The 72089-nt window shown below is 47.6% G+C and overlaps 1 protein-coding gene across 1 annotated transcript; it reads left to right on the top strand.

Annotated features, from left to right (window-relative positions):
• The first annotated feature begins 24310 nt into the window (after window positions 1–24310).
• Window positions 24311–64500, top strand: LOC138275259 (fish-egg lectin-like). Its single transcript, XM_069219077.1, has 4 exons — window positions 24311–24407; window positions 44425–44667; window positions 53559–53898; window positions 64007–64500. The coding sequence occupies exons 1-4, from the start codon at window positions 24341–24343 to the stop codon at window positions 64149–64151; spliced, it is 795 nt and encodes a 264-aa protein (XP_069075178.1). The 5' UTR covers window positions 24311–24340; the 3' UTR covers window positions 64152–64500.
• The last annotated feature ends 7589 nt before the right edge of the window (window positions 64501–72089 follow it).

The following is a 72089-nucleotide window of genomic DNA, read 5'->3' as shown; positions in this document are numbered from 1 at the left end:
TAGGTCATTACCTAAGAGACAGTCTACAGGTAAGCTAGGTGATACCACCACCTGCTTAGGGCCAGTAACTCCACCCCAACTAAACTGAATTATAGCTAAGGGAAGAAACTTAGTGGAGTTATGGACATCAATAATCTTATACTGTTGTCCAATGATGTGTTGTTCAGGAGGCACTAGGTTTTCAGTCACCAAAGTGAAACTGGCACCTGTGTCCCTGTAGGCCAAGGCCTCAACACCATTTATTGAAACTGTCTGCCTGTACTTATCCATTGTAAGGGGACAAGCAGCCAGTGTGGCAAGGCCAATGCCACTAGGTGTGACAGAAACTGTCTTGGGACTGATTACATCAGTTTCCACTATGGACCCATAAGTGAACCCAACTACACCCTTTGCTTGACTGTTGCCAGCAGTCCCACCACTAGTACCACTACTGCTAGGGGCACTAGAGTTTGATGTATTAGTGGTGGTAGGCTCAGGGGGTTTACCTGGACAGGACTTATCCCCTGGCCTATGGCCTCTGTTTTTACACACAAAGCACCAAGGCTTTTTAATGTGTGCAGGTTGGGAAGAAGAGGAAGAATTTGTTTTATCCCCACCCTCTGAAGAGTGTTTAAGATTTGAAGTGGGATCTTTGGTTTTACCCTTATCCCCATGCTTATCTTGAGATTTTTCACCATCTTTCTTCTTATTGCCATCTTTGTCACCCCCTGTATGAACTTTTCTGTTCACCCTTGTTCTGACCCATTTGTCTGCCTTCTTTCCCAATTCTTGGGGAGAGGTCAGATCAGAGTCTACCAGGTACTGGTGCAACAAATCAGACACACAACTATTAAGTATATGCTCTCTCAGGATTGTGTTATACAGGCTTTCATAATCAGTAACTTTACTGCCATGTAACCACCCCTCCAAGGCCTTCACTGCCTGGTCAATGAAATCCACCCAGTCTTGGGAAGACTCCTTTTTGGTCTCTCTGAAATTTATCCTGTACTGTTCAGTGGTTAAGCCATAACCATCCAGGAGTGCATTCTTAAGAACTGTAAAATTATTGGCATCATTTTCTTTCACAGTAAGGAGCCTATCCCTACCTTTTCCACTAAATGATAGCCATAGGATAGCAGCCCACTGCTTTTGAGGGACATCCTGTACAGCACAGGCCCTCTCAAGTGCAACAAACCACTTGTTAATGTCATCCCCCTCCTTATAAGGGGGAACTATCTTGTGCAGATTCCTGGAATCATGCTCTTTTGCAGGATGACTATGGGGAATACTGCTGCTGCCACCATGGGTATCTAAACCCAACTTCTGTCTTTCCTTCTCTAATTCTAAAGACTGTCTATCCAAATCCAGCTGTTGCTTCTTGAGCTTCAGTCTGGTTTGTTCCACTCTCAATCTATTGAGCTCCCTTTCTAACAATCTGTCATCAGGGTGGGTGGGAGGGACATTTCTAGATACAGAGGTATGATGGGAATGAACAGAAGGAGACCTGTCCCTTACAGAAGGCACCCTAACAGCTTGGCTAACAGTATAATGTGAGAGCACACCATCAGTATGGTGTGATTCAACCTCTGTACCAACTATGCTAGACTGTCTAGTAATGGGCAGGCTGAGAAGTTTCTTTCCTGAATCTTTTCCTGGGGGAGTCCCTGGATCAGATTGAGAACCATTAGCTACTTTTTCACCAGATTGGGCACTTATGACCTTATCCTGTACTCTAAGCATGTTAATTAACAGTTCTAAGGAAGGATTCTTCCCTACACTCAAACCTCTCTCTATGCAGAGACTCCTTGCTCCTTTCCAGCTAAGGTGATCATATGCAAGTTTGGACAGTTCAATATTTTTGCCTGTGCCAGACATATTTAGAGAGAGTTAAAGTGATAGAAAAAGTGAAGAAAGTTTTCAGAACTTTTTGGAAAGACAGAAAAAAAACTTTTTAAACTTTTAAGAACTTTTTGAAAGTTTATAAGTACTTTTCAGCACTTTAGAAAAGAGTGAAAAGAGGAAATGCAAAACTTTTTGGCTATGTGTATATACACTGACCTTGTTTTGTATATTTTTCTCTTATGAAAAGTACAATGACAAGAGTGGTAAGTAGTCTCAAGCACTTATCCCACCACTGCACAACCAATGTAGGAGGCTGGACTGGCTTGTAGTGAGTACCAAGGGGTACTTGCACCTTGCACCAGCCCCAGTTATCCCTTATTAGTGTATAGGGTGTCTAGCAGCTTAGGCTGATAGATAATGGTAGCTTAGCAGAGCAGCTTAGGCTGAACTAGGAGACGTGTGAAGCTACTACAGTACCACTTAGTGTCATATGCACAATATCATAAGAAAACACAATACACAGTTATACTAAAAATAAAGGTACTTTATTTTTATGACAATATGCCAAAGTATCTTAGAGTGTACCCTCAGTGAGAGGATAGGAAATATACACAAGATATATATACACAATAGCAAAAATATGCAGTATAGTCTTAGAAAACAGTGCAAACAATGTATAGTTACAATAGGATGCAATGGGGAAACATAGGGATAGGGGCAACACAAACCATATACTCCAAAAGTGGAATGCGAACCACGAATGGACCCCAAACCTATGTGACCTTGTAGAGGGTCGCTGGGACTATTAGAAAATAGTGAGAGTTAGAAAAATAACCCTCCCCAAGACCCTGAAAAGTGAGTGCAAAGTGCACTAAAGTTCCCCTAAGGACAAAATAGTCGTGTTAGAGGGAAAATGCAAGGAAAACACAAATCAGTAATGCAACAACGATGGATTCCTGACTGAGGGTACCTGTGGAACAAGGGGACCAAGTCCAAAAGTCACAAGCAACTCGGAGATGGGCAGATGCCCAAGAAATGCCAGCGGTTGGTGCAAAGAAGCTCTTACTAGGCTGAAGAACTGTGAATACTGCAGGAACGACAAGGGCTAGAGATTTTCCCTTTGGAGGATGGATCCCCCACGCCTTGGAGAGTCGTGCAAAAGTGTTTTCCCGCCGGATGGACGCAAACAAGCCTTGCTACATGCAAATCGTGCGTTTGGCGTTTTTGGACGCTGCTGGGGCCCAGGAGGGACCAGGAGGTCGCAAATTGGACCTGCAGAGAGAGGGGACGTCGAGCAAGACAAAGAGCCCTCACTGAAGCAGGTAGCACCCGGAGAAGTGCCAGAAACAGGCACTACAAGGATGCGTGAAACAGTGCTCGCTGAAGTTGCACAAAGGAGTCCCACGTCGCCGGAGACCAACTTAGAAAGTCGTGCAATGCAGGTTAGAGTGCCGTGGACCCAGGCTTGGCTGTGCACGAAGGATTTCCGCCGGAAGTGCACAGGGGCCGGAGCAGCTGCAAAGTTGCGGTTCCCAGCAATGCAGCCCAGCGAGGTGAGGCAAGGACTTACCTCCACCAAACTTGGGCTGAAGAGTCACTGGACTGTGGGGGTGACTTGGACGGTGTCGCTGGATTCGAGGGACCTCGCTCGTCGTGCTGAGAGGAGACCCAAGGGACCGGTAATGCAGCTTTTTGGTGCCTGCGGTTGCAGGGGGAAGATTCCGTCGACCCACGGGAGATTTCTTCGGAGCTTCTGGTGCAGAGAGGAGGCAGACTACCCCCACAGCATGCACAAGCAGGAAAACAGTCGAGAAGGCGGCAGGATCAGCGTTACAGAGTTGCAGTAGTCGTCTTTGCTACTATGTTGCAGGTTTGCAGGCTTCCAGCGCGGTCAGCGGTCGATTCCTTATCAGAAGGTGAAGAGGGAGATGCAGAGGAACTCGGCTGAGCTCATGCATTCGTTATCTAAAGTTTCCCCAGAGACAGAGACCCTAAATAGCCAGAAAAGAGGGTTTGGCTACCTAGGAGAGAGGAAAGGCTACTAACACCTGAAGGAGCCTATCAGCAGGAGTCTCTGACGTCACCTGGTGGCACTGGCCACTCAGAGCAGTCCAGTGTGCCAGCAGCACCTCTGTTTCTAAGATGGCAGAGGTCTGGAGCACACTGGAGGAGCTCTGGACACCTCCCAGGGGAGGTGCAGGTCAGGGGAGTGGTCACTCCCCTTTCCTTTGTCCAGTTTCGCGCCAGAGCAGGGGCTAAGGGGTCCCTGAACCGGTGTAGACTGGCTTATGCAGAATTGGGCACATCTGTGCCCAACAAAGCATTTCCAGAGGCTGGGGGAGGCTACTCCTCCCCTGCCTTCACACCATTTTCCAAAGGGAGAGGGTGTCACACCCTCTCTCAGAGGAAGTTCTTTGTTCTGCCATCCTGGGCCAGGCCTGGCTGGACCCCAGGAGGGCAGCTGCCTGTCTGAGGGGTTGGCAGCAGCAGCAGTTGCAGAGAAACCCCAGGAAGGGCAGTCTGGCAGTACCAGGGTCTGTGCTACAGACCACTGGGATCATGGAATTGTACCAACAATGCCAGGATGGCATAGAGGGGGCAATTCCATGATCATAGACATGTTACATGGCCATATTCGGAGTTACCATGGTGAAGCTACATATAGGTAGTGACCTATATGTAGTGCACGCGTGTAATGGTGTCCCCGCACTCACAAAGTTCAGTGAATTGGCTCTGAACAATGTGGGGGCACCTTGGCTAGTGCCAGGGTGCCCTCACACTAAGTAACTTTGCACCTAACCTTTACCAGGTAAAGGTTAGACATATAGGTGACTTATAAGTTACTTAAGTGCAGTGTAAAATGGCTGTGAAATAACGTGGACGTTATTTCACTCAGGCTGCAGTGGCAGGCCTGTGTAAGAATTGTCAGAGCTCCCTATGGGTGGCAAAAGAAATGTTGCAGCCCATAGGGATCTCCTGGAACCCCAATACCCTGGGTACCTCAGTACCATATACTAGGGAATTATAAGGGTGTTCCAGTAAGCCAATGTAAATTGGTAAAAATGGTCACTAGCCTGTTAGTGACAATTTGGAAAGAAATGAGAGAGCATAACCACTGAGGTTCTGATTAGCAGAGCCTCAGTGAGACAGTTAGGCACCACACAGGGAACATATACATGCACACCTATGAGCACTGGGGCCCTGTGTGACAGGGTCCCAGTGACACATACATATAGGCCCCAAACCTATGAGCACTGGGGTCCTGACCAGCAGGATCCCAGTGACACATAACAAACATACTGAAAACATAGTGTTTTCACTATGAGCACTGAGGCCTGGCTATCAGGATCCCAGTGAGACAGTGAAAACAGTGACAAACACCCTGACATACACTCACAAACAGGCCAAAAGTGGGGGTAACAAGGCTAGAAAGAGGCTACCTTCTCACAGCGGAGTGCAGAGGTAAGGGGAGGAGCAGAGTGCAGATGTAAGGTGAGGAGTGGGTGCATAGGTAAGGGGAGGAGCAGAGTGCAGAGGTAAGGGGGAGTAGCGGAGTGCAGAGGTAAGGGGAGGAGCGGAGTGCAGAGGTAAGGGGAGGAGTGGAGTGCAGAGGTAAGGAGAGGAGCGGAGCGCAGAGGTAAGGGGAGGAGCAGAGTGCAGTGGTAAGGTGAGGAGCGGAGTGCAGAGGTCAGGAGAGAAGCGGAGTGCAGGGGTAAGTGAAGGAGTGGAGTGCAGAGGTAAAGAGAGGAGTGGAGTGCAGAGGTATGGGGAGGAGTGGAGTGCAGAGGTAAGAGGAGGAACGGAGTGCAGAGGTAAGGGGGAGGAGCAGAGTGCAGAGGTATGGGGAGGAGCAGAGTGCAGAGGTAAGGGGAGGAGCGGAGTGCAGAGGTAAGGGGAGGAGTGGAGTGCAGAGGTAAGGGGGAGGAGTGGAGTTCAGAGGTAAGGGGGAGGAGTGGAGTGCAGAGGTAAGGGGAGGTGCGGAGTGTAGAGGTAATTGGGAGGAGCGGAGTGCAGAGGTAAGGGGAGGAGTGGAGTGCAGAGGTAAGGGGGAGGAGTGGAGTGCAGAGGCAAGGGGAGTTGCGGAGTGTAGAGGTAAGGGGGAGGAGCGGAGTGCAGAGGTAAGGAAAGGAGAGGAATGCAGAGGTAAGGGGAGGAGCGGAGTGCTGAGGTAAGTTGGAGGAGCGGAGTGCAGAGGTAAGGGGAAGAGCGGAGTGCAGAGGTAAGAGGAGGAACGGAGTGCAGAGGTAAGGGGGAGGAGTGGAGTGCAGAGGTATGGGGAGGAGCAGAGTGCAGAGGTAAGGGGAGCAGTGGAGTGCATAGGTAAGGGGGATGAGTGGAGTGCAGAGGTAAGGGGAGGAGTGGAGTGCAGAGGCAAGGGGGAGGAGTGGAGTGCAGAGGTAAGGGGAGGAGCGGAGTGCAGAGGTAAGGGGAGGAGCGGAGTGCAGAGGTAAGGACATAAATAGAGGGTTGGTAGTAGAATGGGGCAGTGCAACAAGGGATTGGGCATGAAGCATGCTTTAGCTTTTAAAGGTATTGAGGGTTTTAAGAGCACCGAAGAGACAGAGTTTTAGGTTTGCGACGGAGTGGGCAGAGTTATAGAGGTGGGCAAAGGGGGGAAGGCAGTGCACAGATAAGGGGGGGACAGTGAAAGGGCAGGGTCAGAGGGTAACAGCACTTATGAAAATGTGCAAGCAAAGACAAGAGGCCGGGGAGGTGGCTGGATTGTGCACAGGGGTGGCTTGTCCCCTACATATGACATCACTAGGGCATGTCATGCAATTCACAGACATGTCTCCTCCAGACAGGCCCAGGACCGGGGGATGAGACCATGGAGGCACCAACAGGTTAGGCAAAAGGCAAAAGGTAGAGGAGTGGTCTGTCCAGAAAAGCAGCAATCCAGAGAATAGGGAAATGAGGAGAAAGGAAGGGGCGTCAGAGAGGAAGGGTATCTGTGAAGGAGCAACCTATTCTTTAGTTGTGAGGTATCTTGATAGTTCCAGCAGCACACAGAGCCAAGGAGCAATGATTTTACGCTTCTCACTGCTGATGTAACTGGTTAAAAAGTGTGGTGTGTCCAGGGGTGGCTTCTCCATTAGGGCGGAGGAGCGTCGCCTCCCCGCCAGCAGCAGAAGCTGCAAACCATTCACCATGAAGGGACAATAAACTAGGTTTATTATCCTTTCGTGGTGAATGGGGCAGGGCCATGGGGTGACGAGCACCAAGGGGAGTGCACTATGTGTTTGGCCGGCCATCTCGGCTTGGCCAAACACACATGCGCTGTAGGCTCTCTCCAGCCCAGCAACACAGTTTGCCTGGGAGCACCCACCTGCTCTGAGCAGTGTCAGTATTGGCCTCAGGGCAGGCTGGGATCCTGTGCCTGCCTGCAGCGAGACAGAGGAGAGGAGCGGCGAGGATCGTTTTTATTTTAGAATTATTTTTTAAATTAATTTTTTGACCCCATCCCCCATATGTGCACCAGCCCCGCTCCCCTCCTCATTAGCGAAGCGAGCCGTAACTGAGTGTGTCTATTCTGTTTCTGCCCGGCCCTCAGTGGAGTCTCCAACCTCTTCTAGTGCGTGTTTCCTTCTTGTACTGGAGAGTTGTATGATGTCTTTCCAGATCGTCACCTACCAGTCCTGTTGGGCCAATGAAAATCTACGTTTCTCTTTCAGATGCTGATTGGAATTGGATCAGGGGAGTGAGTCAAGGTTTGGTACCTTACAATGCACTTCATTCTCTTACATTTTTGGGGGACTTGTTACAGAGAGAGCAGTGTTGTATGTTTACGGGTCCACATTGTACTGCACTTGTAGTAGAAATGCCACTGCATAGCCATATACTATTTCTGTTCAAGAAACTCACAAATGTGTCACACCAGTGACAAGTTGAAGTTGACCTATCATCAGTTCTAAACCCTAGGTCTTGTTCTTATGTTAGCGATTTTACGTGGTTTGGTCCACATTTTGAACCCCTCCCTCCGGAACTGCTCAAATGTGGTTGCAGTGTGGTTTGTCCATGCCACCAGTGACATGCTAATAACACCATTTCCACAACACCTGCCACGTGAAGTGCAGAAAACAAAAGGGGAACAGTTTTCCTAAACTCGGACTGCAGAGAGCCATGGACCAGGGTAGATTCAGCCATGTCTTCAGCAAGCAAACCTCACCATGGAACTCCCGAGTGGCTGATAGAACTCAGACCCACACTCATAGCTCACACTAGCAATCTCAGAATAATCATCAATAGCAAACTGGATGATGGCACAAATCAATGCTGTTCCTGCATTCTGCTTCTATATGCTGGAAATGCTGAGAAAGATCTTTAAATAGCTCCCAAGCAACACTAGAAAAACTGTCACACATTGGCACACATCCCATAGTTCTACAGATGTTATTTCAGTGGCATTGGGTGTGTCTCATGTATATATGTATGTATATGGTATTACTATTGTACAAACCTAGTGAAAAGGCATTCCACAGCAGGAAGCCATAGAGAAAGAAATCAGAAACCTGCTCAAATTTGGCATCCTCGAAGCCTCCAGGTGCCCAAGTCCCTCGGTCTCCCTGATAGTAGTTGTGCCAAAAAAGGACACAAAGGAAGACATGAGGCTATGTGTTGACATATGCCAGTGGAACAAAGCTAGTGAACAGGAGTACATCTAGGCACACACATCTCAAACATGACCATACAACTTAGCAGTGCAAATATGTTCTCAGAACTTGAGCTACACAAACAATACTAGGGCTGGAAAAGGAGTATTGATACATCACAAAATTTCCAGCACACCTTGGACTCTTCAGATAAAAAAACAGTTGAACTTTGGGTATCGTTGGTGGTGGAAATATTCCAAGAGGTCATTCACCAAACTATACTCCAAGTGCTAAATTAGTTTACATGCAGCAAGGGCATACTTGTATTTGCAGCAATGCAAGTGAAGCATGATGGTGCCCTAAATTGAGTATGCCAACTACTCATGGATGTAGGTTTCACGCTGAACACGGACAAATGTGAATTTCACAAGACCAGACTATGCTTCTTTGGGCATCTCTTCTCAGGGAAAGGAAAGATGCCAGACCCAGACAAAGTCACGGCTCTCAATGACACAGCTCTGCCACAAGATGTAGGAATGCTGAGGTTGTTTCTAGGCATGGCCAGCTATGGCGCTAGATATATCAAAGTGCCTACAGGGATACGAAGCACCATATCATCTACAAGCCGGGGAAATAACAGAACCCGGCCTACTATTTTCCACAACATCCCCTGATGTCAACAAGTCCTGCCCCTCCATTGCCAAAGAGTATCTACAATTCATAGCCTGCAGGAGCACACAAACACCTGATTAATACACAAATGTGGAAACACAGCAAAGAATGAGAGGACAACCCTGCAGAACTCAAACCATTGCAAAACATTCAAGATGAACTAGTCATAACAAAAGAAGGACTCAAATTAGGGGGATCCAAACTCATCCTTCCCAAGACCCTATAGAAGCAAGCAATCAAATTCGCTCATGAAGGACACTGCAGGATAGCAGCCACTGCAGATGTGTCACACATGCCAGTGCTTCTCATCAAGACCATCACCACTACTAACATCAGACCTACCTGAAAAAGCATGGGAGCTGGTAGCCAATGCCTTCTATTGCCCCATGTCCTTAGGAAAGTACATTCTAGGAATCTTCTTGGTTTCCCCTGGTAGACGTTGTCTCGTCCATTAGAGCCACAAAAGTTATTTAGACCCTGGGTGGCTAAGCGCAGCATGGGGACATCCAAAGACCTAAAGATGAACAATGGCCCATTATTGACAGTGGAGAGTTCAAACACTTTCTAGCCCAGCTAGCCATTGATCACAGAAGGATAGTCCTGGTGTGGCCACAAGACAAGGCTATGGCAGAAAGGTTAATGCGTGAATTGAAGAGCACAGTGCAATTGGTGATGGCAGAGGTGTGACACTTGAAAGTGTATTGTGCCAGGTCCTGCGTTCCCTGCCTCCATGTAAAACAATAAACTTAAGGCTACAGACAAAGAGAAAAGAAGATAAAGGCACACACTAATACTAAAATATGTCCCCAACAGATGTACCTCACAGAAGGGGACTGAGTAGTGGTAAAACAAAATCAGAACAGGAAGTCAGGCAAGCCTATGGCAAAGAACCACTGCAGGTGACAGAGCAGAAAGGCAGCATACCCATGGCAATTCCATCAAGAAGTATCAGTGGATCAGTGTTGATGGGGACCACATATGGGCATAGCCATCCCACTTAGGACAACACACTAAAGTATAGAAAAAGTGATGGAAGGAATGCTTGTATTAATCTCAGCCACTGGTAATTACCACACCCCAGTGTGCGTGGGTCCCGAGCACACTGTGTCACTGGAATCAAGCTATACCTGTCTGATGAGCCCAAACTAGGTTGAAGCCAGTCCTGGGTCGCTCGTGGCACTGGTCAGGGAGGACCTGGCTAGGCAGGTCAGGATGGACTCTTCCCATGAGAAGCAGGTGCAAGGCTGATATGCAAATGTCTAGGCCCAAACTGATGTGGTGAGCAAAATAACAAGAGAATGGGATGCAGCCGGAACGATTAACAGTGACTGAGATTAACTCAAGCATTCTACCCATAAATATCCTTTAATGTGATCAGGCGTGCCACATGTCTTGAAACTTTAATTATACTTTTTATTTCCTTTACGTAAGTGGTTAGGCTGATTTATTCAATCAACCTATTTCAAATTTTTTCCCTCTAGACTCTGTTGCTCTTCTTTCAGTCTGCTTGGAGCAGTTTCCACTTTGTGGGTGTGTTTCCTGTGACATCCCTTCCTACACATCAGCAGGCAGAATTATCAAGAGCACAGGGTGTGGTCAGTGTGTGTCAAAGCTTGTATACCAGTTTACACCGTCCTGAAACATTTTACTCTGACTGAGTAAGCATACAATGAAAGCTGCCTTGATTTAATGTAACTTTTTATGGTACTCACTGGTCTGGTTAGTAATTGGAACATAGGCTCTCATTATGAACCCAGCAGATGGCGTTAATATAGAGGAAAGTACTGCCAACAGGCTGGCGATACTTTTCTCCATATTGAGGCATTGGCAGTTTGGCTAAAGCCAAACCGCCAAAGTACCACACCGACCGCGACGGCGGTAACGCTTGCCGGGCTGGAGACTTCACTCTCCAGCCCAGCGGTTGTCACTTGCCCACCTGTGGGATTATGACCCCACCTACCGCCATGGATTTCGTGGCAATCTTACCTCCACGAAACCCACGGCGGTAGGCACTATAAGTGACAGGGAATCCCTTCCTTCAAACATGCACACATGCATAAACACACACATTCCCACATTCATCCACGCATGCAACATCCATTCACACACACTTACATACATACAAGCAGAAATGCATTCACACAACACAACATACAAGCACTCACACATCAAAACATGCACACACATACAACACGCAACACACACTTGCATACATGTACGCACAGACATACACACACACACACACACCCACACAAACACAACACCCCCCTTCCCTGTCAGAGCACCCGATTTACCTGTTGTCAGGGGGTCCTTCAGCAGGAGATGGGACTGGGCGCTGCTGCCAGCAGCAGCGTCTACCAGCAGAACACCGCCAGGCTGTATCATGTGTCATGATATGGTTAGCGGCGGTCTACTGGCGTGGTGCTGCTACTGGCAGATGGCCACCTTACCGCCATTCACCGGCATGGCCACAGCTGGATTTCTGCCATTCTTCTGGCAGAAATCCGGCTATGGCCATAATCCAGTGGACAGCTGGTAGCCACGGCAAGGGTCTTTTGGCGGCAGCAGTAGTGAATTTAGGCATTTTTTACCACTGGGATCAAAACGACCCCGATAATGTGAAGGCAAACATTAAGGGGGTCATTCTGACCCCGGCGGTCAGAGACCGCCGGGGCCAGGGTCGGCCGAAGCACCGCCGACAGACCGGCGGTGCCCCGCAGGGCATTCTGACCGCGGTGGTTCGGCTGCGGTCAGACAAGGAAAACCGGCGGTCTCCCGCCGGTTTTCCGCTGCCCTACGGAATCCTCCATGGCGGCGGAGCGCGCTCCGCCGCCATGGGGATTCTGACACCCCCTACCGCCATCCTGTTCCTGGCGGGTCTCCCGCCAGGAACAGGATGGCGGTAGGGGGTGCCGCGGGGCCCCCGTAAGAGGGCCCCACTTAGTATTTCAGTGTCTGCTTTGCAGACACTGAAATACGCGACGGGTGCCACTGCACCCGTCGCACCTTCCCACTACGCCGGCTCAATTCTGAGCCGGCGTCCTCGTGTGAAGGTTGATTTGCCCTGGGCTGGCGGGCGGCCTTTTGGCAGGGCCAGGGTCGGCGGGAGCACCGCCGACAGACCGGCGGTGCCCCGCAGGGCATTCTGACCGCGGCGGTTCGGCTGCGGTCAGACAAGGAAAACCGGCGGTCTCCCGCCGGTTTTCCGCTGCCCTACGGAATCCTCCATGGCGGCGGAGCGCGCTCCGCCGCCATGGGGATTCTGACACCCCCTACCGCCATCCTGTTCCTGGCGGGTCTCCCGCCAAGAACAGGATGGCGGTAGGGGGTGCCGCGGGGCCCCTGGGGGCCCCTGCAGTGCCCATGCCAATGGCATGGGCACTGCAGGGGCCCCCGTAAGAGGGCCCCACTTAGTATTTCAGTGTCTGCTTTGCAGACACTGAAATACGCGACGGGTGCCACTGCACCCGTCGCACCTTCCCACTACGCCGGCTCAATTCTGAGCCGGCGTCCTCGTGTGAAGGTTGATTTGCCCTCGGCTGGCGGGCGGCCTTTTGGCGGTCGCCCGCCAGCCCAGGGCAAATCCCAAAATACCCTCAGCGTCTTTCGACCGCGGAGCGGTATTTTGGTGGGGGAAGTCTGGCAGGCGGCCTCCGCCGCCCGCCGGACTTAGAATCACCCCCTAAGTGTGAATGGGAGAGGTGTGCAGAGTGTGCCAGGTGACTTCATTGTGTGTCAGAAGACTTTCAGTGAAATACATCACTGGTGGTCCCCAGTGTGAAGGAGGGGTGCAGCTGGATTCACATGAGTGAGACAGTGTGGTGTTAAGGGCGTAATGCAGGCCTATGTATGTGGTACAGGGTGACCTTCCATACAGGGTCCCTTCCAGACCAAGGCCTATGAATATTTGTTAGATATGGGAGTGTCAGGCCTCTCACCACATTCTGAAGGAGTGCCCCATGATTTTACATTAAACTGTGGGGTGTGGATGTATAGATCTCGCAAGTAATGGCCGCACCCACAGTTCTTACGAACCTGATCGATATGGAGCATTGTAATCCAGAAGCGGACGTTAGTGCTCCCTTCTGCTCTTTTCTCAATTAAATCATCTAAATGAAAATGTCATTGACAAAATGCGAAGAAACCAATTGGATCTACAAAAATGACAGAAAGGGGAGTCTTAATCTTAAAGGTTTTAGCGCCTGATTTAGAACGTGGCGGTGGGTTACTCCATCACAACGGTGATAGATTTCCTGTCCGACGAAATATAAATCCCTTTGAATATAATGGAATTTACATTTCGGGTGGATGAGACATCCATTACCATTGTGAGAGAACTAATCCATCCGGCAAATTCTAAATCAAGCCCTTAGTGTACAATCTTGATCAAGAATCAACCTCTCATAGTCAAAATCAATTAGTCAATAAACCAGAGTGCAAAGCTAAGATGAAGAACAGAATCAGCGAAGAACTCAGTAAAGTTCAAATCTGTGTAATGTAAGGTACAGCAAGTGGAAGACCCGTGCGGCACGGATTCGCCTCTGAAGGGAAGTTGGCGAGGGTCTTCTGGTACATCAAGAAAGCACCCTCCCTGATAGGGTTCTGAAGAAAGGATTGCACACATTCACATAGCCTAAACCAATCAAAACCAAGCAAACAGAAGCAATTGCCACTAAATACGTTAGACGAACTATCATAATTCTGCAACATTGAGCTTCTCACAGCCACCACCTACACGGGGAACACAAGTGGTTACTTTGTGAGGGATTTACTCTGGGTCAGCCAGGTTTCACGTGAATGAGTATACTTGTGAAAGTCAAAGTCCTTCTGTGTGGAACAGATTCAGTTTCTGTTCTGGGGAGACATGAACATACGAGTCTATTCATGTGGTGTAATGAAACTTCTCAGACAAGATGGAGTCTGACGACCAAGGGTCTGATTTATAGTTCGTTGGACAAGTTACTCCATCACAAGGGTGACTGATATCCCGTCTGCAGAAACACAAATCCCATTATTTCCTATGGGATTTATATTTCGGCGGATGGGATATCCGTCACCATTGTGAAGGAGTAACTCATCCGCCCAAATATAAATCAGGCACCAAGGCCTATATTTATGGGTGGTTTGCGTCGCATTAGCGCCATTTATTTTGGCGCTAAAATGGCACTAACCTAACCCCATATTTAAATTTTGACGCTAGACCCTTCTAGCATCAAATTATTGGAGTTAGCGCCATGCTTAGGATGCGCAAAACCACCTTGTGTCAATGAGATGCAAGGTAGGAGTTCCCGTCCTGAACACGACGCTAAACCCCTAGCACCATATTGACCTCAAGGTGCTAAAATGATGCACAAGGAGGAGGTGGGCCTAAAAAATGTTGCTAAGCCCGCTTAGCGCCATTATTTAACGCCTGGGTCAGACCAGCGTTAGGCTTCAGGTAGGCCCATTTCCATGGCTAAACACCATGGAATGGGCACAAAGATGCCCAACCCAAGCCCCAGAAACACCACCACCCACACCACAGGGACACTACAGGAGAGGGGACCCCATCCCAGGTAAGTTTAGGTGAGTGTATTTTATTATTTGCCTGGCACTAGGTATTTTTGGCTTGCCAGGGGACACTGGTCCCCTGTGGTGGGCACCGGGGTGGTGTGCATGACTCCTGTATAAACTTAGACAGGAGTCATTTTTTGGCAGCTTGTGTGCCAGAAAATGATCTTAGGCTGATTAGCGGCAGAAATTTTGCAGCTAGCCAGCCTAACGTCATTTCTGGCCCACTAGCGCCATTCCCCCTAATGCCACCCCCCCCGGCTAGAGTCTTTCTTTGATGCTTGTCATTCCTTAGCGGCATCGTGCGTCAATACATAAATATGGTGCACCGATGGGTTTATGAATGGTCTTAGCTTGCGCTAAATAAAGTGACGCAAAACTGCATTAGAGCAGTTGTGCACCATTTTACAGAAATATGGGCCTAAATTCTATAAGTTAGCCAAAGTTTGAGTTTTCATTGATGCCAAACTTTACATTTCAGGGAAACAGCTACCCACAAGTTCCTTCGAGCTGCTGATGCACCGTTTACAGTTCACCACCGTGGGGAGATGGTGAGGGCCTGGCACAGCGGATGTGGTTTCAATCAGTGCACAAAGGCGGAGGCATAACACTGGCCCCTGCAGCCCTTATAGTGCAGGAGCCCCCATCCTTGAGGGTCCCACTTCAGTCTAAAGCTGGTGGATATCTGTGAGATATGAAAGCCAAGGGGGGGCTTTTATTACACTGTCCGGGGGGGATGGGAAGTACAGGGGGCATGGTTTTGCGTTACGCAATAGAACTCCAACGTCCAGATTGACTAATGTTAGAGGCAAGCGCTTAAGTGATGCAATCAGGCAATATGGAATGCAAAAAATAGTGGGTGTAACTCATGTAATTCCGTGAAGCGTAATTATGCGGAATTACCTATGAATTCCACATGATTATGCATAATTATGCGATAAGAGTAATTCTGCGTTTAACTTTTTTGGTTAGTGCAAAAATGCCGCCTCATGGCCAAAACGGATGGAAGGATGCCTTTTTGCAGTAAGAATTAGCACTAAATGCAGCAGAACATGATTAGCGAGCATGGGTGTCTGCTCATGCTTTCTTAATGTGCTCTGGCTGTAGGTATTTTTCCACCAAATTAGATGAGCAAAGTAATTGCATGCTTATCAGTTAATCTGTGTGAAAGAGAAATGCAGAATTACAAAGATTACTCTGTTTATGCCGGCGTAATTGAAATGTCTCCCAGGCCCAGAAGCAATGCAGCGCATGACAATGTGTGCGAAATGGAGGTAATGGAACGGAAACCGTAAAAAAAAAAAATATATATATATATATATATATATATATATATTTCTTTTTTTAACATTCCATCCCCTTTCTATGTCGAGCTCCTGGGTCCGGCTGTTGTCTGACACTGGCTCTGATTTACGCCTCATTTAACCCTGCTTTGCTGCTTGAATTGTCATTGCAATTGTAATTGCATTTATACAGCGCTTACTACCCCGGACGAGACGTTGAACTGCTTTTCGGCGAGTAGCACACTACTCCAGACCCCAAGATGAATTAGTGGTGGATTAGTACAGGGAAATATGAGTACAGTATTAGTATTAGTATAGGGAGGTAGGGGTACAGTATTAGTACAGTGAGGTATTAGCACAGTATTAGTATTAGTATAGGGAGGTATGAGTACAGTATTAGTATTAGTATAGGGAAATATGAGAACAGTATTAGTATAGGGAGGTATAAGTACAGTACTAGTATTAGTATAGGGAGGTGTGAGTACAGTACTAGTATTAGTATAGGGAGGTATAAGTGCAGTATTAGTATTAATATAGGGAGGTATGAGTACAGTATTAGTATTAATATAGGGAGGTATAAGTACAGTATTAGTATTAGTATAGGAAGGTATAAGTACAGTATTAGTATTAGTATAGGGAGGTATGAGTACAGTACTAGTATTAGTATAGGGAGGTATGAGTAAAGTATTCATATTAGTATAGGGAGGTATAAGTACAGTATTAGTATTAGAATTAGTATAGGGAGGAATGAGTACAGTATTAGTATTAGCATAGGGAGGTATTAGTACAGTATTAGTATAGGGAGGTATGAGTACAGTACTAGTATTAGTATAGGGAGGTATAAGTACAGTATTAGTATAGGGAGGTAAGAGTACAGTATTAGTATTAGTATAGGGAGGTATGAGTACAGTATTCGTATTAGTATAGGGAGGTATAAGTACAGTATTAGTATTAGTATAGGGAGGTATGAGTACAGTATTAGCATTAGTATAGGGAGGTAAGAGTACAGTATTAGTATTAGTATAGGAAGGTATAAGTACAGTATTAGTATTAGTATAGGGAGGTATAAGTACAGTACTAGTATTAGTATAGGGAGGTATGAGTAAAGTATTCATATTAGTATAGGGAGGTATAAGTACAGTATTAGTATTAGAATTAGTATAGGGAGGTATGAGTACAGTATTAGTATTAGCATAGGGAGGTATTAGTACAGTATTAGTATAGGGAGGTATGAGTACAGTACTAGTATTAGTATAGGGAGGTATAAGTACAGTATTAGTATAGGGAGGTAAGAGTACAGTATTAGTATTAGTATAGGGAGGTATGAGTACAGTATTCGTATTAGTATAGGGAGGTATAAGTACAGTATTAGTATTAGTATAGGGAGGTATGAGTACAGTATTAGCATTAGTATAGGGAGGTAAGAATACAGTATTAGCATTAGTATAGGGAGGTATGAGTACAGTATTAGTATTAGTATAGGGAGGTATAAGTACAGTACTAGTATTAGTATAGGGAGGTATGAGTACAGTGTTAGTATTAGTATAGGGAGGTATGAGTACAGTATTAGTATTAGTATAGGGAAATATGAGAACAGTATTAGTATAGGGAGGTATAAGTACAGTACTAGTATTAGTATAGGGAGGTGTGAGTACAGTACTAGTATTAGTATAGGGAGGTATAAGTGCAGTATTAGTATTAGTATAGGGAGGTATGAGTACAGTATTAGTATTAATATAGGGAGGTATAAGTACAGTATTAGTATTAGTATAGGAAGGTATAAGTACAGTATTAGTATTAGTATAGGGAGGTATGAGTACAGTACTAGTATTAGTATAGGGAGGTATGAGTAAAGTATTCATATTAGTATAGGGAGGTATAAGTACAGTATTAGTATTAGTTTTAGTATTAGTATAGGGAGGTATGAGTACAGTATTAGTATTAGGATAGGGAGGTATTAGTACAGTATTAGTATAGGGAGGTATGAGTACAGTACTAGTATTAGTATAGGGAGGTATAAGTGCAGTATTAGTATAGGGAGGTAAGAGTACAGTATTAGTATTAGTATAGGGAGGTATGAGTACAGTATTCGTATTAGTATAGGGAGGTATAAGTACAGTATTAGTATTAGTATAGGGAGGTATGAGTACAGTATTAGCATTAGTATAGGGAGGTAAGAGTACAGTATAAGCATTAGCATAGGGAGGTATGAGTACAGTATTAGTATTAGTATAGGGAGGTATAAGTACAGTACTAGTATTAGTATAGGGAGGTATGAGTACAGTACTAGTATTAGTATAGGGAGGTATGAGTACAGTATTAGTATTAGTATAGGGAGGTATGAGTACAGTGTTAGTATAGGGAGGTATGAGTACAGTATTAGCATTAGTATAGGGAGGTATGAGTACAGTATTAGCATTAGTATAGGGAGGTATGAGTACAGTATTAGTATAGGGAGGTATAAGTACAGTACTAGTATTAGTATAGGGAGGTATGAGTACAGTACTAGTATTAGTATAGGGAGGTATGAGTACAGTATTAGTATTATTATGAGCTAATTTGAGCGGTGGATGTGTGAGTTTGTTAGTTGGACTGATTAGAGTAATGGAGGGGTAGAGGAGGGAAGAATCCAGAAGTGTTAATTGGGAGTTTATAGTAATAGGATGAGGCTTGGGATGAGTAAAGGAGGATGGAGGGGGGAAGAGTCTGTGGAAAGGGTTAGGGAGATCATAGTAGCAGGAGGGGGGTTGGATGAGTCAAAGGTGAGATAAATGAGGGACACTTTAGTAGGGTTGTTTGGGAGATCATGGTAGTAAACTGAGGTTTGGGTGAGCTAGATGCAGCAGAGGAGGGAAGAGCTTAGGCAGAGTTATTTAGGAGATTAAAGTAGTAGAAAGGGTTTGGGATGAGTCAGCGTGGGGAAGAAGGATAGATTGATAGAGACATAGGGTGATGGGGAGACCGAGTAAAACGTACAATAGAGTAAATTTATATTATTTTTTATATATTTGTTTTTACTTCAAATAAATTGGCAGCACTCCAAAAGACCCTCCCCTCCTCTCCAATGGCCACTAGAGCACACGTGCACTGTGTGCACTGGGCGCAGCATCGTGTGCTCTTGGCACAGCATCATGTGCATTGGACACAGCATCATGTGCTTTGGGCACAGCATCATGTGCTTTGTGCACAGCTTCATGTGCACTGGACAGAGCATCATGTGCTCTGGGCACGCCGGCATGTGCGCTGGGCACAGCATCATGTGCTCTGGACACAGCATCATGTGCACTGGACACAGCATCATGTGCTCTGGGCACAGCATCATGTGCACTGGGCACAGCATCATGTGCACTGGGCACAGCATCATGCGCTCTGGACTCGTGCTCTGGGCACAGCATCATGTGCTCTGGGCACGCCAGCGAGTGAGCTCGGTGACGTCATCAGAGTGTGGTGCCACACAACAGCTTCAGTGTGTGTAACACAGTTTTTGCCCAGGGCAGGGTTTCTCCTGTAGCGCCCAGAGGACTCTGAGATATGACAGTCCCAGCACTTTAGCTGAGCGGGTTCATGCACCTGCTGCACAGGTCTGTGTGGAGCCTGCAGGATGCTGATGTGGTATTTATTTGTGTATCAAGAGTTTTACATGTGGAGAAGGGGGTACCCATACCTCATGGGCATCAGAGCACAGAGAATTAACTGTTACACTTTACGAGAACCATACTAATGACTACTCTTATTACAGAAGCATTTGTGTAATGCAAAAGATAAAGCTGCCCACAGTTTGTAATTAAAGTTTCAGAACATGAAAATAGATGTAACGATCCGAGGGGATGAAGAGAAGGCCTGGCCAAGCTTGTGTTGCACTCATGTAACTTCATGTGGTGCTTGTTACATGAACTTGCCACACTATTACGGCGCTTGTGTTTTCCGTTGTATATTTTGGTGCAATCTGCATCATCATTTCTAAAATATAGAGCCAAAGGTTTCCACTTTGTGTGATTACTCCTCATTTTCTGGAGATTCTGTGTAATTAGACACATGACCATTCTGGCTCCCACTTTCAGGGCAGGTGTCAGCTTTCAGCAAGGGATGGGCTCTGGAGATGCCCCATTGCCCCTGTGGACCTGCCAGGCTTGCTACGGCAACGCACTCTATGCAGGAATCCCAGAAAAACACCTCCAACGGCTCCAACGCATCCAAAACGCCTCAGCCCGACTCATCACCAACGCCCCCCGCCACAGCCACATCACCCCTCACCTCAAAGAGCTCCACTGGCTTCCCGTCGACAAAAGGGTCACCTTCAAGCTCCTCACCCATGCACACAAAACACTCCACAAAGCCGGCCCCACCTACCTCAACGAGAGATTCAATTTCTACACGCCGACCCGCCAACTGCGATCCGCGAGCCTCGCCGTCGTCACCGTCCCCCGCATCCAACGTACCACCGCCGGTGGCAGATCCTTCTCCTACCTCGCCGCCAAGACATGGAACACGCTCCCTACCTACCTCCGACAGACTCAAGACCTACTCGCCTTCAGAAGACTCCTCAAGACCTGGCTCTTCAAGCAGTAGCAGTCTCCACCCCCCTCCACATTTGGGGTAGGATAAAAGTATGGCCTCCCTGAGGGTCCCTTGTTACCTTGAACCACAGAGACGGCAGTCTCACCCTTGACGTCTATCATCTTCCAAACATCTGGAAGCTTCGTCAGCAGCAGCCGAATCAGGTATCTGAGGGAGATGTGTCTGCTGTTTCCACACTTCTCTGCCTAGTTCTCTTTTCTCAAGTTTCAGTAATGTCAGCATCAGTTGATCTGTAGAGCACATCTTGTCACCCGTGAGGGAATCCAGGTGCATCTCATGTCAACTGCCAGGAAAACAACCTCATCTCCGTCTTCTGCAAAAGACCAGGCTGGGGTATGGAAAGTGGCCTTCATTATCCTGGCTCACTCATTCACATCAGTCACAGACACACACAACATCTTCCTGGGGTGTTGCTGCTAGGATCTGGGTTAGCACACAGAAGCAGAGCTATGCAGAAGTGGTTTGGCCGGCCTCCACCCTAGAAACACCAATAAAGGTCTGCTCACAACTATGGATTCACAATATACGATGCACTGCTACCACCGCTGCCCTAAACCCATGACAGCGACAGAAATCCACCATCGGTAGAGTGACAGCATGCGGGGTGCATGGGTGTGGATAACACAACAGGACCAGGACTCCAGTCATGCTAAGGGAAAGGCCTAGGCCTCCGTGTGCACACACAAGGGGACTGTGAGGCTAGTCGGGCACAAGAACACAACAGTACATCATGCAGGGGAGATTCCATCCCAACAAGTGCCAAATTGTGTACCAATAACATGGTTAAAGGTCCAAAATATCAGCACAGACTAGGCTCACGGTCAGGCTACTCTCAGTGCGATGCTTGGAAAGACCTAAGCAGCCTCGCTCTTTGCACCCTTGAAGGGTTTGTTATCCAGGGCTGTGTAGCGGGAGGTGCACAGCGCTCATCTCAATGAAGTAAATGAAGCATGTACTGAGTTGAAGTATAATTGTGAACAGGACCATAAAACAACAGAGCCCTATCTCAGCATTTAGGTGTTCAGTGAACAGGACGAACCCTCCCCGGTGCCTTAAAGGAACAGGAATCAAAAAGCCACAAAAAGTGACCACTTGTGATACGGACATTGGGGCGGGAGGTGGCGGGAGGAACATTCTGTGTTTCAGGAGCTATCTGTCTGATCCTAGCAATGCCCAGCCTCTGATGGTGCAGAGGGCAAGTCATGAAATGTCCACTTCCCTTCTTCCTGTGTTACTACTCACCATGCCAGCCTCTAGCCACTTGGGGCCATATTTATGTCCCGGCTTGCATCACTGTTGCTCCATGCAACATGGTGCAAGAAAGATGCAAACCTTAAGCCAGATATTTGAAGCCACGCAAAGCCACCTTGCGTGACTCTGCGTGGCTTAAAAAATCTGGAGGAAGGCAACACAGGAGAAATCGATGCATTGCCTTACTCTGTTCTAGGAAGGCTTTCCATAGATATTACGTGGGTGTTTCCACGCAACTCCCATGGATTTTGAAGCATCCCCAGATTTACAAGAGCTTGTAAATCTGGGGATGTGCCAAAATCTTACGCATTCCCAGGGGAGGTGTAACGGGAAGAAATATCACTATTTCTCTTCGTTTAGTTCCTATTTCCATGTGCACATGTAGAAAGAGGAAGAGGCCTCTCATGGTTGTTTTTGTGGTGGAAGGTGCTCGTTTCTGTGCACAAAAACCCTTCCTATAACGCAGACACCCTTGCACCACAATGCTAAATATACCCCTAGGTGCTTTGTGAAAGGAGGAAAGGCATCAAATCACTTGTGCATTACTGAGTCTCTTGAAAGGAGAAATGACTGGATGGACTTGGACACCAAGGCTTTGTAATCACACAGTCACCTGCGCTGGTCCTGCAAACAGCAGACAGGAGAGTGACGTTGTCCCTACGAAGCATGCTACATGCAATTAACATATAGGGCCTCATTTATGAGGACATTACGCACCATGGTGCTGCAAGCCAGCTTACTGCATGTGCTGCAGAATGCAGCACCCATGTAAAGAGGAAAACACAGGAGAAACAATATTTCTGTCCATTGCTCCACTTTAATGCAACCCCTAAGCTGACGCATTGCCATCCTTGTAAATCTGGGAATGCGTCAGATTCCTTTGGGTTCCATAGGTATTGCATGGGGACACCCCAGGCAACCCCCATGCAACATCCCTTTCACACAGTGTTATGCGTGAAAGGGGTCCATACTTAGAAGGCCATGAAATGCCACGCAGGTTGGCTTTGCGAGGCCTTGTAAATATGGGCTGACACGCTGCGCCACAAGAGCGTAAAAAAAACATGATGCTCGGGTAGCGCAGTGTGTTGCTAGGGCCTCGAAAATGAGGCCCATAGGCTCTTATCAAGACCCCCAAATAAAATGTCATAATGAATAAAATGCTTCTTACCAGGGTGGCTTTACCTTTTAATATTTCAAAATATCTCCAAAGGAGGGTCTTGAAGTATGCAATGTATTCATTGAACCTGCCTTGTTGGCACAAAATACACTAATGTGTAAAACTGTGCAGGTGACAATGTTCTTGGAGAAGGGGGGCTTGGAAAGAGCAACACACATGTTAAGTGGTTTTAACTTGATGGGCAACGCACAGACCACACTAATGTGTCTTTTTGAGTTACAATCTTACTAAAAGCTTTAGTTCCCAGAAAAGAGTAATATTTAGATGAAAGTTCTGCTTTTTAAACATTTGTTCATTTTGACTGGAGAGTTTAGCACAATTCTGAAGTCATTTTCTGATTTCACTTCCCTCCCTCTTGGAGGAGTGTTCTGCACAGTTCAAGAGTTTTTCTTTCTGAAAGATATGGAGCTCCCTCCCTAATAAAAAGTAGGAGAAAGTTGTCAGCAAACGTTGTTCCTGGTGTGTATGGTTTGTTTTTGCCTGACAGATGACCTCACATGAAAAATCTTTTTAAAGAAAATTTGCAAAACAAAGGCCACATTGTTTGTTATGAAGGTTTTGTTTCCTCCATGAAATGAGGGGTGCCCCACACCTCTCGTTCCACCGCCCAGGTCTGGGGTCCTGGCTCTCTCACCTGCCATCAATAAGTCAATCAGTAGATTTGTGAGGGATCATACTCTACTGATGTCAGCAGCAGGTTAGAACCTCAGTCGTGATCATGGCAGGACTTTGTTGTATTTTCATAAGACAGGCGCCTCCTGCAGTTGAACTGGACTCTTCCACCTCTCTGTAGTTCACACGAAGTTGGAAGGACCACTTCTCTTCTGTGGAGCTAAGACCTGCCAACTCTCTCGGTGCCACTGTGTGACACACGATATTGGCTCCCTACACACGGTCATCCGGTGAGAAGCCAATATCACACGCTGGCATGGAAAACGAGTTGAAAACCACTGTAAAGTTTGTTTTCATTGGCTTTCAACTGACAGGTCCATTAAGAGGTGTGGAAACACCCAAGGACATTACCACAAGCCCAGCAAGCTTCATTTCTTTTTCTTTGGAGACGGGGATGTGGGGCGTGGCTGGGACAAAAGTGCCTTGTAGGTACTTCTCAGCACAAGGGCTGACCCCTCCATGCCCCCCCCCCTCACAGGGTGATTGTTTTATTTAAGTTGGCAGGTCTGCTAAAGCCCCTGCTCTCTTAGCATCTGAGCCTCCGATGCACCGGGACAGATGCCCAGGGGGAGTGTCCAGGAGGTGGGGCTAAGATGCCAGTATCAATTGTCCTCCAATCATATGCAACCTCTGGTCCCTCCTCCTCAGCGAGGGTGGGAACTGCAGCCTACTTAAGGCCCAGCACACAGTCTTCTCATCATCTTGCAGAAGCTCCTGCAGGGTGGGCAGTTCAGACAGACAGACCGATGGGCAGGCAGACGATGAACCCTTCAACAAACCTGCTGCTTCTGGCTCTAGCGGTGCACGCCTCAGGTGAGGACCCATCTAATGCCGCAAGCATGGCTTTGTTTAAACAGGATCACATACAGTCTGGGTAGAACTGTGCATGTGCTGAGGCTAAGTGGAGCACAGAAGGGTTTCAGTGGTGTAAATGCACACATAGTCAGTTGCACTTTGTGGGCCTGACGCTTACTCCACACAGGAAACCAAGGTGGCACCAGCCAGTCTTGGACCTTCCGAGTGGCGGAGCTCTTGTGGCTGCACACACTTTGGACTCCATGACCTGACCAGCAGCAGCACAGTTTATACCATTTTGGCGCCTCAGTTTGTGGGTTTTGTGTTGCACGTTGCATTTGTGAAGTGTGTTGTCACCACTGGTGTGGCGTGAAGGTGCTCTTGAGTCCTCCTTGGCCTTGCTGCAGGCAGGGGTTGTATGCACGGCTAGTAGCTTGTATGTCGTGCGGCGTGTGAGGGCACTGAGCACCTGCCCACGTGGGCAGCACGCTACACTGGACAGGGTGTATGGTTCGAAAGGTGGCATCTTTGCTTTTGAACCTATGTATGAAAGCTTTCCATGTTGTGAGTGGTGCCACAGACCTGCAGGTATCGCGATATGGGATGAAGATCATGGCAGTGAGGTGGGTAGAGCAGTGAGCGATAGTTGATGGTTTTCGGTAAGTGGACAGGTCCTTCTATGGTATTTCTTTAGATAGTGCACCAAGCTGGTTTCCGCCCTGGGTTGTTCATTCTGAGGTAGTTTGTGTAAGTGATTGTGGTTCTGAGCAGGCATAGGCTGGCGGGAGTAATGGTGGAGCGATCTGCTGGGACTTTTCATACCATCCCACCTCTGATTGTCATTGTGAGATGTAAGGAAGTGGTTCTAGTGTGTAACTAGTAAGGACCTGCGAGGGTAGACTCAGTTTCAGTCCCCTGATTGGCCAACAGCAGGGCTGAACTGGGGAGCCCGGATGGCACTTGCAAGAATGCTCCACCCTGCAGGAGCATAGCTCCAGGGTGGAATGCTCCGGGTGTGACACCCACCCAACAAATACAAGAACGGCTACAGGTGCTGTCACACGGGTATGGTGAGGTATCTGTCAGATGTCACCAGGGATTTTTACACACACAGAGAAAAACAAAGCTGTTGGTTATTTACACAATATTGTGTTCTCAGTTAGTGCCCCAGCAACTGCATTCCTTCCCCTTTCCACTGCCCCTGAAGCCCCTCCTGTGTGCCCTGCTAGTCATATGATGTAACATTATATTCCTCTGTGATGGATCGAACATGTGAAGGTCCCCCTCCCCCCATCTTGCTGAGCTGGTCACCCTGCCTCCTCCTGATAGGGTCTTTCCTTCTGTGCGCTTCATCTCCCCCTCTTTCTCCTTCTCTGTCTCCTTCCTGTTCCTGCTGCTGAAGGGGGACGCAGAGGCACCAAGAGGGTCCCTGGGGTTTCAGCCTGGCCTCAGGTCCTCCAGCCCACCTGGGATAAAAGGCGCGTCCAGCCCTGGCCAGCAGTAGGTGCAGATGCCTTCAGTCCTTCTGTGCCAGTTCAAGGAGTGACAGCTGGCTCATGGCTGGAGCAGCACTGAGTGATGGACAAGATGCCCACAAGGCACAAGAAGGCACAAGATGCCCACAAGGCACAAGAACGCACAAGAAGCTGGAACCGGAAGATGCATCCAAGTTACACCTACCCCGTGACAGAGCTTCATGGTGAAGGATTGCTTCTAGCCTCTGTGGGGGGGGGGGATAACAAAAGAGCACTGGATGTAGAATATATTGTGCACTTCTGCTGCACAAGAGGTCTCTGAGCTCACAATCACAGTGATCTGCATTTACAGTTTACACCAGCACAGGTTGAGGTGTGACAAATGTGCCCCCAGCATCTCCTGAGACCCCCAAACCCTACAATGCAACAGGCGATGAAACCACACTGCACACGGGGTGTCCTCGTGGTCTGTGGTTTATGCCCCCCAGAGATGATAAATATATTGATGGGACCCCAGTATCTGTGAGGGGTCGCTGCCCCAACAGTGTAAGAGGTGATAGAAACACCCCGGACTCAGGCTGTCACCCTGAGCTGGCAGGTTCATGGGTCTCTCCAGAGATGATCCCTTTAGCTGATCTTTTCTTCTTCAGGGCTCTTCATCCGGTGGTGGCTGGTGGAGATTGTAAGAGGTGGAGGATGAGGGAGGCTCAAACCCCTACAGAAATATCTAAACTTTGCTGTAAATGGTGCATTTTGTAGCACAGTTTCTGTAATAAATGGACCAAAAACACAGTTCGTCAAAGCGACAAAAACACAAGTCGAAAGCAGAATGAGATGCAAGCACTGGGACGAGGTGAAAGGTCAGTGGTGACAATATGGGGGAGGCTAGGTGCCCATCCCAGTGACTAGGGGGTGGGTGCTTGGAGGCCAGAGGAGACTCCCCTGTCTCTAGGTAGGTTGTTTCATTGGAGTCCAGGCTCCCCCACAGCACCAGGTGTCTCTTGGGCTCATCGACACCATGAACACATGGACGGCGGGGGGGTGGGAGGGGCAGGCAGCCTTTACAGTAGGGCCATGCACAGCATGCACAGCAGAGTTAATGGATACATAGTCACAAGGAGTCACTTTGAGACAGGAGTACATAGGATTAATGCAGGCACTGGGAAATTCTCCAAAACACAGCTTCAACCAAAGAACAGAAAGAACTCGATGTCATGAACACATTGACCACAGGCTGTTTTATGGCACAATTAAAGTTAGCCTTCTCATAAAGGAAGGACATCCCTCTGAGCCGAGGGCAGCATCTGTAGGGGCAAGAGGACGAAGGAGAAACATGGTGGCGGTACCCAGGGGGCTTGGCTTGAGGTACAGGTGGTCCTGCGAATACAGGTGACCCCAGACGTACAGGTGACCCCAGGTACACAGGTGATCCAGGCATACAGGTGATCCTGGCATACAGGTAACCCCAGACATACAGGTGACCCCGGGTACACAGGTGATCCAGGCATACAGGTAACCCCCGGGCATACAGGTGACCCCAGACATACAAGTGACCCCAGACGTACAGGTGACCCCGGGGACACAGGTGATCCAGGCATACAGGTAACCCCCGGGCATACAGGTGACCCCCGGGCATACAGGTGACCCCAGACATACAAGTGACCCCAGACATACAAGTGACCCCAGGTACACAGGTGATCCAGGCATACAGGTGATCCTGGCATACGGGTAACCCCCGGGCATACAGGTGACCCCAGACATACAAGTGACCCCAGACATACAGGTGACCCCGGGTACACAGGTGATCCAGGCATACAGGTAACCCCCGGGCATACAGGTGACCCCAGACATACAAGTGACCCCAGACGTACAGGTGACCCCGGGGACACAGGTGATCCAGGCATACAGGTAACCCCCGGGCATACAGGTGACCCCAGACATACAAGTGACCCCAGACGTACAGGTGACCCCAGGTACACAGGTGATCCAGGCATACAGGTGATCCTGGCATACGGGTAACCCCCGGGCATGCAGGTGACCCCAGGCGTATAGGTGACCCCGGGTACACAGGTGATCCAGGCATGCAGGTAGCCCCCGGGCATACAGGTGACCCCAGACATACAAGTGACCCCAGACGTACAGGTGACCCCGGGGACACAGGTGATCCAGGCATACAGGTAACCCCCGGGCACACAGGTGACCCCAGACATACAAGTGAGCCCGGTTTACAGGTGACCCCGGTACACAGGTGATCACGGTTTACAGGAGATCCAGGCATACAGGTAACCCCTGGGCATACAGGTGACCCCAGGATACAGATTACCCCCGGGCATACAGGTGACCCCAGACATACAAGTGACCCCGCTTTACAGGTGATCCAGACACACAGGTGACCCCGCATACAGGTAACCCCCGGGCATACAGGTGACCCCAGACATACAAGTGACCCCTAAGCATTCAGGTGACCCCCAAGCATACAGGTAACTCACGGGCATACAGGTAACTCACGGGCATACAGGTGACCCCAGACATACAGGTGACCCCGGTTTACAGGTGATCCAGGCATACAGGTGACCCCAGCATAAAGATTCCCCCCGGCATACAAGTGACTCCGGGGCGTACTGGTTACCCTGGGCGTACACGTGACCCCTAAGCATACAGGTGACCCCCAAGCATACAGGTAACCCCAGGCGTATAAGTGACCCCGGGTACACAGGTGATGCAGGCATACAAGTAACCCCCAGGCATACAGGTGACCCCAGACATACAAGTGACCCCGGGGCGTACTGGTTACCCCGGGCGTACAGGTGACCCCTAAGCATACAGGTGACCCCTAAGCATACAGGTGACCCCAGGCGTATAGGTGACCCCAGACATACAAGTGACCCCGGGCGTACTGGTTACCCAGGGCGTACAGGTGACCCCTAAGCATACAGGTAACCCCCGGGCATAACGGTAACCCCCGGGCATACAGGTGACCCCAGACATACAGGTGACCCCAGACGTACTGGTGACCCCAGACGTACTGGTGACCCCGGTTTACAGGTGATCCTGGTTTACAGGTGATCCTGGCATACAGGTGATGCTACAAATACAGGTGACCCCAGACATACAGGTGACCCCGGTTTACAGGTGATCCAGGCATACAGGTGACCCCAGCATAAAGGTAACCCCGAGCATACAGGTGTCCCCAGACATACAAGTGACTGCTAAGCATACAGGTGACCCCCAAGCATACAGGTAACCCCAGGCGTATTGGTGACCCCAGGTACACAGGTGATCCAGGCATACAGGTAACCCCAGCATAGAGATTACCCCCGAGCATACAGGTGACCCCAGACATACAGGTGACCCCGGTTTACAGGTGATCCAGGCATACAGGTGATCCTGCGAATAAAGGTGACCCCGGACGTATAGGTGACCCAGGGTACACAGGTGATCCCGGTTTACAGGTGATCCAGGCATACAGGTGATCCAGCGAATACAGGTGACCCCAGTCGTACAAGTGACCCAGGTTTACAGGTGATCAAGGCATATAGGTAACCCCCGGGCATACAGGTGATCCTGCAAATACAGGTGACCTCAGACGTATAGGTGACCCCGGGTACATAGGTGATCCAGGCATACAGGTAACCCCCGGGCATACAGGTGACCCCAGCATACAGATTACCCCCGGGCATACAGGTGACCCCAGACATACAGGTGACCCTGGTTTACAGGTGATCCAGGCTTACAGGTGATACTGCGAATACAGGTGACCCCAGACGTACAGGTGACCCCGGTTAAGAGGTGATCCCGGTTTACAGGTGATCCAGGCATACAGGTAACCCCCGGGCATACAGGTGACCCCAGGCATACAGATTACCCCCGGGCATACAGGTGACCCCAGACATACAAGTGACCCCGGTTTACAGGCGATCCTGGCATACAGATGATCCTGCAAATACAGGTGACCTCAGACGTATAGGTGACCCCGGGTACACAGGTGATCCAGGCATACAGGTAACCCCCGAGCATACAGGTGACCCCAGCATACAGATTACCCCCGGGCATACAGGTGACCCCAGACATACAGGTGACCCCGGTTTACAGGTGATCCAGGTATACAGGTGATCCAGGTATACAGGTAACTCCCGGGCATACAGGTGTCCCCAGACATACAAGTGACCCCGGGATGTACTGGTTACCCTGGGCGTACAGGTGACCCCTAAGCATACACGTGACCCCCAAGCATATAGGTGACCCCAGACGTACTGGTGACCCCGGTTTACAGGTGATCCAGGTATACAGGTAACTCCCGGGCATACAGGAGACCCCAGACATACAAGTGACCCCGGGGCGTACTGTTTACCCTGGGCGTACAGGTGACCCCTAAGCATACAGGTAACCCCCAAGCATACAGGTGACCCCAGACATACAAGTGACCCCTAAGCATACAGGTGACCCCCAAGCATACAGGTAATCCCAGCCGCATAGGTGACCCCCCAGGTGTGCAGGAGACCCCCAGCCCCTACAGGTGATGTCAGCTCAGTCTGGGGAGCAGGTGTGGACCAGTCTGCGCTTCCAGGGTGGCAGACACTGAGCCCCAACTTCTCTCAGAGATCCAAACCGCTCTGCCTTTTAACTCATTTACAAAAAAGCATACAAGGTACATTCTGTGAGTAGCGCCTAAAAAGGAACACATTCAGGTCACTTAGGGCCAAATGTGCAATCCTTTTTGCTGGTCACAAACGACAAATCGACCTGCTTGTGAACCAGTATCATAGCAAAATTTCAGGGGTCTCCCCTGCAAACTACATGTAGGGACCCCTTTGCAGACTCATTCAGGAGGTTTCAGATCAGGGTACAGTGTTGAGGGGGGGCCCCCTAGTGCTCAGGGGTCCCGCACCGCTGGGGACTGTAGGGGCCTATGTTATGCCACTGTTGCGACGCAAAAAGGCTTTTTGGGTTGTAGAAAGCCCTATTTTCATTTTGTCAGCCTATTACAGAATTGCAAATTGGGTTTGTGATTCGGTATTAGGAAGGGGCATGTTTAGGGTGTCCCTTCCTAACACCGGATCGCGGTGGTACTCTGCAGCACACATAGAAGGAGGAAATCACCTCCATTGATTGTTTTTGTGCAGGAAGATGCCTGCGATGATGCATGTCAGCCCATTGTGTGCCACGACAGGGAGAGAGGACAGAAGTGCGTCTTATCTTGCAGATCTGGTGTCATTCTGTCGTTTCCCGATGGCGCAGAGCGAAGCAGAAAGGCACTTGAGGCTCCGCCCTGTGCCACGGGCCTCGTAATTAAGGCCCTCAGTTCTGTAATGATCAACAAAGGTTGACTGAGAAGCCCAAGTGAGAGCTGCACAAACACCTGAAATAGGAACATCACCTCATTGCGCCCAAGAAGCAGCCGTTCTACCGGTTGAGCGTGCTTCAACAGAACCAGGGGGAACAAGATGTGCACTGGAGTGGGGAATGGAAATCACTTCCAAGTATCCAATGAGGCAGACTGGAAAGAGAAGATTTGCTGCCCTTGTTTGCAGGACCAAAATGAATGAAAAGGGAATCACTTCTCCTAAAATCAGCAGACAATGTCAAGTCAATCTTGAGCAAGAGAGCATCAGAAGCAGAGAGAGAAGGAAGAGCCGGAAGAGCTACCCCCTGAATGAAAAACTGCCTTTACCTTTGGAATAAAGTGAGGAACCAATTTAAACACAATACGATCCTCAAATACCCTAAGGCATGGAGGATTACAACACCAGGCTGACAATTTCCCCAGTCTTCTGGCATTAACAATGGCACCAAAAAGACCACCTTAAGAGACAGAAATTAAAGGGAGACATCAGACAGAGTGTCAAAAGTAGGACCCAGTAAAGTCTTCAAAACCAAAAGAAGGTCCCAAGGAGGAAAAGTATTTCTAACTTTAGGTCTTAACAAATCAAAACCCTTCAACAGTCTGAACCCCCATTCTTCCACCTGGCAAAGAGCACCCCAAGAAGAACGGAAAGCCTTAATTGTAGACTGTTGTACTCTAAGAGTAAAGAGGACTCACCTTGATACAAACCCTCCCGTAAGAACTGCAAAACAGTCTGGGGAGAACATAGAAGAGGCAAACAATCCTCCTTATGCCACCTAGAGAAAGACACCCAGCCATGACTATAAGATCTCCTAGAAGACAATCTTCTAGATGCCTGAATGGACTCAGAAACTGCTTGGGACATTTTAAACTTCCTAAGCCCCTCACTCTCAACGTGCAAGCCACTAACCTCAACCTTGGAGGGTAACTCTGAGGGAGATGAGAGGGGGCCCGGGGACAGGAGCAGGAACCACACCTAATCTACTACCATGACCATTAACAGGGGAAACCAATGCCTCCGGGGCCAGAAGAGGCACATCAGAATCACCTCTGCATTGTCCTTCGAATCCTTGCCAGAAGAAAAGGAACTAGAGGGATTGGAGGAAGTGCAAACAACGGGCTGTCTGGCCAGTGATGAGTCAGTGCATCCATTCCTGCTGCTCAAGGCTCACTGAACCTGGAAACATACTTGTGAAGGAAAACATAGTAATGATCTGCAAAGAGATCTATAGAGGGGTTCCCGAACCTCTGGCAAATCCTGTGAAACACCTCCCGGTAAGTCTCAGATTCTGTGATGAAGGGAACAGTCTGCTTAGAGTGTCTACTGCTTTCTAGTCTTTCCTCAAAAATGAAATGAATTGCCCTTAGAGAGAGTAGATTCTTCTCTGCCCAAATCATGACCTGTTGTGTCAAAACATTCAAAGAAGTGGAACATGTTCCAACCGTCCGTTTAGATATGACATCGCTATTGAATTGTTCGTTCTCACCAGCACATTGGAGTCAGCAATCCTGGATTAGAAGGATTGGAGAACTATCAAACAGCCCTGAGTTCTCTCTAGTTGGACAAATACCTCCTTTCAAGAGATGTCCAAGGTCACTGAGTCGTGCAGTGGCCCAGAACTGCCACCCAATCTCTGACTCTGGCATCTGTTGTTACTACTAAAGTGTGAAAAGGAGAAAGAGAAACCCCCCTTTCCAAATAGACAGGAACTTGCCACCCCTGAAGCTCCAATCTCAGAGCCTGAGTTTCCGTAAGAAAAGTCTCAAAATTGTTGGATGCCAGCTTCCAATGCTGAAGAATGTGAGTCACCAATCGACCCAAATGAATTCTGACCAGGGACTACAAATAGAGAAGAAAAAAGAAAACTCCTCAAGAGCTGCCAAATAAAAAACAATGCAGAGATAATGCATAGAAACCATGACATGCAAACACACTTACCATATTTCCCTGTACTCCCAGGAACTGTCATGCAGATGCTTGATCTAGCCATAGGAAGACTGACAGCCTGTAAATCAGCTTCAGCCGTCTCTCTTCCCGGAGGCAAACTAGACCCAGATATCTCTGAAACCATGCTCTAATATAATTTAGGGTCCGAGAAGGTTCTAGTTTTGAATTCTTGTTATTGATCAGAAACCCAGACCTTTCCAGGGTCTGTTGAGCTCTCACAATGTCCAGTGCCAACTTCAGATCTGAACTGGGAACCAGAAGACGATTGTTCAGATATGGATAGATCTGAATGGTTTTCTCGTGGAAATGCAATCACTGAAGCCAAAACCTTGGTGAACACCGTCGGGGAGGCTTTTAGCCCACAAGGAAGGAATCTGAATTGCCATTGACGGTTGCCCACCACAACCCTGAGAAATGTCTGATGAGGAGGAAATATGGGGATATGTAAATAAGCATCCTGGAATTATTTACTATAGGGAGTTCATCTTGAAGTGGATCGTCTTTAAATAAACATTCAAGTCCGTCAACTCTATTATTAGGTGATAATCTCCTGATGATTTCTTTATTAAAAATAGCGGTGAGTACCAGCCCAGAGCTTTTTTTGAACCTGGTACAGGTGCAATGGCCCTCTTCTGAGGCAGCAAGACAATGTTTTCCTGTAAAGCGAGACTCTTCACTCAACACCCTGGGAAATGCGTTACAAGAAAACGGTTCATTGGAAGAAACACTTGGAACTCCAGTGAGTACCCTTGTGAAATCACCTGAGGAACCCAGCTGTCTCTTTTCCGATCCTGCTAAACTGAGAGAAAGAGGGACCTGTACAGGACCAGTCACGACGTAGTCAGGGGTGCTGATTGTTCATGGGAGTTTAGGATTTCCTTAAATCCCCTCCAAGGGTTTGGGTTGAAATTGAAATTAATTGACAGATTCACATTTTCTGCCTTTCAGGTTACCATAAGGCTTCTTTCTCTTAGGATAAGATCTTGATTTATGCTTAAAGGGGGAAATATGCTTCCTACTCCTAAAAGATTGTTGAATAACATCCTCCAGTTCTTTCCCAAAGAGTTTATCACCCTACAAAGACACATCTTTTTACTGGCATCAGTCTTCCAATCGCTTAAGTGCAAATGCCTTCTGGCAGCAACTATGCCACCCACAGACATGGCAGACACCTTTAGATTATCAAAGGTTACATCAGAAAGAAACATCACCTAAGCTTCCAAAGCTGCCAGAAGATGAGCATGACTCTCCCTATCCTGAACAGCAGAGTACAGAACCTGAAAATCTCTAACCAATTATTGAGAGGTGTATACAGAGTATACGTCCGCTCTCAATCCCAGATTCAGACCAGAATAGGCTCTCTTCAATGAAGTCTCAACCTTTTTATCAACTGGGTCAGAAATTACAACTTCTTCAGTCAAATGTTTTGCAGACTTGCCTGTCAAGTTGGCAAATAATGGATCCTTAGAGAGTTTCTGAGGAAGTTCCAGTTCTCCCTTGGAAAGGGGATAAAGTCTAATCATGTACCTTGGAACTGAAGATTTTTCAGGATCCCTCCACTCCCTTTTTAAAAGCTCCAGGGTGCTGAAGTCACAGGAAATCTGGAGGGACAGGCTTAATAAATTAACTAAAACAGTCACTACTTGTAGAAGGCTGCTCCTCATCCATAGGCAAATTCAGATTTGAGGAAATATCAGAAACGAGACCCTTCAAATCCTCCTTCTGCAGGTACATGCCTCTTGGAGTGCCAGTCTCAAACTCGTCAGAGTCATAACTGGGAGAAAACCATAAGAAACAGACTGAAGAGGGAGAGGAAACTGAAAGGTGGGAAGTGTCACTTCTAGCAGGAGGAAAACAGCAATTTTCTTTCTGTTGTTTGTTGAAAGCATCTGAAATTGATCTGATAATCATCTGGAGTCGACTGTCAGAAACCTTCAGAGCTGTGGCTGAAGAAGCTTTTCTGACTTCAGCATTGGCAGCAATAGAAGAACCTTTCAAGCTGTGACTGATGAACCTTTTTATACTTCAGCCTTGACAGCAATAGAAGAACCTTTCAAGCTGTGAGTGATGAACCTTTTTTATGCTTCAGCCTTGGCAGCAATAGAAGAACCTCTCAAGTTGTGACTGAAAAACCTTTTCTGACCACATCCTTGGCAGCAATAGAAGAACCTCTCAAGCTGTGACTGATAAACCTTTTCTGACCTCAGGCTTGGCAGCAATAGAAGACCCTCTCAAGCTGTGACTGATGAATGTTTTCTGACATCGGCCTTGGCAGCAATAGAAGAAACTCTCAAGCTGTGACTGAAGAACCTTTTCTGACTCCAGCCTTGGCAGCAATAGTAGAACCTCTCAAGCTGTGACTGAAGAAACCCTTTATGACTCAGGCCTTGGCAGCAATAGAAGAACCTCTCAAGCTGTGACTGATGAACCTTTTCTGACTCCTGCCTTGGCAGCAATAGAAGATCCTCTCAAGCTGTGACTGATGAACGTTTTCTGACTCCGGCCTTGGCAGCAAGAGAAGAAACTCTCAAGCTGTGACTGAAGAACCTTTTCTGACTCTGGCCTTGGCAGCAATAGAAGAACCCCTCAAGCTGTGACTTAAGAATCCTTTCTGACCTCAGCCTTGACAGCAATAGAAGAACCTCTTAAGCTGTGACTGAAGAACCCTTTCTGACTCCGGCCTTGGCAGCAATAGAAGAACCCTTCAAGCTGTGACTGAAGAACCTTTTCTGACCTCAGCCTTGACAGAAATAGAAGAACCTCTCAAGCTGTGACTCAAGAAACTTTTCTGACCTCAGCCTTGACAGCAATAGAAGAACCTCTCAAGTTGTGACTGATGAACCTTTTCTGACCTCAGCCTTGGCAGCAATAGAAGAACCTCTCTCCTTACAGGGACAGAGAGAAAGGTGTTGACTCTACTCACTTTTCTTCGACATTGTAAAATCACCAACACTAGAAAACACTAGAAATTAACAATATATCTATGCCCCAAGGACCCCACATGAGAACCTGCAGAGGATCCTGAAAAATAAAAATGAGGTACCAACCACCTAAAGTAAGTCCCCTACAATAAAGGGAAAACCAACTATCGACATTTCCAAGCTAAAGCAAAAAAAGTGGACAAAAGAGAGGAATGGCAACAGGTAAAACTAAAGACACCCCTCTCCCCTCTTCTCTCCATTTTTTTGTTGCACGCCCCAAACCACACAAAACAGAGAAGAAGGGCAGAACAAGTGGCTTGCCAGGAGACATTTCACACAGCCCCAAAAAGATGGCAACATTAATGTAAAAACCAAATAAGTATATAAAGATAGACTTATCATGCAACGCAGTGTGCTTCTCTGCCACCAGCCGCCTATGCATGCCGGCACCGCAGGCCAGTCCGAAATGTTGTCATGAAATGGGAAACATAAAATACACAGTCTTAACCACTGTGATTTATCTCAATAATCACAGCCTAAGGAGGCTGAACAAACATCGAAGGGGAGGAGATAAAGAAAACGGGGAAGAGCATGAACCCGCCACGCATCCCCTGAACATCAAATAGCTTCAGGGCAAACTCAGAAGAGCAGCAAGTGCTTGCTCTGGCAGAGAAGCTAATTCCAGGAAACACATCTCCTGAATCAAAGAAAAACAAAGGGAAACAAGCATTTGCAATGCAGTAGGTGTCACATTTACTTGAATTGGAACTATTGGCAAATGCATAGTTGGGCTTTTTTTTTTACTACATACATTGTTTAACTCTTCTACATATTTTGGTCCTTTCTGCCACATAATTCCAGTGGCCTTCCATATAACTAAAGAGCTAGCAAGCCTACTGGAATGTTTTTTTCAAACAAGGCCCTTGAAACTCAAACTACTCCCAGGTGCAAAACAAGAGTTCCTAGCCATAAGTAAGCTTAGAAATACAGTGAATAGTGGGATGGGTTATTTTTTCGGGGTCCCCACTGACCTTGAGGGGGACCCAGAGATCATTTAGACTGGAAAATCACATTGTGATGAACGTGTTGAAGGTGGTCACATTGTCCTAGGGCCACCGCAAGATTAGTTATGAGCGGACATTTTTGTAAAAGGAATGCCCTGCAATGCATTATGGGACGAGTTTCCGAGTGCTGCAAATATTAAAGAATGTTGAATGTAATGCTTAGAATAGCCCCTAGAGGACGCCAACGTAAAAATAGCATTTGTAAGAAACATGGGGCCAGATATACAATGCTTTTTCCTAGCAGCAAACGGCCTGATTCACAGAATCAGGCCATTTGCAACCGTAATAAAGCATTTCTGGATATAGAAACCCCATTTTGCGATTGGGTAATCCAATACCGAATCACAAAATGTTTTTGCGCGTTGCTATTAGGAAGGGGTGTGTCAAAGGTGTCCCTCACTAATAGCAAGTCACAGGGCCATGTAAGATTGTTTTCCAACCATGAATGTAAACAATCACAGTTACCACCAACCTCAAGTTGGTGGAAACACATTTGCCAACGAGAAGGGATCCTCAATGGACCTCTTCTCCTTTGTGAATGCAAACAAAAATATTTTTTCAGAGCAGGTAGTGACTTTTTATTTTTTTGTTTGAAATGCATTCCTTTTTACTTTATGGAAAATGGGTTGCTTTTAAAAATTGCATTTAAAAAAAGAAACTGCTTTATTGAAAATTCAGTCAGAGACATGGTGGTATGAGGTCCCCAGCAGGCCACCAACCCTGTGAGTGCAGCCATTCCCAATGGGGTCGCAAATTGCAACTTACTTCAAGAATATTGATGAGGTAGGTCTTTGCGACCCCATTTGGAATTGGTAAATGTGTCTGAGACGCATTTGTACATTTAATTTTGTGAGTCTGTAATTGCGACTCGCACAAATTTGCAATTAGAGCCTCGCAAATTGCAACTGTCATTCATCTGGCCCATGGTCATGTAACCATATAGCGAGTCCGTACAGGGCATAACCACAAGAATACAGAATGGCAGAAGATAATGTAGTGCAACTGTATATTTAGCCTCTAGAGAGCATAGTGCATTATACATTTGAGGACTAGCATACCTACTACCATGATATTACAAACAAGACCTTTAAAACAGAAACTACTCTCAGCTGTAAAACAAAAGCTCCAGCAATGTGAAAGCTTACAAAGCCACTGAATGGTGGGGGATCCTTATTAACCTAGTATTGGGCCCCAGAGATGACATAGACATGCATAATGTGTTGTGCTGAACAGTTTGATGGTGGTCCCATTGCCCTAGGACCACCGTAAGCTGAGTTATGGGCAAAAATGTTTTGAAAAAGAAATGCCTGCAAAGCATTACAGGGCGAGTTTCCCTGAGTGCAGTGAATGTTTTAGTATCAGCTCTCCCGCTGTGCCGGGACAGCCGCTTTGATGATTTCTGTGTTTTTATTTATGTAAAGCATTTACCAATTACAAGGGTTTTTGAAAGCCATCGAGCACGAAGGAGCGACAAAAGCAAAATTGAAATGACTCCGATGAGGTAACAGTGTGAAGTGATGAGCACTCCAATACCGCTGATCTTTAATTAAAGATAAAGTGCGGTGTGCCGCGCTTCAACAATTACAAGCTGAAAAAATAGTTCATCCCACCTACAGATGAAGAATGCAGGTGGAAGGAAACTGTAGTTGGATGGTGCTCTTCTGCGGAAAACGGAAGTGAGGTATCGCTACGAACCTCTTAGGAGGCAGCAAACAAGAGTGACCCTGGACTAAACTAATGGTAAGCAGCAGGCAGGAGCAAACTCCTTTATTCAATACAACAGGTCTTCCAGACAGCGCATGCACGCTGCCTAGGCTCTACCTAAAAAGCGTCCCTGCATGCTTTTCTCCCAAGAAAGAAATAGAGCCTCAAACTGCCTCATGAGGCAGAAGTAATTTCACAAATGATTTAGCACCATGAAAGGTAGAGCCAGAACCCTTCACACTTCCCCCAGACAAAACTCCAGCCCAGGGCGTGAAGGAGTGAACTTCCTAATGCGGCAGAAGGAACTGCGGAGGTGTGGTGTCCGTAGACAAGTGTAAAAGCACCCCAGCGGCCTATATGAGTGCAACCACAGGGCGAGCTGAAGATTAACACAGCGAGCCCCAGCCTGACGAGAGAGGACGCAGGCCTCGCTAGGTGCTCAAGAGTGTGCAAAAGGTGCACAAAAAGAACAGGACATGCTTTGCCCTTGCCTCCCTTTAATAGTAAAGGGGGACGCTTTAGAGTGTGCTAGGTAGGTCTGATACTGGTGAGGCCATTAAACGCTATGATCCCCTCATTTCCAGAGGCTCTAATTGAATGGGAACAGCTGACTTTACTGCTGTCTAAGCAGCACCCCAAGAAACTGGCCATGTGCATGGTCTTGTAGCACTAAAGGCCTCCTCAGGACAGGAAACACAGGTTAAATGTCCTTAGTCCTCTGACCTAGACATCACAATGATGCAGTTGTTTCTCAGCCCAGGCCAGAGTGATCATAAGCAGATAAAGCTGGGTAAAAAGAATGAGCTACAGAAGCTTTGGCAGAACCACCATTTTATAAGTGTGATTCTGTGGGCCACCATTAAGAGAAGCTTGATCCACCTCTGTAGTAGGTCTGTAAAAGTTGACATACATTTCCCACAATTCGACTTGAGGACATTTCACCTTGGGACAAACACCAACACATCCTTGACTCCAGGGTTTGCCCTACGGAACTGACATTCTTTGTTTTCCTAATTCTAAGGGGGGGTGTCCTCTGTTCCACCCCTTCCTTTCCCTTCTCTCCTCACCCTACCCACGCACATTTTAGCAACTCTAACTGCAGTGCTCTAGGTGGGGAAATGTCCGGTGGAAAGATGAATGTGGCATAAATTTTGCATACCCCGTAATTCGCAGCTATGATGGTGCAAATATTTCTATGGGACATTATTCCCAACTTTCTCCCTTAGTCAGCTCTTCAGCGAATGGGAAACTCAATATTTGGCATTTTAGTGGAGCCTGTCAGTGGCATCATATTGGATGTACTCTAATTTATTGTTAACACTGACCTTCGGCTGCATCCAAAAATGTCCTGTATCATAGGGTTCACGTTAAAGGCAGAATTCTTAGCTGGGGGGACACCAGCAGCGGCTCCTCTGCTATGGCGTAGGAGCATCGCTCCCCAGCCAGCAGCAACCACTGAAAACCTTTCACAATGAAACGATAACTATGTTGGGGATGAGGGGAGTGCATTGTGCACTCTCCTCTTTGTGCATGTGCATTTTACACGTCGTCTCGGGTCGGCCTAACACACATGCACACTGTGCTCTCTCCAGCCTGGCACTTTGCTGCCGGGCTGGAGAGAGCAGACACAGGCTCCCAGGCTGCCTAGGAGTACCCTAGCTAGGCACTCCTGCCAATCCTAACGCTGCTTTAATGACCAGGAAGAAGGAGCGGCGGCACAGCAGCAGCGATGCAGGTAAGTGCCGCCCTCCCCCTTTAACCCTCTGGGGCTATGATTGGGGGACATCATCAGTATACATCGGTAAGAGCAGGTTGCATTTCCCAAAGCAGAGTTTGTTCCTATGATGGTATTCTCTTATCAGACACAGCAGTGGTTCCATGACAAAGGAAATAGGATTGGGATAATGGACATCCTGGAATGGTCTGAGCTGATGGTCCAGATGGATATTTTATTTATTAGCTAACTGAGGTCCACAACAGTGTACTTATTGTAATTACAGCAGTTTCCAAACTCTGGGTATTAGGCATTTTTACCAGTTTAGGATGGCCACCATAGTCACTCGAATGGTCACTGATTCTGACTTGCATGTGTTGAGCGGATGTGGATGGAGACAGACGCTAGCTGTCCCATATTCAAAAGGTATGAGTATGCTGCAATGTAGGCAGAGTTTTTCTAAAGTTTTTTTTGCATGACGGTTAAGCAATTCTTCTATTTTAATCTTTGTAGATTTGTTTTCCTGGGCTTGTAGGTTGAAGTCCCCTTGTGTATTGCTACAGAGCCTATTTTGCAACCTGTTGTAAGTAGCAAAATATAGCTCTGCTGCTTGGGAGCCTGACACAGTGTAGTTTATGGTGAACGATTGATTTGTTTTTCAAGTATTTTTTTAACTTTCCTTGTCATATAGGTGGTGGCTTATAATTGTATCCATACCTATGTTATGGTGTTTATTTGGGTTCAAAAGGCGGTACACATGGTGTGATTTAATAGATTGCACATACTGTTTTTTAATTAATTGTTCTCATGTGTAGGTATTATTTAACAACACTGAGTCCTGGTGATGGTCTAGTGGGCCTCAGACTGCCACTACAGGCCGACACGTTGACATTACCTTCTCATTTGACAAGCTGAATTGAAAGTCCATGATTTTGCTTGAACTGGGACTGAAAACCAGGCAATTATTGTGCAGAACTGTGTCATGAGGAGGGTTATCAACCCTTCTTGGATCCGCAGTTGGGATTCAATCTTATGATCTAGAGGGGTCATATACAGTGTTGTTGTTTATGAGATGGACATTAGTTGGAATTGTTGTACATTTTTTGAACTTCCTGAATCCTAGTGAGTAATATATTGGATTTCAACAGTACGGATTTGTCTTATTCACTAATAATAATTGAAGACTGGATCATATGTACACATACTATATCTAAATAAAACCTGCAGAAAGGGCTATTTCCAATAGACAGGATCTACATGAAAGTTAGAAGGTTGCACAGTTTTGTAGTTATGCAAAAGAGAAGAGAGAACTCTGGGTAGTTCCCACATTTCGGTGGAGAGAAGCTCCAGTATAGAGCACCCTACAACTCCAACGACACTCTAGATTTGTTCAGCAAATGTCTGCTTTTCTAGTAAAGTTTTAAAGCATAGGATTAGCACAGTGTCATCCACGCCAAGCTAGAAAACGACAGATATTTATACCTAACCCTAAAACGTAGGAATTTCCATCAGTGAATATCATCCAGTTTATGGTTGCTTTTAGAAAGATTCATTGATGTGTAACTGTGTAATAAAAATGATGCTTCCTTTGATAAAACCCCATTCTGTTGCACCCCCACGATTTCAGGGGATGTTTGGTGTGCTCCACAAAAAAACTACACATCTGCACAAGCATCTGCTGGCACTGCCTTCACTTATCTACATTAGGTGAGAACATTGGGGTGGTTTGTAAATGCCCACAGATGTGTGTGCACAGCTGTGCCACTGCTCATTGCCTTCGAAGAGCAATGCTGCTGCCCCTGGGAACAAGTGTGTACCCCACTCCCTGAACATCGGATGATGGAAACTCTGAAACATGGGTGGATTTTCCATCATCCTAAATTCCAGCCTTGGGGCAGTTGGTGGGATACGTGCCTTTTAAAGATTGTTCACTTTCCAACATTAATTTCTCCTCTTTTCTTCGCTACTCTTCGGGCCAGATGTAGCAAGAATTTTGTGTGCAGAATGGTGTCTCAGACACCTTCTGCGAATCGCAAAGGGGTCGCAAAGACCCACATCATTAACATTAATGATGTGGTCGCAATTTGCGAACACCTTGCAATTCCCTGCACTCACAGGGATTGTGGCCTCCATGTCTGCTTTTTAAATAAAGCAGTTTTTTTTTTGCAGTCTGTTTTCCTTAAAGGAAAACGAGTTGCAATTCACAAAAATAATGAAACCATTGGTTTTGTTTTTTCAGAGTAGGCAGTGGTCCATTGGACCACTGCCTGCTCTGAAAAAACATTTTGTGCGACATTCACAAATTGCGAATGAGTTAGCAGGCACTTCAAGTGGGTGCTAACTGTAAATTGCTTTGCGACCGCTTTCGCAGTCACAAAACAATTCTGCATCGCAGTGCGAGTCGCAAATAGGAAGGGAACACCCCTTCCTATTTGCGAGTCGCATTCCCATTTTGCGAGTCAGTACCGACTCACAAAATGGGAATGCGCATCGCACTGGCTGTTTTGCATGGCGCAAACTGCGAAAATCACAGTTTGCGCCATGCAAAACAGTTTGTACATCTGGCACCAGCATTGACAGTGTTTTACTTGTTTAACAGCATCTGTCTCATTTGGACTACTGAGTCCTCCCTGATTATGTCACTTTTTTTGGTGCCCATGCACACAGCTCCCCTTTGATGTGGTTCTTAGGCTGGGTTGATGCTATGTAGGAACCCTATATGTTTTAGTCCTAATTACAATCAGACTTTGTAGGCTTATGCCTCAAACCTTCACCTCCACCACATTGCGAGGTGCTACTCCCCACAAGAAGGTGAGAGCAACTCTGTGGTCACTCACACACAACGCTTCCATATAGGATCACAACACATACAACACTGCACCAACCACACACTGTCCAATGATGAAGCATGCTGTCTGACTGAAAATGCACCGCAGAGCCCTTCATCAGGGTGCAAAGCCATACATATCACATGTGTAATTTATGTTTGTAATATTTACACTGTAAGCAGGAGGTACCATTTATGACTAACTGCATCTTTTTTACACATGATTATACAGAGAAGACTTCAGCAGGTTTGTATGCTTGTAAATATCAAACTTCGGTCAGATCTCTAACATACTTACCTTCAAGGCAGATCAACAGCAGCTAGACAGATGCACACTGAGAGAAATCAGTTTTACTCGTCATTCACTCTTCATCACTGGCCATAAAGGCAGAACCAATCCCTTTGAAAGAGATGAAAGACACTGAATACAATCATGCCAGAATAAACAGGAAGAACAAAATCACCATGGTTTGCAGTGCCGCCTAGGCCAAGGTGTAAAATCTGAGGAGTCGGATGTCTCAGCCCCCCAAACATCCTTAACACAGCTCAGCTCGCCTCACTGTCCTGTTGCCAGGAGGCCACAGGCAGGAATGCTGATAATGGTGGTGATGGTGATAATGGTATTTGAGTGGTGGTAGTAAATTTTAAAATGCTTCTTGTTATACAAATAACAAAACTAAAGATTACTTTCTGTTTAAGAAGCATGTGAGACGTAAGGGACTGGGTATATAACGACTGAGGGCACGATTCAAAAGTCTCACTTTCCTATAGTAAAGTTTAACTTTGTGAATCGGGCCCTGAGTATATTTTGCCCATTGGAATGACCTCCTCTGTACTGCAAGCACTCTTTAGGAAGAGGAGTGTTACATCAAACAGCCAATAGCATGATGTGAGACAGTGTTACTCCTCTGGGTGGGGCCAAAGCTCACTCCATCATAGTTTAAAGAATTGATTACCAGAGCATGTTTTTGTCTGTAGTTTCAGTGCTCAGCTGCCGGGTGTCCCGCTGAATAACCTCTTCCTCTTCTCACCTTGCAGGTGTGGTTGCATCTCTGAACTGTGATAAAGTCGCTGGCTCCATGGTGCAGGTTGATGCTGGGAATGGTCAGGTCTTCGGAGTGAACGCAGCCGGCGATACTTTCACAATTCACAATTTAATCTGGACTCAGCTTCCGGGGCAGTTCCTCCACGTCACTGTCGGTGCCGCCGGAGTGTGGGCCGTCAGCACCAATAACCAGCCCTTCAAGATGATTGGAGGAGACTGGGCCAGGACCAAGGGAGGTGGGTGGAGCCTGATTCACATTTACATTAAATGATCAGGCCCTCTTGACACATGCAGTCATTGCAGGTCACATGCAGGTCACAGCGCCTTGAGACCCTCACAGGTGAGTAGCCGCGCTTTACAAGTACTGATTGATTGATTGATTGACATGCTCAAAATTCAGCTGACCGGCTCAAGCTTCCATCCTTCTGAGGTCAGTAATATGAATAGAATAAAATGTGTCAATGTCACGCATGTTATGTGTAGACCTTAGAAAAAACACAACCTCAGTATGAATCTCTTTATTAGAACGTATTGTCCAAAGCCTCACTCGTTCCCTTAATCTTAGTATTACTCTGACTCTTACACTTACTCTTAGTATTACTCAACTGTAACTTTTACTCTTACTCTTAGTATTGCTCTAACTCTTAACCTTACCCTTACTCTTAGTATTACTCAACTCTTTAATTTATTCTTACTCTTAGTATTTCTCTTACCCTTACTCTTAGTATTACTCTAACTGTTACCCTTACTCTTAGTATTACTCCTACCCTTACTCTAAGTAGTACTCAACTCTTAATCTTACCCTTACTCTTAGAATAACTCTAATTCTTACCCTTACTCGGTAATATTCTAACACTTACCCTTACTCTTTGTATTACTCTAAATCTTACCCTTACCGTTAATATTACTAACCTTGCAATCTTACCATTACTCTTACTATTACTCTAACTCTTATCCTTACTCTTAGTATTACTACTAGTCTTACTCATACCCTTTCTCTTAGTATAACCCTTACCCTTAGTATTACTGTTAGTCTTACTCATACCCTTGCTCTTAGCTTTTCTCTAACTCTCACCCTTACCCCTACACTTAGTTTTACTCTAACTCTTACCTTTACCCCTACTCTTAGTACTACTCTAACATTTACCCTTACCCTTACAGCTCATTCATCATGACTTTATGGCTCTTTTTTTCTTCAGAAACACATTTCCAGCCCCAAGATGTCACTTAGAAAATATGTGCATTTTGCGAGCTTTCTAACCATAAATCCAACTCAAGTTCAAGTGCCAGTGAATGCAGACATTCAAGAGGAGAGGAGGGGTAGAAACATACTGACATGAAGCCACAAGGCAACCAAGGTTACACTATGATAGCAAAAGAACGATGGATTAAACCCAGATCTGTGACTTGGGGTGAGTGTTTGACAATGTTCAGCATTCCGTCCATCACTTGTTGTTTTTGCTCTGTCACCCTAAGTGGGAAGGGTATGCCCAGACGTGGGTCCCGTGCTTCCCATGCCACTGGATTCAAGTTAGCCTGGCTGATGAGGGGTAAAACCCCATTGTTTCCGGTCCAGTGAGGACCTGGCTTGGCAGTTGGGGCTGGACTGTTCCCACGAGGAACAGGGTCAGGACTGATTTGCATATTGCTGGGTCCAAACTGGGGTGGCATGGTGAGCAAAAGAACGATGGATTAAACCCAGATCTGTGACTGGGGGTGAGTGTTTGACAATGTTCAGCATTCCGTCCATCACTTGTTGTTTTTGCTCTGTCACCCTAAGTGGGAAGGGTATGCCCAGACGTGGGTCCCGTGCTTCCCATGCCACTGGATTCAAGCTAGCCTGGCTGATGAGGGGTGAAACCCCGAAACCGGTCCCAGGATGCTTGTTTCCGGTCCAGTGAGGACCTGGCTTGGCAGTTGGGGCTGGACTGTTCCCACGAGGAACAGGGTCAAGACTGATTTGCATATTGCTGGGTCCAAACTGGGGTGGCATGGTGAGCAAAAGAACGATGGATTAAACCCAGATCTGTGACTGGGGGTGAGTGTTTGACAATGTTCAGCATTCCGTCCATCACTTGTTGTTTTTGCTTTGTCACCCTAAGTGGGAAGGGTATGCCCAGACGTGGGTCCCGTGCTTCCCATGCCACTGGATTCAAGCTAGCCTGGCTGATGAGGGGTAAAACCCCATTGTTTCCGGTCCAGTGAGGACCTGGCTTGGCAGTTGGGGCTGGACTGTTCCCACGAGGAACAGGGTCAAGACTGATTTGCATATTGCTGGGTCCAAACTGGGGTGGCATGGTGAGCAAAAGAACGATGGATTAAACCCAGATCTGTGACTGGGGGTGAGTGTTTGACAATGTTCAGCATTCCGTCCATCACTTGTTGTTTTTGCTACACTATAATATAATCTTATTTTAATATTGCCCTATTAAGCAGTAAATATATCCGTAGATATGTCAGAGTATCTGCCCAAGTCTCCGATCTCAGCGATGGGACGTCTCTTGGTTCTATGACCCACTTTTACACTGTATCACCACCCAGTTCTGCACTGAAGAGATCACACCACCCACAGTGGCTGAAGTATGACTGTCTGATCTCATCCTAGTGCAAAGCCTTGCGCGTGTGACTCCTCAAGGAATTAGACTTTACGTCACCACCACCTAAAAATAAGAATCATTCCTGCAAAATGAATCTGTTATCAATACAAGCAAAGTAAGGCAAGAGGCATTTGCACTTTGTATTTTGTTCATTTATGAGGAGCAACACTATCAGATAACCCTCAAATTGCAAGGTGCCTACAATTATCACAGGTCGATGTTTAACTCACACATAAAATCTTTTCATTTTCATCACAAAGCATACACTCGTCAAAAGAAAAACATTGATTCTACTGTGTTGAAAGCAGTCTGATCAATAAAGGTGGCAGTTGGGTGGGAAACATCATGGTGGTCATTATGAACATTACAGGAAAGACCACACCACCGGCAGTAACTACCACCAACAGGCTGGCGGTCTGGACCACCAAATAATGAAGCACATGAAAACCAGCCTGCGTGAAAACCACTCACCGCTAGCAGAGGAGTGCCGACATCGATGAAAGAGGCCGCCCACGGGCCAACGGAAAGGCCCTACCCGCCCAACAAATAATGAAGCACAAGACCACCGTCAGTTCCGGAGCGGAATCCATCGCTGTAGGAAAGTACCATCTTGCCTGGAATGTTACCCCCATATTTCACTATATATATGTTGTTTTAGTCTATGTGTCACTGGGACCCTGGCAGGCAGGGCCCCAGTGCTCATAAGTATGTGTCCTGTATGTGTTCCCTGTGTGATGCCTAACTGTCTCACTGAGGCTCTGCTAAACAGAACCTCAGTGGTTATGCTCTCTCTGCTTTCCAAATTTGTCACTAACAGGCTAGTGACTAAATTTACCAATTCACATTGGCATACTGGTACACCCATATAATTCCCTAGTATATGGTACTGAGGTGCCCAGGGTATTGGGGTTCCAGGAGATCCCTATGGGCTGCAGCATTTCTTTTGGAGTGGTCACTCCCCTTTCCTTTGTCCAGTTTCGCACCAGAGCAGGGCTAAGGGGTCCCCTGAACCGGTGTAGACTGGCTTATGCAGAATTGGGCACATCTGTGCCCAAGAAAGCATTTCCAGAGGCTGGGGGAGGCTACTCCTCCCCTGCCTTCACACCATTTTCCAAAGGGAGAGGGTGTCACACCCTCTCTCAGAGGAAGTTCTTTGTTCTGCCATCCTGGGCCAGGCCTGGCTGGACCCCAGGAGGGCAGATGCCTGTCTGAGGGGTTGGCAGCAGCAGCAGCTGCAGTGAAACCCGAGGAAGGGCAGTTTGGCAGTACCAGGGTCTGTGCTACAGACCACTGGGATCATGGGATTGTGCCAACTATGCCAGGATGGTATAGAGGGGGCAATTCCATGATCATAGACATGTTACATGGCCATATTCGGAGTTACCATTGTGAAGCTACATATAGGTAGTGACCTATATGTAGTGCACGCGTGTAATGGTGTTCCCGCACTCACAAAGTTCAGGGAATTGGCTCTGAACAATGTGGGGGCACCTTGGCTAGTGCCAGGGTGCCCTCACACTAAGTAACTTTGCACCTAACCTTTACCAGGTAAAGGTTAGACATATAGGTGACTTATAAGTTACTTAAGTGCAGTGTAAAATGGCTGTGAAATAACGTGAACGTTATTTCACTCAGGCTGCAGTGGCAGGCCTGTGTAAGAATTGTCAGAGCTCCCTATGGGTGGCAAAAGAAATGCTGCAGCCCATAGGGATCTCCTGGAACCCCAATACCCTGGGTACCTCAGTACCATATACTAGGGAATTATAAGGGTGTTCCAGTAAGCCAATGTAAATTGGTAAAATTGGTCACTAGCCTGTTAGTGACAATTTGGAAGAAATGAGAGAGCATAACCACTGAGGTTCTGGTTAGCAGAGCCTCAGTGAGACAGTTAGGCACCACACAGGGAACACATACATATAGGCCATAAACTTATGAGCACTGGGGTCCTGACTAGCAGGGACCCAGTGACACATAACAAACATACTGAAAACATAGGGTTTTCACTATGAGCACTGGGACCTGGCTAGTAGGATCCCAGTGAGACAGTGAAAACACCCTGACATACACTCACAAACAGGCCAAAAGTGGGGGTAACAAGGCTAGAAAGAGGCTATTTTCTCACAACCCACTACAAGCCAGGCCAGCCTCCTACAATTTGTACTACACCTGCAGACATATGTGAAGTTTCCCCAAAGGGAAAGGGCTTATCTCCCTGGCATCAAGCCTGACTTTCTTCCTTTGCTAACATTCTCCATGTGATAGGTGCCATAGATGGCACCCACATAGCTCTCATCCCCCCAGGAGTAAATGAACAGGCATACAGGAACAGGAAGAACTTCCACTCAATGAACATACAATTGGTGTGTACTGCACACCAGTACATATCACATGTGAATGCTATGTTTCCAGGATCTATCCATGATTCATTTGTCCTGAGGGACAGCAGTGTACCACACATGATGGATCAACTACATGGGGACAGAGGATGGCTCATAGGTGAGTGTGTATGACACTGGTGCTGGACATAGCTGATAGCCAGGCTGTCTGCAAGTAATGGCAGTCTGTTACAATCATGTTTCAAAACACTTTTGCAGGTGATTCTGGCTATCCCAACATGCATTGGCTCCTGACACCTGTGAGAAATCCTAGGACAGATGCAGATAGGAATTACAGTGAGGCCCATGGACGTACTAGGAGGGTGCCAGAGCGCACTATAGGTCTCCTGAAGGCTAGAATCCGTTGCCTCCATCTCTCTGGGGGTTCCCTGTGCTATGGCCCTGAGAAGGTGTGTAGAATAGTTGTGGCCTGCTGCATGCTGCACAACATGGCTGTGAGGAATGTTATCCCCCTAATGGAGGAAGAAGGTGCTGTATATCTAGACCTGCTTCATCTGAGAGGGGATGCGAGTGATGGTTAGGATGAAGATGGGGAAGATGTCCACTCCAGGAACCAGCTGATCCAACTATACTTCCAGTGATCATGAGGTACTGTTAACTGATGATGTTGTCTGCAATGCATAATACCTGTCTGACTTATTCACTATTGTAATGTAGGGTCTGTAGTCATTGACAGTGTTACCTGAATATACAGGTGGCATGTGCCATTGAGACAAACATGGTATACATTTCTGTTTACTGTACATAATGTTGTGCGTGGGGTGCCATTCCTGCAATAAAGGTATGATTATTACCTTTGGAAAGCACATTAAAATTTACAAACGGTTCATCAATATGACAGGGGACACACGATTTGGTTTACATGTGTTTTATTTGGTGTCCTTGATGCATTGGTGCACTTTACAGAGATAGGGAGTGGGCTAATGGTGGAGGTCCTTTGTAGGTACATGGGCAGGGAGATTGGTGGCAGTGGGTATGGGCCCATCTGTCCCTTGCAAGTTGTTATGTTGCTTTTGGTGGGTGAGGATGGTGGCACAGTGGCACACTTGGGAGACAGTCCATGTCAGTGTCACTTCTTACTGGGGGCCTTCGTCTTGGCAGGTGTTCCTGTGCCATATCTGGGTCTGAGGGACCGTTTGAGGGTCTGGTGCTGGGCTGCACGGGTAGGGGTGCTGGTCTCCTGTGTGTCCTTTGCCAGTGCCACCAGTTCAGTTGCTGCTGCTGATGGGGGGGGTCTCAGGCTAGGTTAGGTGGTGCTGCTGCTATGGTGGCAGTGAGTTGTTTCCACTGCTCCACGGTCTCTTGATGTTGGGCTATCTGCAACCTTTGACTCTGTTCCAGGGTGGCTAGGATGTGGCCCATTCTGTCCTGGGTATGGTGGTATGCTCCCAGGACCTCAGAGATCACCTCCTGGGCTGCAGCATCCATCCTTTGGCCTCCCCCCGGGGCACTGATGCTCTCCCACTGGGCCTAGCCCCCTGTGCCTGTGTCCCCTGCACAGGTCTGGCAGTACCACTTGTACTGGGGCCATCATCATACTGCCTGTTAGTAGGTGGGGCCTCTGGCCTCTGTACTTGTGTTCTACCAGTCTGTGACCTGGATATACTGGTGTGGGGTCCTTTGGCCAGGGCTGATGTTGGTGGCTGGGTGGTAGGGGTGTCAGTGATGTCCTGGGTGGGGCTCTTGGAGGGTGAAAGTCCAGGACTGTGTGACGGGACAGGGTATTCTTTACTGTCCACACTTCCCTCTCCAGTTTACTGAGTGGGGCCTCTGTCTCCATGTGTGGCCCTGGCACTCCTTTTCCTTTCCATCAGAGTGCCACAGTGGTGGTACATGTTGGGGGAATGGACATGCATGTTACATTTACTAAATCGGATGAGGGTACGCAGCTCTGCCCTATTTTGTGCAGTTTATTCCCCGGTTGGACCACGCAGGGACCTATTGTGGGGTTGCCATTGCATTTTGTATGGGATGTGGAGGTGCCTTGTTAGTGGTGTTGTGCCATTGTGATTCCTTGCAGGGGTGGGGGCTGTGCATAGGGGGATGGATGTGGGCCTTCTGGTGGGTTTTTGGACATGCAGGATGACTGGATGTAGTGTTTGAGGCATGGGTGGTGTAGTGGTCCTGGTGGTAGTTGGAGGGGTGGGGTGGTGCATGCATTACAGGTGTTGTGGATATGGGGTAAATGTAGATGACTTGCCCAAGTCCATTCCTCCAGTGAGTCCAGTGAGGCCCTCAGAGTGCAGGATGGCCAGTGCCTTTTCCTCCCAGTCAGTGTAGTCGGGGGTGTAGGTGGGGGTCCTCCCCCAGTCTTTTGTACTGTAATGTTGTGCCTCGATGCCATGGACCTCACCTTCCCGCGCAGGTGATTCCATCTCTTGCGGATGTCGTCCCTCATGCGTGGATGGTTTCCCACTGCGTTGACCTTGTTCACTATGGTCTCCCATAACTCCATCTTCCTGGAGATGGGTGTGTGCTGGACCTGTGCCCCGAAGATTTGTGGCTCAACCTTGAGTATTTTGTCCCCCATTGTTCTTAGCTCCCTATCTGTGTGGCATGGGTGCTTAGGGGGTGCCATGGTGTGTGTTGTGGGTGGTGTGTTGTGTGGATTTGGTGAGGGTACTGTTGTGTGGTTGGGTGTGTGACTGGTGTGATATTGTGTTTACTGTAGGCATGTTGTGTTGTCAGTCTCAGTTGTCCTATTGGCACTGCAAAGGATTGTGGGGTGTGCCTGTCAGTGTTTTATTGTGTTGTGGATGTGTGTCAATTGTATGGGTTTCAAACTTGCCAATGTGTGCATTTCTTGCTGTTGGGTCCCATTGCTGACTGTGGCGGTGTGTACCCCCAATGGTCGTTCGACATCCACTATCCACCGCTGTGATTTGTACATCATTATTTGGAGGGCGGGGGAGTTGTCTCCTTGGCCGGGCAGGGTGGAATGTGCAGCCTTTTCACTGACAAGGGCCCTGGCAGTGGCTGGAGGTAGCAGAATTTTTGGCAGTTTCTGTTTTTGGCATCATTATATGGCGGGTTTCTGTTCACCGCCAATGGCTGTCTTCTGTTCACTGTTGCCACGGCGGCCGACGGTGTTTACCGCCATGTTCATAATGACCCGCTATGGGTTACAAATGATGACATGGAATATAAAAAGACTGTGGCATTCTGTTATGCTTTTGAAAAATTCCAGTTTTAACTGAAAAGTAACTGAGCACAACCATGTTTATGTTCACGCAATATTGAAAGGGACATGTTCAGTTGTTTCTCAAGCATGCTGTTCAGCACGTTTCAATCAATTCTGGAATGGAGAGGAGCATGCTACAGAATAAATGAAAAATGTAATCACTTTTCTAAGATATAAATGGGTCCCCTAATAATAACACAGTAAGATAAAATGTCATTATACTTATGCATATAATAATCATTGAAATAATGAATGCATTCATTCATATGGTGATATCATTATAGGTCACCTAAATGTTTTAAAAATAATATGTCATACCCTAGTTTGACTGTAAAACAAATCACATGATTGTCATTGCAGCATGTTTTCCCTGCCTTGGTATGCCTAGTGTTCCAAGATTTCAGGAAGTGTGTTGCGCTGTGATGTACAGACATTTTCTCCAAAAGGACTTACAAAGGTGATAAGTAAATAAAAGAATGTGCAGGCCAAAGCCAGATCACTTTGATTGATTCACTCTTTGCTCTCATATAATAAAGAGCTGGACTGACATGGTGTATGCCAAATGAATTACTTTTATGAATATTGGCTCCACAATACCAAATACCAACAGGTCTTCAAAGTAAGTACATATGGAGTTAAGAGCAATGGATCTATACTTCCCTTTACATGCCTACCTTCACAATATGGTGATGGTTGATAACTATGGATCTGATATTTGTGCAGGTCAATATTCTGGACTTCAGAAATTGTGATATTCAATGGGAAAGTTCAGCAACATATGATTGGTGGGGGCATTTGCAGCCACCCTCGCTGAAAAATTGGTTATCATGTCTTCCTGTCCACAATGGTGAATTATTCTCTGCATTGGGAAGGTGTTTAGTGAAGGATTGCATGCAATGCATCAGCCAACCTTCAGCTTTAACTCACCCGCTTTCTCCTTCACTCCTTTTCAGAAAAGATAAAGCAGCTTGATGCAGGTGGAGATGGGTTTCTAGCTGCTGTCAGTGGTAACAGTGAAGTATTTTGTCTGCGTCACAAAGAGACGGTGGCAGCAAAGTACCACACAGTACTGCCCTGGGCCAGGATTGAAGGCACGCTGAAGTACTACAGCTGTGGTCCGAAGAGCTGCTGGGGTGTGAATGCCACAGACAGCATCTACTACCGTTCTGGCACCAGACGAGGCGCTTGCAGCGGCACCCAGTGGCAGGTGGTAGAAGGAAAACTCTCCATGATTGAGGTTGGCAGTGAAGGTTCGGTGTATGGTGTGACCAGCCTTGGGGACCTGTACCACAGGTAAAGTCAGTGTTAAAAGCTGCACCTATCTATCTCTTGACTCGCTCTTCGGTGATGCAGAAGGTGTGACAAGGTATCCAGACCCATGCAGTATCTCCTAGGGGCAGGGGTGGTACTTGGAGGCGGTTGTCGCGGAGCCTGTCCAGAGACCAGAGGCAAGGCCCTGAGGTCTGTGCTCCCCTGGACTATGGTAGTTACACACAGGAGGTACACTGATATCTTTTACCCTGACTCCCTTCTGAGAGGGTGGGTCAGTGCTCCCCTGTTTACTGTAGACATGCATAGGACAGCCAGAGTAAAATTCTTCAATATACCTCCTCTGAAAGGGTAGGTGTGTGCTCCCCTGTCAACTGTAGATATACACAGAAGGTACACTAAGTGATTTTACTCTGACTCTCCCCTCTTAGAGGGTGGACATGTGCTCCCCTGTCTACTGTAGATAAACACAGAAGGTACATTAAAGTGTTTTACCCAGACTCTCCTCTCACAGAATGTTCTATGCTCCCCTGTAGTACTATAGATATGTACAGGAGGTACATTGAATTAGTTTGCCCAGACTCTCCTCTGCAATGGAGGGCCTGTGCGCTCCCCTGGCTACTGCAGATATGCAGGAGGTACAGTGAATTATTTTACCCAGATTCCCCTCTGAAAGGGTGGACCTGTGCTCCCCTCTCTACTACAGAAATGCACTGAACCTATATTGAATTATTTTTCCCGTCACCATTCTTACAGAAAAATTGTATGGAAAATCCTTAATTACTTAAACAAATTTTACAGCATTCATTCTGTACAATTGTTAGAAAAAACAGAATGGAATAGAGTTTTGGAAACTCACGTCCAGTAACTGATTAGAGCTTATTTAAATATGGCCAGATACAAAAAGTATTTCCTACTTATGACCCACAAACTTTCCAGTCTCTCAAAAAACATAGGCCCTCATTACAACCCTGGCGGTCAGTGTTAAAGCAGGGATAATACCGCCAACAGGCCTGCGGTAAAAAAAATGGAATCAGGACCACAGCAGAAACCGCCGACAGATACAGCCACCTTAGCAGTCCGACAGCCAGGGCGGTAGCAACAAACACCACGGCGGTAAGCGCCAACAGCCAGGAGGAAGACAAGGTACCACCCACCCCATTACAACCCTCCCATTCACAAGCTTTTCCGGGGCGGTACCAACACTATCAAAAGCACAGCGGAAACAGTACTTTGAATGGAAACTACTCACCTCTCAACACTGAAGGAAGAACCAGGACGCCATGAAGCCCGAGCTGCAGGTCTACCACATGCTGTTGTTCCTTCTCATATACCAAGAATACCAACGGCGACGACGACGACCACGGTAAGTACTGCACCTAGCATATAGGGAAGGGGGAATTGAAAAAGAGAGTGAGACACACACGCAACACCCCCACCCTCACCCCCAACACCATACACACAAACACATGCAACAACATTACATATACACCCCGTAACCCTCTGGAATAACGCAAGGACAATTGTAATTGACTCAAATGAGTGTTATATTGGAACACTGCAGGGGCATCAGGTCGAAAACACACAGGCATCTCAGTGGGACGGGAAAGGGGGGGCACCTCAGCTGGAAAATGGTGCAACGCCACTGCTCCTGGAAGGGGCTCCATGCCCACAGGGATGTCCTGGGGAATGCCAGGCCACAGTCTCTCAAGTGGGTGGTTTGCCCACTGCTTGGTCCTGGGGAGTGCAAGGCCAAAGTCTCTCAAGTGGGTGGTTTGCCCACTGCTTGGTCCTGGGGAGTGCAGAACCGTAGTCCCTTTAGTGTGTGCCAGTTTTCCACTGGTTCTGGAGGGGGCTTGGTGCCCAGTGTGCTTCCTCCTGCTAAGGATAGGGTGAGTGGATGTCTTCTTCCACTGGTTCTGGAGGGGGCTGTGTGCCCAGTGATGCAGCACATGGGGTGTGCAAGGTCACAGTCACTCACCTGGGTGTCAGAACCACCCGATTTTCTGTGAGCAGGATGCATGATACACCATGGATGCATGACTACTGTCCATCCGCCTACTGGGACGGCTGTACAGTGGTTGCAGTGCCGGTGCAAGTGGCGTTGCTGCCAGTGGAGGGGGGAGGCTCCAGCCCTTCCCCTGCAGCCTCAGCATCTTCCCACTGGGGCTTATTGCTGCTGGTGGCGGTGCTGCTTGCGGCAGTGTTTACGACAGTGCAGGTGGCGGTGCTGGCCTCAGTGCAGCTGACGATGGTGGCCGTGATGCAGGTGACAGTGCTGCCAGTGGAGTGGGGAGGCTCCAGCCCTTCCCCTGCTGCCTCATACGGTGGCCCACTGGGGCTGCTAGTGGTGGTGGCAGTGCTGCTTGCGGCAGTGTTTGCGACAGTGCAGGTGGCGGTGCTGGCCGCAGTGCAGCTGACGATGGTGCCCGCAATGCAGGTGGCGGTGCTGCCAGTGGAGGGGGAAGGCTCCAGCCCTTCCCCTGCAGCCTCGGATGGCTGCCCACTGGGGCTTCTGCTGCTGGTGCTGCTTGGGGCAGTGTTTGCGACAGTGCAGGTGGCGGTGCTGGCCGCAGTGCAGCTGACGATGGTGGCCACGATGCAGGTGGCGGTGCTGCCAGTGGAGGTGGGAGGCTCCAGCCCTTCCCCTGCTGCCTCGGACGGCGGCCCACTGGGGCTGCTGGTGGTGCTGCTGTCCGCGGTGCAGGTGGTGGTGCTGGCAGTGCAGGGGGGAGACTCCAGCCCTTCTCCTGCAGCCTCGGATGGCTGAAGTGCCCTGTCTGGTGTTCCGTGCCCCTTCCTGCCCTCAGCAGATGGTGGTGTCTCCTTACTTCTGCCAGCTGGAGTTTTTGCCTTGGCCTTGCTGGCTGGTTGTTCCTCCTTCTCCTTGCTGGATGCTCTCCCCTTTTTGCCCTTTCCTGGTGGCAGAACCTTCTTGTCCTTGGCAGGTGTTGGTGGCACACTGGCTGGCCTGCCGGGTGCATCCTTAGAACCTCTCTGAGCTCCAGAAACCACAGCGGACGTGGACTTGGTGGCTGAGGTGCTGGGCTGGGTTCTGGCCACCCTACCCCGAGGTGAAGGACCTCAGAGGGAGGGGTAGGGAATAGGTTAATGTTGGCGAAGAAAAGCTTCTTAGGGACATTGGGGCAGGAAGAGGGTGAAGGTTTGGGAGTGGAGAAAGAGGGAGTAGTTGTAGGAAGTGTAAGTCTGCTGTGTTTGGCTGCAGGTGAATGAGCTGGATGCTGTTGTGAGGTGGATGGCTGTTGAGGGGTTTCTGTTTGTGTACTTTGGGAGGAGGGGTCACTGACACAGTGGGAGAGGACACAGGGGACGTGTGCATAGATGTGAGGGTGGTGACTGCCAGTGAGGGGCGTGTAGTGATAGGCGTGCTGGTGATGGAGGTAGTGGATGAGGATGTAGTGCATGCAGGTGTGAGTGGAGATGCTACTGGGAGGGAGGTGGAAGATGAGGAGGAGGGGGACACAGTGGAGGCAGTGGATGTTGGAGTGTCTGCTTCTGGATGGTGCTTGTGTGAGGGCCTGTGGATGATGTGTGGTGCTTGTGTTTGCCTGAGCCACTTCTGTGTGTTGATTTGGGTGAATGCTGGTCTGAAGGTGTGCTTGGGATAGGTTGGGCTTGAGGGGATTGGGACTGGGTAGAGGAAGTTGGAGGGGGGGATGATGGAGACAGGGACAATGCTGCCATGAGTGCGGAGGCCTGAGCCTGAAATGCTCTCTGTTGGGCCACTACGCCAGAGTGAATGCCCTCCAGGTTTGCATTTGTTTGTCGCAAATGCCTCTCGACACCCTGGATGGCATTAAGAATGGTTGACTGCTCAACAGTGAGGGATCTCAGGAGGTCAATAGCCTCCTCACTGAGGGCAGCAGGGCTGACTGGGGCAGGGCCTGAGGTGCCTGGGGCGAAGGAGATGCCCACCATCCTGGGTGAGCAGGCACGGTAAACATGCTGAGGGGCAGCTGGGAGGGCGGTGCTGGTAGGGTGGGTGGCGGCTGTACCTAGTGTTGGGGTGGGCACAGAGGTGTCTGCCACCACAAGGGAGCTTCAATCACAGTAGGTATCCGTGTCCGAACTGCCCCTACAGTCTCTGCGGTGGTGCTCCCCTCGCCCTCCGTCCCACTGGTGCCCTCACCATTGGTGGATTCGGCCTCCTGGGTTCTCCGGTATGCAGCTCTATGCAGCTCCCTCCGTCTCAGGTGCCTCTGCTCTTCCGCCAGATGATGCTAATGTACATAAATACAGGGTATCAAAGCAAAAGGGGGGAGAGAGAGAAAAGATACACTTTGTCAATGGTGGCACCAACACCACCGTGGCATACACAACACACTCACACACAGGGAACAGTCCTACACACTAGGCAATGCACTACCAGTTACATTGCTAGTCACCAGCCCATGGATGGGGACACATACCACCAACTTCAGCATACCTGAGACCCACACAACCCTGACCAGTAGTGGATGCCTACTAGCTTGGTTGGAGGAATTTCAAATCAGAACCCTGCCCAAAATAGGACCTACTCTGCAAAGTCAGACCTGGCCTAGGAGCACTCACAGGCCCTCATCCGCCAACTGGATGCCACCCCACTAGGCCTAAGTAGTAATGAAGGGCACTATACTCACCCCCTGGTTGCTGCTGTGATGCCCCCAAGCATCCATCTTGCTCCGGATAGGCCACCACCAGTATGCGGGCAATCAGGGGGTCAGGGTTCGAAGGGCACCCCTTCCTCTTTGGGAGGCCATCCCCAGCTGGGCTTCCGCCGTCTTCAGTGCCCAGCATCTCCGGTCCTCCCACCGTTTCCGACAGTGGGTGCTCCGCCTGCCATAGACCCCCAGGTCCGCACATCCTTGCCGATGGCACGCCATATACCCTTCTTTTGATGGGCGCTGACCAGCAGAGGAAATACACACAGGGAAAGGTATTAGTCCAACCGTCCTGCTTATTACACTTATGGCCCACCATACCCCTTTCCATCCCCATTAGCACAGACATGGCCCAGCATGCATGCTCCACGCTGCCCAGGGCCCATCCACCAACCCCCCCTAAATGAGGCACTCACACACAGCACTCCATGCATTCATGCCCCATGCATCATACTAACAGTGGACTCACCTATTGGTCTGGAGACCCATACAGCAGTCGGTACTGGGGTAGGACCCTATCCACCAGTCGCTCCAACTCTGCCGAGGTGAAGGCAGGGGCCCTTTCCCCAGTCACATGAGCCATGGTCAGTTCCAGACACAGGTCACAGCAGCACATGCAGTGTAGGTCCTCTCCAGTTGAAGGTCAGGTAGTAAGTGAGTGAACAGATAGAAAATGGCGGTCAAGTCTGTGGCAGTGCGTACCGTCAGCACCGGCGTACATCACCATTCGCCACTGTACCCCATAGGGCCCAATGGTAACCAATGAGGAGTTGCACGGCAGTTCTCGACCGCCTCCCACAACGGCACACTAAATAAGCGGAATTACCTAATTTCCACCTGTCCCTCCATACTGGATAGGCGGATGCCATTTCTGGGGGTGGGGGCAGGCCATGGATCCTAACTGCATCACAGTACACAATTTCACATTCTGGACATATGACACCAAAATATTGTAACAATCACAATTTGAATTGCATTGAATTGCAATTTGCATTGAACTGTAGTGGTTATAATGTACAGATACACTCTTATGCCCCATAGATTTCAACCGCTGCGGAGGGATAGGAGATGGAGACATCCCCCCATGTACAGACCCCTGGTAGACTTGGCTACAATGGAGGACAGGCACATTATCCTCACCTATAGACTGGCCAGGGCCACAATCACGGAGCTGTGTGCCCAATAGGAGCCTCACCTAATATCTGCTAAACGTCTGCCCACTGGGATCCCCCTTCTTGTGTAAGTCATATCTGTGCTCTATTTCTTGGCAACTGATTCTTTACAAGTGACAGTGGGCTTGGCAGCAGGAATGTCTCAGCCAATGTTCTCAATAGTTCTGACCAGAGTGTTGTCTGCTCTGATTAAACACATGTGAAGCTACGTTGTTTTCCCCAGGTGGAGGATTTGGCCACAGTGAAGGCTGACTTCTATGCAATGGGACATATCCCCAACATCATAAGTGCAATTGATTGGACACATATTTCATTTGTCCCCCCTCAGCAAAATGAACAGGTCTTCAGAAACCATAAAAGTTATCACTCGATGAATGTGTCGATGGTGTGTTTGGCGGGCCAGTACATCTCCCATGTCAATGCTAAGTATCCTGGGTCAGTGCATGATGCTTTTATCCTGCGGAATAACAGCATCCCTAATGTGATGTCCCAACTCCAGAGGCACCGGGTGTGGCTAACAGGTTAGCCCTTGTTCCCACCCAGTGGATGTTGGTGTATGGGTATGGTGTGGGCCATTAGGGATAGTGTGTGCCTAACAGTTGTCCCACGATATTTGCAGGTGACTCTTGTTACCCCAACCTCTCATGGCTACTGTCCCCTGTGAGAAATCACAGGACAAGGGCAGAGGAAAATTACAATAAGGCACATGGGCGAACAAGAAGGATAATTGAAAGAACATTTGGCCTCCAGAAGGCCAAGTTTCATTGCCTCCATCTAACAGGTCACGTCATCGTGGCATGCTGTATGTTGCACAACCTTGCCTTGCGATGCCAAATGCCTTTTTGTGCAGGAGGATGAGGCTGGAGATGGCCGTGTGGCAGCAGCGGACCCTGTGGATAGTGAAGATGAGGAGGCAGAGGATGAGGATGAGGACAGCAGAAGTGCAGTCATTTGTCAATACTTCCAATGAGACACAGGTAAGACAGTGTTATTTCACATTTCATTGATTGTTTGATGTGTAACATTGTAACTGGTAGGCTGTGAATTCCTACTTATATGCCCACTCACTGTACCCTTTGGCATCTCTTTTTGCAGATGTTGGTGCCACACTATTGCCCCTGCTGTGTTCAGTGCAGCCAACTACAGGTCTTTCCTATGTGTACATTAGAGCACAGTTGAATTGCAATAATTGAACCTTGTTAAACAAATACATTTTGAAAACATTTGACATACGCCATACTTGTCTTTTTTCAAAGTGTGTTTATTGCAGTGCTCTAAAGAAGAGGGGGGTAGTGCAATGGGCTGGGGCAATGATGGAGGAAAGTCCAGGTTAGAGTCCAGTCTATTTGTAGCACATGTGCAGTGTCCAAGGGGGCATAGGAAGGGGAGAAATGGCAGTTCAAGGTGGACAGAGTGGGACACTAGGGTGACAATCAGGAGAGTCTTATTTCCTGGCGGGGTCTTGGCAATAGTCTCTGGCTTCTGCCTGGTTCATAGGGAACGTTTGCGGTGTGGTTCTCCTTCTGCAGGAGGAAGGATGCTAGTGGCCTGTTGGTCCTGTGGCGGGGCCTCCTGTCCACTAGCGGCAGTGGAGGTGGAGGGCTGTTCAGTACTCTGGCTAGTGGCGTAACGGTATGAGTTCTTATACCGCCAGTTTATCACTGACCTTTGGTGTGGTGGATTTGTATGTGTGGCTAAATAGTGACGGATTGGTGTGTGTGAGTCATAATATGGTTAGCTGATATCTGCCGTGGCAGCAGTATGTTGGTGGCAGTCGGCATGGTGGTAAGTGGCATTTACCACCGTTGTCATAATGAGGGCCTTAATGTGTTTCAAAAAAACATTCACTATATATATAGATAACCATAATAAGCTGATATCCGTATAATTTAAACAAAAAGATCAGGGAATTGCAAGAGAAAAAATAATTCTTCTCAGAATACTGGTTAAATTCAGTAGCTGTAGCATTATGTCCCTCAATGAGAAATGCTCAAAGGACATTATCTAAACCCACATTTGGACTTGGGATTGTCTAGTTTTCTTAAAACAAAAAGTAGAGCTGGTTTCTGAAATTTTAAGTTCGTACATAAAATGTAAATTATTTTGTGATTGAAAATGGATTCCCCATACATATTGTAGCATCCTTGCTATCCAAATCTCAGCCTCATTGAGTCCCTATGGGGTCACTGGTCACACATGACAATGTACCTTTAGGCTTCCTTACAGAACTCCTATTGAAGGTAACTGATAGAAACGAAATGTCTTCTTTCAATTGCTGCTTTTATGTCGGCACACAACCCCTCTTTCTCCTCTCCCGGGGGTTGTCAGCCTTGGAAGGTACTCTGTCCAGGACACATCTAGGTATTTGGGGTTCCTTCCACTTATCGCTTTGAAAGGTTTCATCTAGTTTGTTGTGCTATGTGTCTGGGTTGTAATCTGATTATTACATAAACATACTTTTATCAGAGTCCACCCTTTCAGTCCCCACTTGAACACACTTTTAGTGGCTCCACTTTACTCTTGGTCTGCCTTTGTGTGGACATCATCAGTGCCCCCGCCATGGCATATGGGTTTGTGAAGTTGTATCCTACACCTGCTTTGTCACACACAGAGTGGGGTTTGGGAGTCTTCAAAACTTTAGTCTTATTCACAGATGAGTGTGTGCCTCCCAGCCTCAGTAACTATTGGTTAAAAATCGCTATAATGTGACAAGCATGCAGCCTCTTCATAAGGTAATCTATCCTCTCTTACTGCATTCTAAGCACTCTGCTCTCTTCACCATTGTACCTCCTGTGTCTTATCACTCTAATTAAAAGGGCTTTTATAATACACACTCCCTCACGGACAGATAGACTCCCACGCAGACACGCTCACACAGATACACCCACACAGACACACACATGCCCGCATAGATACACCCACACAGACACACCCACAGATACATCCATACACACACACCCACACAGACACCCACACAAACACTCAAACAGATGCCCAAACAACCTGTCCCATAGTCCTGCTTTCCCCATCAATCTTGTTCCTGCTGTGAATGCCACAAACATATTCCAACAGCCCAATGCTATCACCTCTTTAAGAATGCTAACATGAAAGGCCTTTCAGTCAAAATTGTGGCTACAACTCCTCCCCACCTGTCTTCCACCTCACATGGCCAATGACACTAAGATGCAACTTATTTGTGAACTTTCCCTGAAGAAACCCCTTAATATCTCTTCATACTTGACTTCAGCATAAACCTGAGAAAAGTAAATGTAAAGATGTATACTTTGGGATCAGGGTAATCTTGTAGGCTAAATCTAACATAATTCACACCGTGCTCCATCCTTATGTACCAAGTCATGACCTTTTCTGCAGATCTCAAACTCAACTTTCCAATGGTTCCTTCAACTCCCACACTATGGTGCATTTTTATGAGGAGGTGATGGAGTGCAGCACACCAAGTCATCTTGCTGAGTTGCACTGCATCCCAGGGAAAGGGCAGGAATGGACAGTATTTAGGGCAATATGGCCCATTGCTGTCATTTAACCAGCACTGGCGCACAATGGGCTTTCTAGTTCCAATGCCAGCACCCTTGCACCACGTCTTAGTCAAGGGCACCTATTCGACAAGCACATCATTAAGCCAGCTTGAGAATGCAGAATGCAGCACACATAGCAAGAGGAGAAGGCTTAAAAGGCATATCTTTTTGGCGCATTCCTGGGTCTACCACTTCTGGTATATCTGTGAATGCATCAAAAACCATGGAAGTTGTGTGGGAACACCATGAAACACCCATGGAGTACTCTTCCAAGGCAGGGTAAGACAATACAGTGATTTGTGCTGTGTTGCCATACTCTGTATTTATTGAGCCACTCAGGGCCACATACACATCAGCCTTACGTGGCTTCATAAATCTCATGTAATGTTTGCGTTGCACGTTTACCACATTGTGTGGTGCATACGCGACTCAAGCCTACTCATAAATATGCCTGTGTGTCAACATTAAACCCAAGGGGCCGGATTATTCCTTTTCCTAGCTCACGCCTTAGTCAGAGGAACCTGTTGGACAAGCACATCATCCAGCCAGCTTGAGAAGGCTGAATCAATATCTTGATTCCAATATGTGTTTATTACTCCTTGCTGAGTCTGAGGCTTTATTTCATGGTATCCTTCTGCAGCAGGGTGGAAAAACCTCTTCTGCGGTGGATGAGGGCTTGAGATGTCTTGAAGGTTCACCTACTGTAAATCCTAATTCTGTGCAGTCATATCTCTGCAATAAGAATCTTCTGATTTATCCTCAGGACTGGAATAAGTGACGATAACCCTGTAGGAACAGGCTGGGCTCAGCTGGAGTACAAATCACACAAGTTCCGACATGTGTCAGAAGATCTTGACCGACTTTGGCTGGTCACCAATGATCAGAAGATCTACTCATGCGCTCTCTAATTCCACAGAGAGTGAAGAGGTCCCAGAGTCTCCAACCGCCATCAACAAGATTCACACGGCCCTTGACATGTCTTTCTCTCTTGATCCTGCTCAAGTCTTCCACTGTCCCTCATGTCTCTCGCTCTCTCCTCCACCCTTCATTGCATACTTTTTTTGTCACATCCTTACACCATCCCTTCTCCCTCCTCTCTTTTAGATACAGCTGCATGTTCTTGACCCAATCAATTCTTTTTTTACACTTTCACTTACCCCGTCTGATGTTGTGTTCATGAATTCTGCAATGAAAATTTAAAACAAATAAAAGTCATCATTAAAGGCTTTTGTAGAAGGACACCTTCTTACCAATAAACCTGTGTGTCTCAAGATCTTTTGCATCTGATAGTCCCTCTTTGATCTGATTTCCACTTTGCATGCAGGTACATGTGGTTCAAAAGAGGTCTAGTGGGACTTTAGATGATCCTTATCAGAGAATCAATTGGAGGTGGGTGGGTTGTTGTCAGTCCCTTATACAGTACTACATGAGTGAATTGTGACACCTCGTACCTTCATCTAGAAATAGACAAGCCAACCCTGGTGATCTATGGAAAGAGTAGTCAAGTCTCTTAATATTCTTTTAATGTTATCCTTGCTGGCAGAACCATGGCTGACAACCATGAGACACACTTGCAAACTTTAGTGATGTAGGACGATGGCTAAAATTTTTCTGCAAACCACAACCAAAATAATAATTGGAGCCATTTTACTTCTTTTGGAAAAGTTGTGGATTGTTCCTAATAAGAAATAAAATCACAGGGTATGAATCCATGGGCACAAAGAGGAGTGCCAACCAAATGGGCCTTTACAATTATGCAGCAGGGTTAGGGCAGGACTGGCCATTTTGCCACGCTGGCATTTCCCTGGCCCAGAGCTGCTATAATATCAGGCTGATCTGCCATGACCTTACCATGCCCTGTGGCCCTATTATAGTTACTGCCCACTGGATTGTTCCTCTGTTTTTGACCATTTGGCCCAGGATTGATTTTTGGTTTCAATCAGTCCCAGTGCAGGCTCACCCAAACCGAGGGCCATATTTACAAGAAATGATGCATCACAGCCACAGCACAGCGATTTGTCAAAAAATGTAACACCACGGAACAACAGATCCTTACGCCATGGTAGTGTTGTATTTAAAAAATGGCACACCATGGTATAAGGATCCTGGCAGCATCAGAAAAATTACACTATCCTATGTGCAAAGTTGTAAAAAAAATTGCCACTAGTGCTGCAAAAGTGATGCTGGGCTGATTGCCATCTGAGCATCCATTTTTAGCACCACAAGCGTCAAAAAAGGGAAATAATGCCACATTGGGCAAAGAAAGAACACTCAACTGAAGCAGCCATTGAGGACAGAGCAGGCCTCAGAGTCCAGGACAAGAACGCTAGTCATCCTAGTACCAAGCAGGATGTCCCGACAGGCTCCCAGGAGAAAGGGAAGTATAACATCAATCAATCAACCAGTTTTTGTAAAGCATGGCTACTCACCGGTGAGGGTCTCAAGATGCTGGGGGGGGAGGGGAGGAGCCTCATCCGAAGAGTCATCTCTTGAGGTTCTTCCTGAAGATGGTCAGTGACAGTCTTTGTGTGAGGTGCAGGGGAAGGTTGTTCCAGCTCTTTGCTGCAATGTAGGTGAAGGATCGTCCTCCGGTGGTGGTTTTGTGGATGCGAGGGATGGTGGCCAGGGCCATCTGGCGGGGGTGTGGAGGGAGACGCAGTGGTTCAGGTAGGCTGGTCCTGCGTTGTGTATGGCCTTGTAAGTGTGGGTGAGTGGCTTAAAGGAGATTTGCTTTTCGACCGGTAGCCAGTGGAGGGTCCTCAGGTGCTGGGAAATGTGTTCTCGGCGTGGGAGGTCCAGAATGAGTCTGGCAGTGGCGTTGTAGATTAGTTGTAGGTTTTTTATGTTTCTAGTTGAGGTGCTGGCATTGAGGGTGTTGCCGTAGTCAAGCTTGCTTACTAAGGCATTGGTGACTGTCCTTCGACAGTCCGCTGGGATCCATCTGAAGATCTTTCGAAGTTTGCGGACTGTGTGCCAGCAGGAGGAGGGAAATGAGTTTACCTGGTGGGTCATGGATAGGGAGGAGTTGAGGATGATAAATCTAGAACAAATCCTACTCCAGAAAGAATGGTTCCTACCTCGAGGAATCCAAAGAATACTTAAACCATAAGATATGGAAGAGAAAAAGAAGAAGACAAAGAAAAAGAAAAAGAAGAGAAGAGTGACAAAATACAAAGAACACTAAACCCAACAAACAAACAAAAAAGCAAGCAAACAAAACCACACTAAAAAAGACAAACAAAACCAAAAAACAACCAGCCAACAAACCAGACCCTAAAACACCCTCAAATGATATATACATTTATGAATTTTTATTCCCCAAAAAGATATACCAAAATACAATATAGTAAATAAAGTTGATATAACTATAATAAATAGAAATCCTGGGAAGAAGACATAAAAATATATATCACTCACACTCACCAACCACACATAAAAACTACAATAATATTACCCAGACGATATGAGGTACAATGAGGACAAAGGACAATAAAAAAGCTGAATGGCCTACAATACAAGTCAAACACTATGTAAGCATTCTATAACAATACAGATCAACAATGAGGGTCTGAAAAATTGTGTCCATATATGAGATTAGATTAATGTTTCTAGGCACCAAATTAATTCAATGGTGTTTGGAAAAAATTATTTAACTTCTTCCTTAGATTAATTATAATGATCTAACCCTCATAGTGTCCGATTAATAAGCTAGTAAAGCCATGATATCTTAATTGCCAACTTGTACAAATTAAGTTGTGTCTTGGTCTGGGTCAACATATGCCGACGCGCGTTTCGGTGAAACGTGACCCTCACATGGGTCACACACCTTCCTCAGGGCACATACATTACACTTTATTTACATTTTTCCCAGGAAAATATTGATCCACCTTCAGTCTAATATCTAGGAGATAATACAATCAAGAGTGTCTGATGGCTGAACAGACACCGAATAACGACGACAGTGGACAAAAGACAAAACCAATACTCTAATAAAAAAGATGTGACAAACAGAGAAGATGGAAAAAAATAAAGACAAAAGATATAATGTGCAACATGGCGGCCAGAGTCCATGCATAGAACAAGACCCTAATTAATGATGAATTTATAAATCACGAAAGGGTCCGGGGGGGGTAGGAGCCCACTAAACCCCGGGTGAAGGTGCAAAAGGGCTGCCTCCGGGAGGAAGAAGATTCTGCGACAACGGAAGATGCCAGGAACTTTTCCTTTGCACAGAAGATGTCCCACGGCATGCTGGAGGATGCATAGTTGTTACCACGCAGAAAGACCGCAAACAAGCCTTGCTAACTGCAAGAGTTGCGGTTAAGGAAAATGGGTGCTGCCCAGGCCCAGGACAGACAAGGAGGTCGCTCCTTGGAGGAGGACACAGAGGGGGCGCTCAGCAACACAGAGAGCCCATGCAGAAGCAGGCAGCACCTGCAGAAGCACTTGAACAGCAATTCAAGAAATTTGAGCACAGCAGTTGTCTCAACACTACAAAAGGGGGTCCCACGAAGCCGGTGGTCAACTCAGTGAGTTGAGCAACGCAGGACAGAGTGCTGGGGATGTGGGCTGTGCTGTGCCCGAAGGATTGCTTGCAAAAGTACACAAAAGCCCTAGCAGCTGCAGTTCATGCAGTGCACAGGATTACTGTCTGGCGTGGGGAGGCAAGGACTTACCTCCACCAAATTTGGACAGGAGGACCACTGGACTGTCGGGGTCACTTGGATCCAGGTCCTGTGTTTCAGGGACCACGCTTGTCAATATGAGAGGGGACCCAGAGGACCGGTGATGCAGAAGTTTGGTGCCTGCATTAGCAGGGGGAAGATTTCATCGACCCAGGGGAGATTTTCTCTTGGCTTCAAGTGCAGGGTGAAGGCAGACAGCCAGCAGAACATGCACCACCAGGAAACAGTCGAAAGAGCCGGCAGGATTAGGCACTACAAAGTTGCTGGCAGTCGTCTTGCTACTCTGTTGCGGTTTTGCAGGCGTCCTGGAGCAGTCAGGGGTCAATCCTTGTCAGACGTTGACGAGAGAGATGCAGAGGAACTCTGTTGAGCTCTTGCATTCGCTATCTGACGAGAAACCCACAGGAGAGACCCTAAATAGCCCTCAGAGGACGATTGGCCACCTAACCAGGCACATACCTATCAGGAGGGGTCTCTGACGTCGCCTTCTGGCACTGGCCACTCAGAGGCCTCCACTGTGCCCTCAAACCTCTGCATTCAAGATGGCAGAGGTCTGGGACACACTGGAGGAGCTCTGGGAACCACTCCTGGGGTGGTGATGGACAGGGGAGTGGTCATTCCCCTTTCCTTTGTCCAGTTTCGCACCAGAGCAGGGGCTGCGGGATCCCTGAACCAGTGTAGTCTGGCTTATGCAGAGATGGGCACCATCTGTGCCCATCAAAGCATTTCCAGAGGCTGGGGAGGCTACTCCTCCCCAGCCCTTCACACCTATTTCCAAAGGGAGAGGGTGTAACACCCTCTCTCAGAGGAAATCCTTTGTTCTGCCTTCCTGGGCGAGGGCTGCCTAGACCCCAGGAGGGCAGAATCCTGTCTGAGGGGTCGGCAGCAGCAGCAGCTGCAGTGGAAACCCCAGAAAGGCAGTTTGGCAGTAGCCGGGTTCTGTGCTAGAATGGTATTGGGGTGACAATTCCAAGATCTTAGACATGTTACATGGCCATGTTCGGAGTTACCATTGTGACGCTATACATAGGTAGTGACCTATGAATAGTGCACACGTGTAATGGTGTACCCGCACTCACAAAGTCGAGGAAATTTACCATGAACGATGTGGGGTACCTTGGCTAGTGCCAGGGTGCCCACAAACAGAGTAACTTAGCACCCAACCTTCACCAGGTGAAGGTTAGACATATAGGTGACTTCTAAGTTGCTTATGTGCAGTGAAAAATGGCTGTGAAATAACGTGGACGTTATTTCACTCAGGTTGCAGTGGCAGGCCTGTGTAAGAATTGTCTGAGCTCCCTATGGGTGGCAAAAGAAATGCTGCAGCCCACAGGGAACTCCTGGAACCCCAATACCCTGGGTACCTAAGTACCATATACAAGGGAATTAAATGGGTGTACCAGTGTGCCAAGGAGAATTGGTAAATTTAGTCACTAACCTGCAGTGACAAATTTAGAAAGCAGAGAGAGCATAGACACAGAGGTTCTGGTTAGCAGAGCCTCACTGATACAGTTGGGCTCCACACAGGGAACGCACACAGGGCATACATTAAGAGACTGGCAGGATCCCAGTGACACATGGGCAAAAACAAACATACATACAGTGAAAATGGGTGTAACATGCCAGGTAAGATGGTACTTTCCTATACAACTCCTCCCCAAACGAAGGACAAGAAGGCTAACCTTGCCCAGATGAGTCTTCATTGTCTCAGTGGAAATATCTGGAGAGTCCATCTGCATTGGATTGGGTACTCCCAGGTCTATGTTCCACTATATAGTCCATTCCCTGTAGATATATGGACCACCTCAACAATTTAGGATTTTTACCTTTCATTTGTTTTAGCCAAGTAGAGGTTTGTGGTCTGTCTGAACAATAAAGTGAGTGCCAAACAGATATGGCCACAACTTTTTCAGTGCCCAGACCACAGCAAAGGCCTCCCTCTCTATGGCAGAATAACGCTTTTCTCTAGGGGTCAACCTTTTCTGATAGAGGCAACTGGTTGATCCTGGCCCTCAGAATTCAGTTGTGATAAGACTGCCCCTACCCCTAATTCAGATGCTTCAGTTTGAACAATGAATTTCTTGGAGTAACATGGGCTTTTTAGGACAGGTGCAGAGCACATGGCCTGTTTGAGCTCCTTAAAAGCTTTCTGGCAGCTAGCTGTCCATAACACCTTCTTAGGCATTTTCTTGCTTGTGAGATTATTAGGGATTATTATGGAGCCATAATTCTTAATGAATCTCCTGTAGTACCCTGTGAGGCCTAAAAAGGATCTCACCTGGGTCTGAGTTGTAGGGGGAACCCAATCCATGATTGTCTGGATTTTCCCCTGTAGTGGTGCAATCTGTTCTCCACCTACTAAATGGCCTAGATAAATCACGTTCCCTTGCCCTATCTGGAACTTTGAGGCCTTGATAGTGAGGCCTGCCTTTTGTAGGGCCTCCAAAACTTTCCAAAGGTGGACGAGGTGTTCATCCCAGGTTGAGATAAAGACAGCAATATCACCAAGATATGCTGCACTGAATGCTTCCAACTCTTGCAGGACTGTGTTCACCAACCTCTGAAAAGTGGCAGGTGCATTTTTAAAAACCAAAGGGCATTACTGTGAATTGTTAGTGCCCTCCTATGGTAGAAAATGCAGTCTTTGGTTTAGCATCTTCTGCCAATCTGATCTGCCAATACCCTGCAGTCAGATCAAAAGTGCTAAGATACTTGGCAGAAGCCAGTGTATCAATGAGCTCATCTGCCCTGGGTATAAGGTGAGCATCAGCTTTTGTTACCTGATTGAGCCTTCTGTAATCTACACAAAACCTCATCTCCCTCTTTCCATCTTTGGTGTGAGGTGTTGGTACAAGCACCACTGGGCTATCCCATGGGCTTTCAGAAGGTTCAGTCACCCCCAAATCCAACGTTTTCTGCACCTCTTGTTTAATGAAGTCTCTGACATGGTCAGGCTGCCTATAAATTGTACTTTTGACATGCAGGCTGTCTCCTGGTACAAATGAAAAGAGGTCTGAAAATTGGCTTAGGAGATTGATGCAGTTGTCTTTCTGGTCTGCAGTCAGACAATCTGCTAAAACTACTCCCTCTACTAAGGCATCTGCTTTAGTGGTGGAGAAGAGATCAGGGAGAGGGTCACTCTCTTCTTCCTGTCCCTCATCTGTTGCCTTGAGCAGGGTGAGATCAGCCCAGTCATAGTAGGGTTTCAGGCGGTTGACATGAATCACCATAAGGGGACTCCTGGCAGTGCCCGGGTCTACCAAATAGGTAACCTCACCCTTTTTCTCAACAATTAGATGGGGTCCACTCCATTTGTCTTGGAGTGCTCTTGGGGCCACAGGCTCCAATACCGACACCTTCTGTCCTGGTTGGTACTGGATCAGAACAGCCTTCAGGTCATACCATTGCTTTTGCAGCTCCTGGCTGGCCTGAAGGTTTTTGCTGGCCTTTTTTTCATGTACTCTGCCATTCTGGATATTAGGCCAAGTACATAATCCACTATGTCCTGTTTGGGAGATTTTAAAGGTTGTTCCCAACCCTCCTTTACAAGAGTAAGTTGACCTCTTACAGGTTGCCCAAATAGGAGTTCAAAGGGGCTGAAGCCCACTCCTTTTTGGGGTACCTCCCTGTAAGCAAAAAGGAGGCAAGGTAACAGGACATCCCATTTCCTCCTGAGTTGTTCAGGGAGTCTCATTATCATTCCTTTGAGAGTTTTATTAAACCTCTGAACCAGACCATTTGTTTGTGGATGGTACGGGGTGTGAACTTGTAGGTAACACCACACTCCTTCCACATTGCTTTTAAGTATGCAGATATGAAGTTGCTACCTCTGTCTGATACTACCTCTTTTGGAAAACCCATCCTGGAAAATATTCCCAGGAGGGCCTTTGCCTTTGCCACTGCAGGGGATGTAGTGGTCCTTAAAGGTATTGCTTCAGGATATCTTGTGGCATGGTCCACTACCACCAAGAGAAATCTATTCCTGAAGCAGTAGGAGGGTCAAGGGGGCCACCTATGTCAACCCCTACCCTTTCAAAGGTCACCCCAGCCACTGGAGGTGGAATTAGAGGGGCCTTTGGAGTGCCACCAGTCTTGCCACTGGCTTGGCAGGTCACACAGGACTTACAAAAGTCTTTGGTGTCCTCTGACATATGAGGCCAT

This window comes from Pleurodeles waltl, chromosome 2_2 (assembly GCF_031143425.1).
Source record: "Pleurodeles waltl isolate 20211129_DDA chromosome 2_2, aPleWal1.hap1.20221129, whole genome shotgun sequence".
Taxonomy (NCBI): Eukaryota; Metazoa; Chordata; class Amphibia; order Caudata; family Salamandridae; genus Pleurodeles; species Pleurodeles waltl.
The sequence above is the reverse complement of the archived record's forward strand: the minus strand, read 5'-3'. Positions and strand labels throughout refer to the sequence as shown.

What these genes read in the sequence shown, in the direction of transcription:
- LOC138275259 (XM_069219077.1), top strand. Translation starts at nt 24,341, where the DNA reads ATGGGCAGGCAGACGATGAACCCTTCAACAAACCTGCTGCTTCTGGCT. An exon ending in TCTAGCGGTGCACGCCTCAG is followed by an intron (nt 24,408 to 44,424) that starts GTGAGGACCCAT and finishes CTCACCTTGCAG; the next exon opens with GTGTGGTTGCATCTCTGAAC. An exon ending in CTTGGGGACCTGTACCACAG is followed by an intron (nt 53,899 to 64,006) that starts GTAAAGTCAGTG and finishes ATTTATCCTCAG; the next exon opens with GACTGGAATAAGTGACGATA.